This window comes from Scyliorhinus canicula, chromosome 1, assembly GCF_902713615.1.
Source record: "Scyliorhinus canicula chromosome 1, sScyCan1.1, whole genome shotgun sequence".
Classification (NCBI taxonomy): Eukaryota; Metazoa; Chordata; class Chondrichthyes; order Carcharhiniformes; family Scyliorhinidae; genus Scyliorhinus; species Scyliorhinus canicula.
Genome location: NC_052146.1, coordinates 55,887,378 through 55,959,466, shown reverse-complemented (window position 1 = coordinate 55,959,466; position 72,089 = coordinate 55,887,378). Strand labels below are relative to the sequence as shown.

The following is a 72,089-nucleotide window of genomic DNA, read 5'->3' as shown; positions in this document are numbered from 1 at the left end:
CATTGATCTCCTCCAGCTCTGTTACGTCTTTGACCCCTCTCTTGGATGGGGACAAAGAACCGTTGCCTCACAGTGCAAGGGATCTGGGTTCATGTGTCGGCTTGGGTCACTGTCTGTGCGGACGTTCTCCCTGTGCCTGCGTGGGTTTCCTCCAGGTGCTAATGTTTCCCGCCACAAGTCCCAAAAGACATCCTTGTTAGATGATCAGCCACTTTCAAATGGGTATCCTGAATATTACATCCGCCTTTTGATTCTTCAAATAAACAACACGTGCAACCTTTTAACAGGTCCATTTAGTCCCCGAATGTTCCAAGTCACCAACTGGATTAGGGGGCACGCACCCGGGCATCCACCGTGGCCCCTCCCCTTTAAATCAGCCATATTTCTGTCAACTTCTCCATGTCATTGTTTCGCACCCAATGAGACCTCCATAAGGTGTCTACAGCCATCGATTCTTATACATCTGTACCTGAAAGCCACTCTCAACATTAGCCCTCCCACGCCCTTTCATCCTAACTCCCTTCCCCCCAGTCTAAGCTAAAGAAAGAAAATAACTAAAACCCTAACCTCCTCTCTCCATCTCCACTTTGTTCCTTCCATTTACTAGCTTTCCAGCTGGTATGGTGGCCCCACACAAGGCCCTCACCTTCCCCGGTCCCATTTCAACACTTCTACTCCCAACACATCAAAACTCTTGTCTCGCTCTGCACATCTCCCCCACTGTATGCACCCAAACCCAGAACAAACAATTCCCAACATTCGAAAAAACAGGGAAGAGAATAATAATGAAATGAAAAAATGAAAATCGCTTATTGTCACGAGTAGGCTTCAATGAAGTTACTGTGAAAAGCCCCTAGTCGCCACATTCCGGCGCCTGTCCAGGGAGGCTGGTACGGGAATCGAACCGTGCTGCGGGCCTGCTTGGTCTGCTTTATAAGCCAGCGATTTAGCCTTGTGAGCTAAACCAGCCCCTGGTAGAGAAAGAGGAAAAGAGTAACATGAATAAACAACAGCTGAACTAGCAACAACACAATCCAAACCCAGTCAAACATATTTACAAATTCCTGGTCCCGTGGCCACACAAAAACTTGCTCGCTTCTCATGCAGTGTCCATCTAAAACTCCTGATTTCAAAATGTAATCCACAGTTGAGCCGGATCGAGTACCACAAATTACACATCTTCCTTATGAAGGTCGCCTTGACCAGCTCCGTGCCTCAGTCTAGATAGACTCTGACTGCGCTCCTCTCCCATGGACTCTTCTTCGTCTGCCTGACCAGCGCAACATTTTCTCCTTATCCAGGAATCTATGCATCGCCTTAGGCTTCTCACTCGCCTTTGGCTTCTTGCTCAGTGCTCTATCCGCTCAGTTGACCTTGAGGGGACAGTCAAAGACTCTCTCCCCCACCAATTTCTCCAGCATACGTGCAACATATTCTGTGGTCGGCGAGCCCTCGATTCCCTCCGACAGCCCAATTATATGAAGGTTTGGCGTCTCTCATGGTTCCAGAGTTCATCTACCTTGTCACGCAGCTTCTTGTGACTTTCTGCTGCAAAGGTAAATTCCACTTCCAACAAGACCACAGACGCCTCCATTTTTTAGCAACAACACTTCCTGGGGTTCAAGCTATTGCTTCATCCTTTCCACAGCCACTCAATTGGATCAGTTACTCTGTCCATATCTTCTGAGGCTTCAATCCTCTGTTTTTAAAACTGGAGTGTTAAAAAGTTGACCAGTTTCTCGTCGGCCACTGCACCGGAAGTGACTCCTTGGAGCCCGCTGCCATTGCGCCTTCAACTGCACCCACGAAGGCCTCCTGCACTCACGAAGGCCTCCTGGTCCGCCTGCAGCTACTTTTCTTTGCGCTCATCTTGGTTGGGTGAGTACGGAATACTACGATGAGAAGAATCTTTCACCCCTCACTTTTTCTGCTCAATCCTTCGTCGTTTGGCCGCCTGACTCGGTGTAACAGGCCAAATTGCGCTACCTCACACGGGTGCCACTAAGTACACAACCACTATGGCATGGTCGTCACTGGAAGTCCGATACTGGGTGAGTTGGCATGGAAGGCGTAAGGGTGAGGAGTTATGGGTGGGGGGCGCATGAGTTGGCATGGATAGGAGATGGGGAGTGTGTGAGGGATGAGGGAGTGTCAAGAGCAGGGGCTGTCATTTATTTTATTCTTTTCCTTACAATCCTGGAGTACCGAGGTGAGCCTTTCATGCCTTCTATCCTCCATGCCAACTGATGCCCCACCACCCATTGCCCTTTACACTTCCATGGCAACTTAGTGGCTGCTCATGCCAATCTATAAGAATATAAGAACTAGGAGTAGGCCATCTGGCCACTCAAGCCTGCTCCACCATTCAATAAGATTATGGCTGATCTTTTTGTGGACTCAGCTCCACTTACCCGCCCACTCACCATAACCCTTCATTCCTTTACTGTTCAAAAATCTGTCCATCTTTGCCTTAAAAACATCCAACGAGGTTGCCTCAACTGCTTCACTGGGCAAGGAATTCCACAGATTTACACCTCTTTGGGTGAAGAAGTTCCTCCTCAACTCAGTCCTTCATCTGCTTCCCCTTATTTTGAGGCTATGCCCCCTAGTTCTAGTTTCATTCCCCAATGGAAACAATCTCCCTGCTTCTATCTTAATAATTCTCTTCATAATTTTATATGTTTCTATCATTCTTCTAAATTCCAATGAGTATAGTCCCAGTCTACTCAGTCTCTCCTCATAAGCCAACCCTCTCAACTCTGGAATCAACCTAGTGAATCGCCTCTGCACCCCTTCCAGTGCCGGTACATCCTTTCTCAAGTAAGGAGACCAGAATTGTACACAATAATCCAGGTGTGGCCTCACCAGTACCCTGTACTGCTGCAACATAACCTCCCTGTTTATGAACTCCATTCCTCTAGCAATGAAGGACAAAATTCCATTTGCCTTCTTAATTACCTGCTGCATCAGCAAACCAACTTTTGCGATTCATACACAAGAACACCCAGGTCCCTCTGCACAGCAGCATGCTCCAATTTTTTACCATTTAAATAATAATCCATTTTGCTGTTATTCCTACCAAAATGGATGACCTCACTTTACCAATATTATTTTACCATCTGCCAGACCCTTGCCCACTCACTTAAACTATCTATATCCCTCTGCATACTTTCAGTGTCCTCTGCACACTTTACCACTCACCTTAGTGTCATCTGCAAACTTTGACACATAAACTTGGTCCCCAACTCCAAGTCACCGATGTAAATTGTAAACAATTGTGGTCCCAAAACTGATCCCTGAGTAACACCACTAGCCACTGATCGCCAACCAGAAAAACACTCATTTATCCCCACTCTTTGTTTTCTGTTCATTATCCAACCCTCTATCCATGCTATACATTGCCCATAACGCCATGCACCCTTATTTTATGCAAGAGCCTTTTGTGCGGCATCTTGTCGAATGCGTTAATCCAGATACACCACACCTATCAGTTCCCCATTGTTCACCGCACTCAATGTCCTCAAAGACTTCCAATAAATTAGTTAAACTTGACCTGCCTTTCATGAACCCATGCTACGTCTGCCCGATGGGACAATATCTATCCAGATGTCTTCTAGTTCTTCCTTGATGATAGATTCAAGCATTTTCCTCACTGCAGACGTTAAGCTAACCGGCATATAATTACTCACCTTTTGTCTACCTTCTATTTTAAACAGTGGCAGCACATTTGCTGTTTTCCAATCTGCCGGAACCGCCCCAGAGTCCAGCGAATTTTTGTAAATTACCATGAGCGCATTTGTTATTTCCCCTGCCATTTCTTTTAGTACCCTGGGATGAATTCCATCAGGGCCAGGAGACTTGTCTACCTTTCGCACCATCAGCTTTCCCAACAGTACCTCCTTAGTGATAATGATCGTTTTTAGATCCTCACCTGCTATAGCCTCCTTGCCAACAATTATTGGCATGTTATTTGTATCTTTCATTGTGAAGACCGACACAAAATACCTGTTCCATGCCTTGGCTATTTCCTCATTTCCTATTATTACATCCCACTTCTCATCCTCTAAAGAACCAATGTTTACCTTAGTCACTCTTTTCCGTGTTATATGTTTGTAGAAGCACTTGCTGTCTGTCTTTATATTCTGAGCTAGTTTACTCTCATAATTTATCTTACTTTTCTTTATAGCTTTTTTAGTAACTTTCTGTTTACCTTTGAAGATTTCCCAATCCTCTAGTTTCCCACTAATCATTGCCACATTGTGTGCATTTTCTTTCAATTTGATACCCTCCTTTATTTCCTTAGATATTCATGGCTGATTATCCCTTTTCCTACAGTCCTTCCTCCTCACTGGTATATACTTTTGATGAGCACTGTGAAAAATTGCTTTATAAGTCCTCCACTGTTCCTCATTTGTCCCCCCCATAAAGTATTTTCTCCCAGTCTACCTGTGCCAACTCCTCCCTCATCTCATTGTAGTCTCCTTTGGTTAAGCACTAGAGTTTACCTTCTCACCCTCTGTCTGTATTTTAACTTCAACCATACTGTGATCACTCCTTCCGAGAGGATCCCTAACTATGAGATCATTAATTATTCCTGTCTCATTAAACAGGACCAGATCTCAGATAGCTTGCTCCCTCATATGCTGATAGACTATGCATATCAGCAACCTTTTCTTCTTAAGCATTTCTAATTTCCACCCAAATGGATTCAACCTTTTTCTCCATAGATCCTACATCCTACTGCCCTGATGTCATCTTTGAATATCAGAGCTGCACCACCTCCTTACCTTCCTGTCTGTCCTTCTGAATAGTCTGATAACCCTTGATACTAAACTCTCAGTCATGACCACCCTGCAACCATGTCTCTGTAATGGCCACTAAATCATATTCATTTACAATGCCTCTTCCCCCACCCACGATTTTGTGCCCTTACACCTTCCATGCCACCCAGTATCCATCATGGGCAGACATCAGGAGGCATAGTGAGAGGCAATAAAGTTCTAAGTCTGACTTTATTTTTTTTTTAACTTGCATTCATAAAGACCCATTCAATACATTTACATTTCTTCAATGTGTGCCTTTCACACAGCCCACCTCCATAACCAGCAGCCCCTGAGGCTGGCTGCAACCACTCTCAGGTAGCGGTGGACCCGATACCCGTGAACACCCACTCCTGGGGAGGAAAATTCGTGCACCAGGATCAGCTTTGCAAAGCTGGGAATTCTGCGTTCCTGACTTGGAGGCAAACACTTGGGCCCTCAATCTTTTTGTTTCGAGACTATAATGTTTAAAGCCACCTTTAAAAAAACAAGGTGGACATGTTTATTCAGTTGCAGTTTATAAATAATATTTTGTCACTTTGGTGGGATTGCTCCTCCAAAACCCCTATTTTGTTTTGTTTTAAGTGTCGAGCAGCTGCCTACCCGCTACCGGAGTACAGCAGCCTGGATTTATTTAGCAAATGGGCAACTGGCTCAGAACAAATGTTTAATACAAATCTTCAGACTTGATCGGAGGTAAATATCATAACATGGCAACCATGGTAATCCAGCCATTCCATGAATTGGAACAAGCGGTCACGATTCAACGCACGTCTTTAACAAAAGAAGAACTCATTATCAAAACAATAAAGGAAAGCCGTACTTAAAAAAATATTATTATTAATCAAGTCTGAATAGGATTTAGTCCATCCTTATGTGACTACTGAACCATAGAGGGAATGTGTCGCGCTGAGGAACAGGCAATGAAGTGGAAAGAACAAGCTCCTGAAATGCAAGGTTGACAGCATTGGATAATTTGACAGTTCTTGGAATATTTTAGAATAACATCTGACTTTATAAAATTGGAAGCAAGTCGCACTGCGAACGCAGGTTAAGAGAACACGCCTCCCAAAAGTGAAAAGAACAGCGGGCAATGTACTTTGGCGACCAAAACAAACAAACAGTCCGAGAAAATGAGCGATCTCGTTCTGTGAAGGGTAACCTCGCAGGATTGCTGCTTGCCAGGAAATGAAGGACTGCGCGTTGTAAAGGCGGCTGCTTCTGATGAATGTGTTGATTAACACTGAGAGATGGTAACATGTGCGGTGCTGGTAGCTGTTACCAGTTACTACCACCTCTAAGCAGCTGATGATTGTGTTTTCTTTTTGCAGTGGGTAAAATTAGATGCTGAACGCGTCTGACCTGCAACTCGCACGGCAAACTCACATGACCTATCACATCGCTTTTCATTTGATTGGACAGGATCCAGACATAACAGACTTGAATAGGGCAGCCCTGCAGGAATTCCCTGATTGGCTGCAAACGTAGGCTGTGAAAGATTGTATTAGCGTTACCTTTCTGCAACTCTGCACCTGTAAACTTCTCAGCCAGGATAAATGGTAATGAGAAGGATTGTCAGTCAGAAACTGTTTGCCATGAAAAGACATCATCCTTCCTGCAGTTAATCCATGTCTGGTGTGTGTGTGTGTGTACAACCCTAACCGAGGAATCAGTGGAAGACAGGGCATTATTATCGAAAATTTAAACACAAGTCCCAAAATAGCACAAGAACAAATAATGTTATATTACTGGGAAATTAAATGCACAGAAGCTTTTAACTAACCACGCAGTGTTCAAGGATAAATTCACGGATTATTCAACATTCTGCTTTTCAGAAATCAAATAGTCTCTTCCGAATTTATTTAAAGTCCTGTTTAGCACACTGGGCTAACTCGCTGGCTTTGAAAGCAGGCCAGCAGCACGGTTCGATTCCCGTAACAGCCCCCCCCCCCCCGAACAGGCGCCGGAATGTGGCGACTAGGGGCTTTTCACAGTAACTTCATTAAAGTCTACTCGTGACAAGCGATTTTCATTTCATGAACATGCTAGAAATTACTATTGCCAGTGGCAGTGGATACACGATGACATTGTTTTAATGGCACCAGGTATGTGTTAACACCTCCATTAAACCAACTCATATGTGTTAACGATTGTTTGCAAGTGATTTTAGCCTAAAGTATATTTCGAATATTGTTACATTGCTCCAAATCCTAATACGCCAAAATTCAGTGTGGTAGGTTGCTGGATTTATGCAGATTTTTGGATTCCCCCGTGAAGCCTTACCACATTCCAAACATCTCCTTTCACAAATGTTCTGCTCTTGCAATATTATTTAAAGAACATTAATGGGACAGTGCTCAAGCAGAAATCTTAAGAAAGTGCTTTCTGTGAGCAGTTTATTTAATTCTAACTGGAGGGTGGTGTCAGTGAAAGGGTGAGAGGCCAGAAACAAATATTTTCTTTCACAAAATCAAATTACACTGAATACTTCAACCCAATTAACCGAAGCATTCCCCTGTGCTTTTACTCAATGTGAAATTACACTGATTCAGTTGCTAAAAAACACATGCAGTTTGTTTCCTTTGATGAAGGAGAAACACTTTAGTCTGAAGATGACGATACGGATCACCAAGAGGTTAGACAACTACAATTTTAGTCATGCAACCTGTCACCGTGCGGCTAGCACGTGTTCTCCATCAATGGAAATACATTACACTTTTCATGCATCACACATTAGTCACTAAAAGCTAACAATGTCTCATTAAATGGGATCAAAAATTCATGAAAATGTGCAATTTATGTTAGCAAAACAAAAAGTACCGTTCTCTCAGGAATTGACTTAAAAACAACAATATCGCTGGCAGCAAACGGCCTTCAGTGATTGCGCCTTTACTAACGTTGCATTTGTAAATTGAATTTGTTTCCTTCCGTTCGCTGAGTGTACTTGTGCCACTCATTATTTCCCAGTAATGGGAGTTGGATGAATGGGAGTTTACAAGACCTGCTCCCAGACATCTGTCAAAGAAATCCTGTAACCAGTGGTATAAGACAGGCAGCAACGACAGTGCTACTTGATTTGGGGAGTGAGTAGGTGGATTTGGCGGGGTTAGAGATTCAATACAAGGGATTAGTAAGGACTACAAAAAGAATTCAAAGATTCTGATGCAGTTCGGTGAAGCGGATTCGCATGTGTTTAAAAATAAACGTTTCTTATTAACACACCTGGGGATCAAGTTATTTGAGATTATTTTTTTTTTTTAGAAATCTATGACCTGGGTATACATGTGAACACTTACATCAGATGATTCCCTGCGTACAATCAGTCATTACATTCATAAACTCATTTATACCTCTCTCGCACACAAACCGTGCTTCCTGCAATTTACCACATACTGCACAATGAATATCAGACACCATCAAGCCTTCATGATTTATTTCTGGCCATGGAGAAAATTTGACAATATTTTTTTTTAAAAATCAGAAATCCATCTGCATTTTCATCAGGCCGTTATCTCTTCCTGAAATGCAAAGCATTTAATGAAGCTCCCACAAACGTACTTCAAAGCTTCAGTTGGAGAATGAAAAATGCACCGATATTTTTATTCCACCTCTGAGCTCTTCTTTCTCACACACAATCCATGCTGTGAGCAGCCATTTTGTCATTAATTAGATTTCGATTTAATTAGTGATGACATCGCATCATCAAGGCAAATAAGAGCATATATCTTCCCCACTCGCCTCCCTCCACACATATAATACAAGTAGCCATTCAGTCACCATCAAAGTATTCATTGAATAATTGTACAATTTAAAATCTTTGTTCACAACCATCACAATAGATAGATGTTGGCTAATGAGCAGTGATCAGTCAGATAACAGGACTTTGGTAACATTAATTGGTCCTGGGAATGTGGGGGGTGGGGGTTTGTTTTATCAATTAGTGAAATACAACAGATTTGACTCCAGCTTGACATTCATTCATTGTCGTGTAGTCCGTTAAATATTGGCAAGTGCTTTTTTTCTACGTTGGATTTGAAGTTATTCGTCTTTACGGAAATATCTGCACACTTTGGGGAAGTGAGGGGGGTGGGAGGTAACACACATTTTGCAATATGCTCCTTGCAAGGCTGTAACAGTGAGGGGCTGGGAGGATGTCGTTAACCACAAGAGCAGAATCTGAATAGTTTATCAATGTCATCTCAGCCCTGAAAGGTGCTGCTCGTTTGGAATGTATGCCAAAGTGTACACAGAATTCATGATTTATCTTTTTCCATTTACTGTCTTACCCGTTTCTTTCTCTTACAAGTTGGGGTCGGAATTATGACTGCATCACAAGACTCGACAAACAACGTAGTGGTAGTGGGATTTGGCTACTTCAATAGATCCTGGAGGATGGACATGTAATTCATATGGGCCTTTTTTTTTAAAGAAAAAAAATCGTATAATTTATACTCAGCAAAGCAATTAGCGTGCACCTTTTAGGCCATTAAAAGTAGGGCAAAAATACAAACTTTAAAGGTGAACATTCTATCAAAGTACCCATTGTCTCTGTGCCACTGAGTGCGACCTTTGACTTTGTACAAGGAAACAATGAGTTGTTTTGTTTTATCTATGTGAAAATGAAGATGGAGACTGCTTTCTGTCAAAGGTTCTTTAATGCCCCCAGGGCTGTGCAGTGCTTCAAGACCGAGCAGAAACCTGCTCCATCTGGGACGATGAGTGGCGAGGGCAAATTGTCCATTTTAATGTAGTTTGATTCAGCTTTGTTCAGTAAGCATCACTATCCGATACCGTTAAATGAAAATGTGTAACTTGTATGGTTCAATATTGAGAAATCCGATTTTAACACTTGATTAGGTTTTTGAAGGATCGACACGTGAAGTGAAACATCTCTCACTTTATCAGGCAGGAATGAAAGCTTTCCTTTCTCCCCTCCCAGGCACACTGCTCCCCAAGTATCAGCTATAAATTCTCTCTTCAAAGGATTCTGGTACTTTTTTTTTTGCACACACACCATATTGAAAAAAAACGTCTGCTGCTTTGCATAAGGATCAGGCAAATTGCTCGAAATTTTCTCGCATAGCAACACAGTCTCTTGGCAGATTGCTGGAAACACTTGCACAAAACACTTACTGTGGCTCCCTCGAGTCAAAATATGCTAATTTATTGCAACAGCTTTTGTTTTTTTTTGGGCGGGGAGGGGGCTAACTTAAGTTTGTGGTCCAGGCCCTCAACAAATCGAAATAAACATTTTACTCCTTAAAAAAGGATTGGCATTTTTTTTTTACACCGGCGTTACGTCTCCGATGCATTTCAATCAAATATAATCCCTTACTTTGCGACAGTACTTTATTTGGATTTTTTTTTTGTAAAGCCAAAGGCAAATTCTCCAGATAAGCCTGCATGTTTAGAAATGAACCACTGTGGTGTTTTTGATCATTCAGAAAAGTACATTTTATTCCGATCTTTAAATAGAAAACGTATTGATTCCCTCGAGGAAAGGGATCCAAGTAGATACCTTTTTTGGTTCTTTGACATTTGTCAGCAGGCAATAAAGACTGGCACGTTGTACTGTGAGGGATGGTTGTTTGAAATCACTCATAAGATGAATTGGCAGCAGCTATCAATTATAAAGCGACCCACAAGACCCCCCCCCCCCCCCCCCCCCCCCCCCAGAGAAAACTGCCCCCGATTTAATAATCTCTGCTCCTGCACTGGCCTGCACTAGGGCAATGCCTGGGGCAATCGAGCATTGTTGCCAGTCCACATGATACCTCCCATTGCACATGCTGTATCCTTTCCTGTTGTCAGGGTCGACGTTAATGAATAAGAAACTATAAGCCAGTGGTTTTGTCGGTCGCTACTTCTAAAAAAATGTCACTTTGACCCCAAAACACTTTTCTGAGTGGAAATTGTTAATCGCTGTTTTTCTTTTAAATTAAAAACCTTGTTTCCTGCTTTGGGTCATTATTGCAGAGTAGCAGAACTGTGAGGCTGAAAACCTTTGACTTTAAAACTGCTTGCACTCGTCACATATCTCCAGTTAGTCACGGAGTTACATCCCAATAAATAATTCGTCTTTTTCTCTGCTCGGCGGCTACCTGATGCTATCTTACATTAGAAATTAAACATCAAAAGCCTAAGTGAGTCTATCACTTGAATGAATATTTGGGCGAGCGTAGACGTATGCGAAGGTGCATGTATGTGACCACATGCATGCGCACATATGATTGGGTCGACATGTATGTGAATGCACCAACACATATAAGTTCGTGTGCATTTTGAATTACCTTTACCATAAGACCACAGCTGCACAACATTGCTGTCACTGACGGGGCTCACTTGATTACAAAGCTACTTGACCTTGGCTCCCCACTTTCGACATTGCATTGTATGTTGTGTTGTGAAACATTCATTGTATCACAGACCAATCCATAATATCCTAAACGCTTGGTTTCCTCATGACTGTGCTTTAATAAGGATGGAGTGCCTTGTACTTCAACCGTTTTACTTTTATTTCGCAAAACAGTTTTCACAGCTATCTGTTTGCCAGTTACCTCACTTCTAAATTAGTCAGATTGCGGAGAATTACTGGTGGTTTTTCTGTTATCCAACCTCAATCAGATCAATCAATCCACGGAAGCTATTGAGATTCTTTTTTATCCTCCTCCAAAATGCACAGAGGGAAAATAGGTGAGCAGCTGTAACAAATGTGATCTACTCTCTTCCATTTTACTACACTCGAATATTTCAAGTGAACTGCAGAGAAGACTTGTAATACTGACACGAGTTTGTCTATTTCTTTTTTAAATTTCGAAACAAATTGCACCTCCCCAAAAGGAAAAGGTGATTTTTTTTCCACTAGATTGCTGACTTAATTGCTGATTGCTGAAATTAATTACCTTTGGAAATATGTTAAGAAAGCATCAAATTAGAATCATAGAATCATAGGAAATCAACTACCCCTCCCCCCCGAAAAAAAAATAAGTACAGACAATGTTAGAAAGAGGTAGCAGCCAAGTCAACAACCTGGAAGCAAAATCCAGGTCAGTGTTCTGGATGAGGCCTTTCTGGGGGACAGTGTTTTCTAATTTTATTGCAGATCTCCAGAATTCCAAACTTTGAACCTGGAATGACTTAAATTGAATGCCTGGGTCGATTTTTTGTTGTTGATGGGGGAAAATAGCAGTTTAAAGAGGATTGTATTGTATTTGCAATTCTGATACAGAGTCGCCATGCATCTTAGCCATGCACTAGGAGGAACGGCAGATAATGTCAAGGGTCACATAACAAATATCATCTGCCACAAAGCTTTCCACCATTGACTGGGCAGGACAGACCAGCTGTGAGTTGAATGCCTGTTTCACAGAGCAGCACCGTTCACCCAGTAACAGCCTGGGGAGACCAGGTCATGGTCTGTTGGGTTTACTTTTATGTATAAATGGCAGTTATCACACAAAATACATTCTTTATTCTGTGTACAGCTTTGACACCCAGCGCCACTTACCACCACACTCCTGAGAGCAATTAAGAGTGTAAGGATCCATTGGTTATCGTAATGAAATCTTTCTGGCTTGTGACACGTTGATTTCACTAATTCTGTAACTGCATATAGAGTGAACAGCACCAGCCATAACAATTAGCCCAATCCAGTTCCATCTAATTAGATTAAGACCTCTGCTTGCTGACTAAATCAGTGTGCACTAGTTATTGTCCATGGGAGTAAATCTGAGAACATATAACAGATGATATAATTTACATGGATTACAGATAAATCCCCTTTTAATACTGTTTGAAAAGAGGAATCTGTTGAGATAAAATCTTAAATTAATTATCTATCATTTTTTTTTAAAGGATGCAGGAATGTAGTTGTAATTAATTGGAACATTTCCACCACTCATTCTGATGCTTATTTTATACATGTTTGGTTAGATAACTTTCTTGGATAAATATTTCCCCTTGCAGTATGCTAAATTTTAATTTTATAAAAATTAGGAAGCAGCATTAGCATTTAACAGTGTCTTTCATGCCCTCAGCTTGTCTCAAAGCCCTATGCATTCAGTTAGGTACTTCAGGAATTTTGGATTGTATTTTACGACAGCGGGTTGAAGGGTTTGAGGTAAAGTTGTTTTTCACCCACCCGGAAGGAAAGTCAACACCACATTGACTAACACTCAGCAAGGCCGCCCTGCAGCAATAACACCCTGCAGTTGACCTTAAGCAAGTGAAGGCTGGACTGCCGCTCCCCAGTGGGAGGAAGTTCCACCCTAGTGAACTGTCAGTGAATATGATTTTCCTGGTGGCAGTGCTAGCAGTCCCAGCAGTGGTGGGAATGGCTGGGACTGCAGAGATGAGGAGGACATGGTCTCCAGAGTGAGGTACGTCTAATGCTCTGGACAGGGAGGAATTGGAGAATCTGTGCACGGCTGCGGTTTGCAAAGTCAGCTGAAGAGGAATAACATCTTGAGGGATGGAGGGGCGATGCACACAGGGCAACCTCAATAGATACATGACCACTTTCCTCTCACCGTTTCCACAAGGTTATTTCAAAAATGGCCAGACGTTTTATAGCACAGGCTGCGTTATATTTTAATCTGTTGGAATGTAACACCCATCCCATTGTCAATATTGTACTATGGGAGATGTAGTAGTCAATATGTACACAACAGGTAATATGATAGCTGAGAACTAAATATTGGACAAGACACTGTAACTCCTTAGCTCTCCTGGGGTCTCTTATGTCCACCTAAGAGTGCAGAAAGGGCTTAATGCCTGATCCAAAAGATGGAACTAGTGACAATGCAGCACATCTTCAGTCATGCAACGCAATGTCTGACTAGAATTTGTGTTCAAGTCCCTGCATTCTTGTATGGATGCACAAGCTTCTTCTCTGTGAGGTGAGTATGTTATCAATGAGCCATGTAATATCATGGTGCAAAGGTTTCTTCAAACATAAATGATATGAGAAGTTGGGTGTTCTGCAACATGGGAATTTTCCTTTGTTTCTAGGGATCAATATAGTTGCTTTAGAAATTTAAATTAAAAATACACTGCTGTAGGTCTCGAGGGTTAATCGCTGCCACCCACAACAGCAAAGGCAGGTGAACAAATGGCCTGAATCTTACTTACAAAGAAATCCATGATCTCCTTGTACCTGTTCATAGAATCACAGCATTTACAGTGCAGAAGGAGGCCATTCGGCCCATTGAGTTTGCACCGGCCCTTGAAAAGAGCACCCTACCCAAGGCCACACCTCCATCCTATCCCGGTAACCCAGTTACCCCACCCAACCTTTTTGAACACAAAGGGCAATTTAGCATGGCAAATCCACCTAACCTGCACATCTTTGGATTGTGGGAGGAAAGCGGAGCACCCGGAGGAACCTCACCGCAGGCATGGGGAGAACGTGCAGACTCCGCACAGACAGTGACCCGAGCGGGAATTGAACCTGGGACCCTGGAGCTGTGAAGCAACTGTGCTAACTACTATGCTACCGTGCTGCCTCTTGTTGGAGGTGAGGTTAGGAGGGATGAAGAGAGCAGTTTAAAAAGCTAGTTGTGGAGAAAAAGTGCTGAGAGTTACCTTTACTCTGCAGGATCCAGGAAGAGTGGATAGTTTGAGCAGAGGAAACTGTAACCTGATAGCTCCTGACATGGTCCAACCAGATCTGGTAATGGATATAAACTAGCCAGGCAGCAAGTACTTGAGAAACTGGGGGAATGCCCAAGATGAAAGAGAGTGAAGGTTTTCGGGGCCGAGAGAATTAAAGATGGAGATGATTAAGTCATATCAGCATGAAGGACGAGGCTGTTGGGAGTTTGAAGGTGCTTTTGGAAATAAGGTGAGGGTGATGTTTCCAAGGAACAAATTCATTAAAAAGTGTTTACGATTTGTGATTTGTGAGAGATCCAGGTGCCTTGTTAATGATTTGAGATTATGGGGCTAAAATAAAGAAGTGGGCAACAAGTGTTAGCCTAGTGATGCCCACATCCTGCAAATGGATTTTTAAGAAGATGGAGAAGTTTTCATTTTTTTTATAGAGTTGTCGTCACTCCTTGTGGTGAAATAGAGGCAGATTAAATAGTACCTCTCAGAAGGGAACTGAATAAATAGTTGAAAAGGAGAAATAGGGTTACTGAAGAAAGAGCAGAGGGTAATGGTGTGATTGGATAGTAATGTAACAACACGAGCAGGCCGTTCACCCCTTGGTAATTCTTTCAAAGAGTAGGGGCCAGGTAAGACAGACAAGGAGGCGGGGATAATCATGGGAATGAGTAGGAGTTTATATGGAAGGAATGGGGAAGAGATTGTGAATTCAGAAGAGATAGAAAAAGAGGAAGCTTAATGGAGATTGGAATCACTGTAGATAAAGTGCCGCTCACTGCAGAGGAAGGAAAGGAGGGAACATATCTTGATGAGAAACTTGGGGTCTCAGCAGTAGCCCCCTGATGAGTCCATCAATTCACGCGACACGTGGTTAGAAGCGAACAGTGGTTTTAATCATCTTACAACAGAGACTGCCTGTGACAAGATGAACTCTAGATGAACTGGCAGGCAGGCTCCGACTGCCAAGCTTTATACAACCAGTGGGGGCGGAGGAGTCATGGGCGGAGCCAAGGGTGGAGCCCAGTACAAACTTCTGTACATTCCCAGTACACCTCCCCCTAGGGGCAGAGCCGCGCAACTGCTCGTGTGCCGAGCTTACAGAGGCATGGTACAACATGTGTGCTAACAGTGTGAATTATGCTATTATGATTCGCCACACCCCCTCTATCTGTGATGACAGCCAGACTACGCATGGAGAGGCACAGAGGGAATTTTGAATGCCTTTTTTTGCCAAAATAAGAAGAAATGTGTTCTAGATGTGTAAAGAGGACGTTCCCCCCAGACTTCAGGTGCTTTGTAACGAATACCCGAGTTACAATAAGGTGTTCCAATATTTGATTAACAAACAGCGAGGATTCAGATGTAAATCCTTGCTTAATTAATGGCTTTAGCAAACACTAAATCATTCTACTAAGCAAGACTGGTAAATTAAACATTGTCCTCTTATAAGTGAATTTCCCTCTGCCTGTTCAGTGAGTAAATGCTCGAATCTCTGGTCCATTCCCCTTTTTAATACCCGAGCTCCCAACTCCTTATCCTCTACATGACAAATACTCTCATCTTCCATTCTATGCATCACCCCCTCTCTTTCCCCACCTCTGCTCATCTGCTCCTGTAACCCTCATTCTTAGTTTTGTCATTCACCTCGTGAGTCGATAATTGGAGTGTTCTCCTGTCTGGATTCACATCCGTCCTAAACTTCAGGCGGAATCTTAGTGCCGGTAAGAAAAACAGTGAGAATCCGACCTCCGGCGTTGGTGGGAAATCTCACGGAATATTCAGCCACATAAACAAAAAAAAATTTCTTCACATGAGTCTTGGTGGCGTCCCACTGATTCACTCGCTCCAGGGAAACGTATCCATTGCAATCGCTGAGGAGATCCATTTAAACACCTCCCCACATCCAACTGAGAGGATAGCAGCCAGGAAGCCTGCTCCTAGATTCTCAGAGGGAGCCCTCACCAGACTCCAGGATGGAGTCCAGCAGAGGCGGGACCTCCTCTATCCAAATTCCAGAAGGTGTCCCTCCAACAAGGTGACCACCTCCGCCTGGGAGGGTATTGCAGCTTTCGTAAGTGCCAGCAGCCTGCAGAAGACGACAGGACATAATGCTTGAAAAAAAAATGAATGACCTTCTTTGTGCGGCCAGGGTAAGTCTACGTGGCTACCCGCAGTCTCTCGCTGTACCCCCCTCACCCAATCATTCGCACCTGCAAGGTGATCTTTCACCAAGCCACCTTGCAGGTTATCCACCTGTCACAAGGTTCTCTTCCTCACCAACCCAATCCCCATGGTGCTGCCCCCGCTCAGTCTCTACTCAGCTCCTCACATCCTCACTCCCATTCCAGTCCCATGCATGCCAGTCCTCAACCATCTGAACTGGGTGGCAGCACTCCCGCCTACAATCTCCCCATCTGTCTCTCTGCAGGAGAAACCCAAGCACAACCGGTGTGAGAGGCACTGCTACCTAGAGTATGGGAGAGCTCTGCACCCTCACCAACATGAGGAAAGAGCCCTTGGGCTGGTCGGGGAGGAGCAGACCGTGCCTGTGCTGATGGTGAAGTGGGGGCATTGAGCAAAAGTGAGAACCCTAAGAAAACACACTCATTCCTCAAACCTCATGTGAATAAACATCTCGCTTCATTTGCCCCAGTGATGTACTAATGCCGTCTCCCTTCCCTTGCAGAGCAATCAGATGAGGAGCCTGAACCATCCTTGTACCACTGACAGCTCAGAGGGGAAATTCTTGCATATTACCAAAGAAGAGTCTTCGTGTTTGTCACCCGCACCCTCCACCTGCATAGATACTCACACCTCGGTGGGATTGAGTAGTAGGCAGGCTTCTCCATCACTGATTGGTGATCACTTCACAGCTGAAGAAGGTGGAGATAGGGATTCCCAGGGATCCAGCACTCTGAGGAATGCTTGAGGCCAGGACACTGCTAAGCCTCTGGCAAACGATGTACCCCTGGGTCTAGCCATCCCAGAGCTGCTAGAGCTACAATGGCAGGATCGTAAGCATCAGGAAGGGTTGACAGCAAACCTCCTCAGACTCCATGGCCATCTGGAGAATTCCAATCACCTTCTGGCCAAGGAGATGGTGATATACTGCAATACTTTATTGAGTGCCTCTCCACTAGGCCACACACCCTAACCTCTCACCAGGATAAGGCACCTCAACCCTGGAGAGTCTCAGTACAGCATTTCCACAAATACTCCCCACATCCCCTCCCTACTTCCTAAAACTTGTGTTTGATGGCAGGGTAGAGTTAATGTAAGGGACCAGCGTCTGTATCCTCACGGGGATCCTCAAAGACACCCGCCATTAGGACCAAGACCGGGGTGAGCAATGGTGGATTTAACCATGAAGCCTTGCATGGGAGTACAAATCAGTGCAATCTGTGGGAGGTTAACTCTTACATGAGCCCTGGAACTTGTAAAAGTCCTTCCTGTGATTCCCTTATTTCTCCTTTCTTTATTTTTGCTGTTGTCATTCTTGATCTATGTGGTGAATGTAACATGATAATTCACACTATATCTTTGTAAGCGCAGTAGCGTTATCCGACCACTAGGGGGAGTAGCTCTGGGAATGCTCAGGAGCTTGTACAGGGCTCCACCCTTGGCTCCGTCCACGACTCCTCCCCGAGTGCTGCTGTATAAATACCCCTGTCCAGAGTCAGCCTGCAGTTCACTGAGAGTTCATCAACGGGTAACAGGCTGGCTCTGTAGTAAGTAGATTAAAGCCTATATTCATATCGGAAACACGTGTCTGGTGAATTGATGGTTCCATCAATCTAATTTTTGATTAATGGACATGTATCTTTCAGTCAAACAGCAGAGAGAATGAGGATTTCAAGAAGTTGTAACATAGTATATGGTGCTAGTGTTCAAACAGGAGAACTCAGACTTTATGGCACTGGAGAGATGGGTGGGAATCTGTTCAATTGGTTGGCTAGTGGCTAATGAATTAGGCAAAAGGCAGTATTCTGCACGGTAACAGGTGTTGATTGGGTCCCACATGAGTGGGTTGGTTTCAGTGAGCCAGGGGAAGTTCAGTTTGAATCCTGGACATTCAGTGAAAAGGACCTGCTCCCTCTCTCTTGGGTTTTCTCCAGAGAAGCTGCTGTTTTTCTGAAACTGCAGAGACCTGAATGAATCTACAGTGAAAACCATTACAGACTGGAAAGCAGAAATCTCAACCTGAAAGCCTGGTTTGAAGGAAAGTGCAAGAAACAGCCATCTGAAACAAAGACTTATCTTTTGCTTTTACTTATTATTTCCACCCCTCTCTTTCTATCTGTGTTTGTTTGTCTTGTCTGTGTGTATGTAGAGGGTGGGGACAGGTTAAAGTGGGAGATTAGGTATTAGATGATAGTGAACTATTGGTATTTGCTGCATATTTCATTATAGTTCTTATTATTAATGAAAATCAATTGAGTTTAAATTTACAAACCTGGTGACTGTAATTATTGGGAACCCAAGGGCTATAGACTTCGGTTATTTTTCTAAGAGTTATTTGTTAATTCAATTGTTTTGCAATTCTGGGTCAAGGTGGGCTGGAATTGATTGCGCCCTAGCCCAGGGTGTCACAACAAATTCAAGGTGTGGGGCTCCAATCAGTGGTACTGCTGTTTAGCTCTTCAGATTTCATGGCACAAATGACTAGTTAATGAAGGATGGGTCAATATCGCAAATCCCAATCACATGAGGGAGAATCACGTTTTTGATTGTGTCTGGATTTTGAGCCCGCACTGCGTTTCTCACTGATGGCTAGTGGGGCTCAAAATCATCCCTTTCACCTCAACCAAATTGCAATGTCCTGCATTACTACCACATCAAATAATGCTCATCCATCATCTTCTGTGATGTGTGTTGAAATGCTTCTCTCCATTAGAGTCGGCATGTTTTTATGAACAGTTATACACTTAGCTTGGCATGTGACTTCTACCTCAGTTCCATTCCTCTAATGCTGTCTTCTTTGGTTTAGACCTTTCAGTGGTGAATGTGATTCACACTATATATAGTTGCCAATATCACTCCATGTATATATGTTCGTTATCTACCCATTGTAAGTGCAGTTGCACTATCCGACCACCAGGGGAAGTCGCTCTGGGAGTACGCGAGAGTTGTACTGGGCTCCTCCCTTGGCTCCGCCCAGGACTCCTCCCCCTGGGACCGATATATAACGATCAGTGCCTTAGAGCCAGCCTGCCATTTCACCTGAAGTTCAACGACGAATATGCTGGCTCTATTGTAAGTGTATTAAAGCCTCTGTTCAGATCCAACTACACGTGTTCGCTGAATTGATGGTTCCATCAGCAGCTCAACTTCGAACAGTAATGGCCCATTTCTGAATATCACACCAAAACATTGCCACTTTTATACTGGGTTTTGCTTTTTAAAACACCTAAGCTGTTAAGGAAAGGAGCAGTACGTTCACGACCCTTTATATATTAGCAGCTGCGCTTGCATTTTGCAGACTGTGAGATGTTAATTAAAAGATAATGCCAGATAATATTTTCAAATCTAATGCTAAAGTGTTCATGACAAAACAAGCTTCTTACAATGTAAGCAAATAGCACCACTAGCATCTGATATAAATTGAGCAGTAATACACATTTTAGAACCAGGTAAGGGAATTGGACTTATTCTTTGCTTTTTTAATTGAAACCAGTATATTTTTGTTGTATTCACACCAAGTGCACAATAAAGCAGATCGTTTCCCCCTCAAAAGACAGATATGTACCTGCCACGTTAGCTCAAACCATTAGTGGATGAAAGGCCCTTTAGACACTTCAAATGCCCAAGCTGATTTTGCACCTAAAATCTAACATTCTAACTAACACAGGTAGCATGTTTCAAGAAGCGGGAGAAATGTTTACCTTGGGGAAGGGAGGGAATATTTGAATGCTAAAAGCTTGACTGTTGTCATCTAGTGAATGCTCTCTCTCTTACTCTTTCTTCTGCCAGTTTGTAGCTCTTAGCTCAGCTGATTTATGTCATGCTCTCAGCATATATTAAACTATTTCAGAATCAGATCAGTTATGTCAGGCACACTGAGAATGGCAAAGATGGCATCATTCACATCAACATGTGGATGCATGGAGTCTGTGACTGGTAGTTATGCAATGCAGCCTGAAAATCTTGGCTGGGTCAACAGAAATTGAAAGGAGACAGGCAGGATGTCAAATAGGAAGGGTTGACCATTTTTGTTGCTCTTAATTATTTAGTCACCATTCGATTGAGCTATGAAAGATTCATAATCCCATTTCCTACTAGCTGCCTTGCTAGAATATCTAAATTAAAATTGTAAATAAAATGTCCTTGAACATTTTTAATGCCTCCATTAAAATTTATTTAAATATCACTTTATGGCCCCATGGGTAATGAAAGCAGTCAGATACAGTAATGCATCTAAATGCCGGCTCTCATTGAAGGCACACCAGCAAGCCCCCCCCCCCTCCCCACTCGCTGAATTTATACCCAGTGGCTAGCTAAGCTATCCAGGACTGGGAACAGCCCAGGCTCAGGTGCTTGATTAAAGTTGGTTTGAGTTGGATATGAAATGAAAATGAAAATCGCTTATTGTCACGAGTAGGCTTCAATGAAGTTACTGTGAAAAGCCCCTTTCCCCTGAGTTCTGAAGGAAACAGCCCACCAAGATCTTTGCTTCTGGTTGTTATGCACTGACCCCTGTGGAGAGTTGATGTCAGGTGAATGTCAGCTGTGCTGCCCACATGTTTGAATAACCCATCAATGGTTAGTCAGTTAAGGACAATCACCGCTTGAGGAAGCAGGGGCTTGACCTCAGAGAGGAGATGGGAGGGAAAAGTAAAAAGTTGCAGCCTAGTTTTAAACTGAATTAAGTTGAATTCTGTCCCAATCTTGCCAATTTTGTTGCCCTTCCTATCCTTGGCCTGTTCGTCCAAAATTATATTTTTTTACTCCACCTCCACGCTGAATAGCATCCAGTCCTTTCCTGGTTACGCAGGCTTGATTCTAACTCATTCAAAACCCACCCAATTACACAGAATAAAATCAGGCCCAGTAACTCCTGCTGCCGTGCAATGCCACCAGTGAGCATTCTTAATATAGGAATCCACACAATGGATGTTGGACTGTTCAGTGAGTCGGGGTGGGGGGGGGGGGGGGGGGTGTCTTCAATGAGAGGCGCCATTTAGATGCATCACCAAATGTCAAAAAAAGGTGCACTTTCCAACAGGAGCCACTTGGCTACCTGTTCTCCATCACCTGTGGCACTTGAGGCCACAATTACACAGTGTGTGGAATGTTTAATGCTTCATATTTCATCCCTTAAATTAGCTACTTGCTATTTGCCTCAGTCAAGAGGGCTGATATTATGCAACCCATTATTGGTCTTTCCATGGGCCTCTTTACCGCACTTTGGTTGGAGCTTTATTTCCCCCCTGTGGCTGAGAAGGTCAGCCAAGCCCGACAACAGAAGTTCCCCTTGCAGGCCATGTCAGTATTTTGTTGGACAGTGGAATAAAGGTGTTTTCCCCGTTACACTGATAGGCATGCTTGTAATGCAGCATTACCTTATCTGTATAGCAGAAGAAAAACACTCCAGAAAGAGCTGCATAATTCACCATGAACATTTTGGAATTTAAACATACACAAATTAGAGGTTCTAAATTCATTTCTCATTATCAACTTGCCAGTCGTTCAACGACCTCACTCACACTACAGTCGCAGTCATTAAATTTATCCTTGCTCCAGCGGGAGGCTCAGGCCACAAACAGAAGTGTTCTTATATCATAGGCAGACCCAGGTCATTGGAGAGGCTCTTAACTAGAACTGGCCTGGGGTGCTTTTGCAAATAATCTATAACACTCAAGCAACCAACATTTAATGAGTTTAGTGAGGATTAATCATTCTAAACAGGAGCTGTATCTGTAAAATTCCAGTCACCAGAAGTATTACAAATGTTTGAACATTAGCAGATATATTCACAGTGTTTTAATGCATGGTGCAAATTGGCACTTGAGGTAAAATAGTCAACTCTATGAAAGTTAGCATTTAGGATCATTTTCTTACATAGGGTGAAGGCTCCCAGTGTAGAAATTTCTCTTAATAGGGGAATGTCTGTGCTTCACAATCTAAATCATCTTCTCAGAAATGACATTTCAAAGTGATTCCTTGGTATGGTTTCATTGACGTGCCATTCATTCCAGAGAAAATTATTCCTTCTGTTCTTCTCCACTGGAATAAGAATTCACACTCCTGCAAGAATCAAATAAACACGTTATTGTTTGCTGTTAATCCAACTATGGGCTTCCAAGGAAATGACAGATTTTTATATTTACCAGTTATGTGTAATGCTTTGCATTGGCATCAAGGTGATGTTAAAGGCTGCAGTACTAAACACCACATTCCGAACTCTTAAATAAGTTAACGTTTCTAGAATTGAAAATGTCATTGCACACCTGTCTTGCAAATATAAAGACTTAAAATTGGTGTTCTCCAGTTAATGTCCCTTGTCACAATGCAACAAAGCATTATGTAATGACTCAATTGATGTCATACACTATTATCAATTACAGAACTAGTGATTGATTATGGACACAACAAATTTACATCATGATGTGAAATCAGTCAGTTGTGGCATCAGCAACACTATACCAGGGAGCCTGGAGCAAAACACTGGTGTGAGTGGGAGTTATATGAATGATATGTGAATTGAATTAAATTAAGGAAGATATCTTCCGGCCACTTGTGTCCGTAAGCAGCCTTTCTGATAACTAAAAAAAAGTCACAAAGTGAAGTGTTCTCTAGGTTCAGTCTTGGAGAAAGTCATAATGCAAAAGTACTCTCCAAATCTGACACTAATTGGTACTCATTTAGCAGTTAGTCCCTGGGACTACAAGCTAAGGGATACAAGAAACCAACATGGAATGTAGTAAGGAGGGAGGGTGGAAGAGAGAGATTATCAAAGATTTTCAGTCAGACAGTTGGGCTGATGCAGTCTGTTCAGAGAGGAACTTCCGCTAATTGCTGAAACAGTAAAATAGCACCAGTCCCCAGCATCATTTTCCTTGGCCTGGATGTACTGTAAATTAGCATGGTATTTAGAAATGGCGGTACATCTAAAACAAAACTGATAAAAAGATTTAAGAGATCCCATTTACTTTTGTTAGAGTCCTTCCTTTTGATTTCCTTTTGTTCCCATTTTCTTTTCTTTTCTTATTTTTGGTCTATGGACCCATAATCACAATGTGCCTTTAAACAGAGGACTCAAGGTGAGGCAGCCTGCCAATCAGGGCAGACTGACCAAGTTTTGTATTTGGGCGAGGAAAAAACAGACCCATTGGTGCCAAATGAATCTTAGGAACCAGTTTTGGAGGAAGTTGGTTCGATTGGCTGGCTGGCAACCTGTGGGGTGGTCAGGGACAGTGGTCTGCCTGACAACAGCTAGTGATTGGTTCCTGTGTGATGCTTTTTGCGAGAATTTGGCAGAGGTGATTAGACTTTGAAAGGAGAAGGAACAAGCTCTCACACTCGCTGCAAAAGTAAAGAACTGTTTTATTGTTCTAAAACCAGTGTGTGCCTGGTACATTTTTACTGTAAATGTGAAATGATCTTGAATCTTCAGAGAAAGTAGACAAATTTGCCAGAGCAAACCATCTCAAGACTAGGAGGAAGTATCAAAACAAAAGCGTAAATTCTAGAAAGACATTAACTGGAAGCCATCTAGTGCATAAAATATCCTTTTATCATTATTTTATTCTCTCTCAACAACTCTTTATGTCGTGTTTGTGTGTGTGTATATATAGAGAGTGGGGATAGTTAGAAAGGGGGGTGGCAGTGGGAAACACTTATTAGGTAGCCAGTTACATTTTTGTCAGCTTAATTATATTACTGTTCAACAATGAAAGGTTATTTGTGTTTAAATTTTACAAACCTGATGACTGCAGTTTATTGGGTTCAACCAAGGTCCTCCGATGTTTTAAAATAACATCTAATTTCACGAGTGTTGTGACACTGGGTCAAGTAGGGCTGGAATTGAGCTCACACTAGCCCAGTGGCATGACACTTACAACCTGGAATATCCATTGTCGATCTTTATTGCTTGTCCAGCTCAGATAATGGCACCGCACATACTTTAGAGGGCATCTTCGAGGCCCGTTGTGCATGTGGTGAGACACAGGGCATGGACAATCTGCAGTCACGGCAGGGGGAAAGGGCCTAAAAGGTGCCAGCTTACCCAAGGGCAAGGTTTCACAGGAGCTCTGCTGCAGAGGACCCAGATAAGGACTTTGATGGAGTGTCGTACAGGAATAGTCTGGGGGGTAATTCACACATTGTGCATTGACAGCCATGCCAGAAAGTCAGCTGACACTGCCAAGGAGTATTGGAAGAGTCCAGCACAGAGTTTTGCACAGAGCTTGGTGCCCATCCATTACGGCATGGAAGTGCTGTCCAGCCTTGTGAAAATACTTGCAGGCCCATGCACCAAGCAGCATCTGATAGCTAATGGCCCAGCTTCATTGCAGCATAAGCAGAGGTTATTCAATGTCTGTGCTCTGGAATCTCAAACAAAAGTCATTAAAATTCAGCTTGTTGTCATGCAGGTTCAGACTACTGTCATCATGGATGTGGATAGGGCAGCATGGTGGCACAGTGGTTAGCACTGCATGCCTCACGGCGCCGAGGTCCCAGGTTCGATCCCGGCTCTGAGTCACTGTCCGTGTGGAGTTTGCACATTCTCCCCGTGTTGCGTGGATTTCGCCCCCACAACCCAAAGATGTGCAGGGTAAGTTGATTGGCCACGCTAAATTGCCCTTTAATTGGAAGAAATGAATTGGGTACTCTAAAATTTAAAATCAAATCATGCATGTGGATGCCAGTACTCCAAGGGGCTTCCAGGGTCTCAAGTAGTCCCTGCAATCTGGGCTGCGACAGATCATTAGGATTGCTGAAGTCTGCCCCAGATGGAGTGGCAGTGGCTCCGTGGAGCTTGAACCTGCTTCCCACTCAGAGGCTTCCACTTGTCACTCCACCAGTGCCCTGATGATCCTGTCAGCTAGTCAGTTCAACCGCTGCTGCCCATCCCAAAGTGGATCAGGCCGAAGCCCGGCTTCACAGCCCAGAGCTGCCTGAGGGCATCCTCAAGGACAACTGCAGATCCCAACAACCCTGCTGCATAGGAATGCTAGTTCAGGCAAAGGCACATAGAAGACAGGCACTTAGGGAATGCATAAGACTGATTAGTTGACTTTTGTATTGAATATTTTATGACATCAGTGATAAAATTATTTTGTAATGTTTACTGTGTGCTGGTTTCAGCATTGCGACCTCGAGAATGCTGTGATTCTCTGTAACAGAGGGAAAATAAGGAGTAGGGCTGTTGTTTAATGGTATAATTGAGGTTGCGTTCATTCACACCATTACCAGCTGAGTTGATCATGGACAGCCCACTCCCAGAAAGGGGTTGTTTTGGTCCATCCTCCTTTCGTCCGCTTTGTCCTCCTGCTCCTCTTTCCTCTCCTCCTCAGCTGTGTGCCATATACCTGGTGGAAAGGGGGAGGCTCTCAAGATGGCTACAGAACGCAGCAGACAACAATGAATTGCGGTGTGTATTCTGGGGAATAAAACAAAGAACAAAGATCAATACAGCACAGGAACAGGCCCTTCGACCCTCCAAGCCTGCGCCGATCAAGTGTCCTATCTAAACCAATCGCCTGCATCCTTCTATATCCCATCTGTTCATGTGCCTATCCAGATAAGTCTTAAAGGCTGATAATGTATCTGTCTCAACCATCTCACTTGGCAGTGCATTCCAGGTCAACACCACCCTCTGTGTAAAAACCTTCCCCCGCACATCTCCACTGAACCTTTCCCCCCTCACCTTGAACTTGTGCCCCCTTGTAATTGTCATTTCCGCCCTGGAAAAAAGCCTCCAACTGTTCACCCATCTGTACCCCTAATAATTTTATAAACTTCTATCTAGTCGCCCCTCAGCCTCTGTCTCTCTCGGGAGAACAATCTCAGTTTATTCAATCTTTCCTCATAGCTAATACCCTCCATACCAGGCAACATCCTGGTAAACCTTTTCTGTACTCTCTCCAAACCCTCCACATCCTTCTGGTAGAGCAGTGACCAGAATTGGACACAGTATCCCAAATGTGGCCTAACCAACGTTCTATATAATTGTAACATGATTTTTGAGCTTTTATACTCGATACCTCGTCCTATGAAGGCAAACATGCCATATGCTTTCTTTACCATCTCTCTGAGTCTCTGGTCCTGATGGTTCTGCCAATTATTTTATAGCTGCCACCTGAATTGGATCCACCAAAATGCATAACCTCACATTTGTCCGGGTTAAATTCCATCTGCCATTTCTCTGCCCAATTTTGCAGCCTATCTATATCCTGTTGTATTTTCTGACAATCTTCATCACTATCCACAACTCCTGCAATCTTAGTATCATCTGCAAACTTGCTAATCAGACTCTCTGCGTTTTCTTCCAAGTCATTTATATATATTACAAAGAGCAAAGGTCCCAGAACAGATCCCTGCGGAACACCACTAGTTACAGACCTCCATTCAGAAAAACTGCTAATTTCCTTAATTTCCTTCCACTGCTACCCTCTGTCTTCCATGGCCAAGCCTGTTCTGTATCCATCCAGCTAGTTCACCCCTGGCCCCATGTGATCTAATCTTTTGCACCAGCCTGCCAGGAAGGACCTTATTTCATATTTATATTAAGCAAAGTGCATCATAATTTGTCTGGTTTACACATGGCACAATACATAAATAATGCTATAAAACATCTTCATATTTACAAGTAATATAATAGATTTATATATAACATAAAATACACTTTTTGTATTCACAAAGGTGAGGGATATGTTGATTGGTGGTGTCTCAGAAGGATGTGTAAACACTTTAGAACAGATCGTTATTACGAGGGAGGACATGTTAAAAGCATTAAGGTAGACAAATTCCCAGAGCCAGATGGCATCTATCCCAGGTTTCTGAGGGAAACAAGAGATGAAATTGCTGGGCCTCTGACAGAAATCTTTGTGTCCTCACTGACCACAGGTGTGATCCCAGAGGATTGGAGCATAGCCAATGTTGTACCACTATTTAAGAAGGGTTGCAAGGATAATCTGGGTAATTACAGGCCAGTGAGTTTGACGTCAGTGATAGTGAAATTGTTGGAAAAGATTCTCAGAGATAGGATCTATGCACATTTGGAAGTGAATGGTCTTATTAGCGACAGACAGCATGGTTTTGTACGCGGGAGGTCATGTCTCACTAATTTGATTGAATTTTTTGAGGAGATGACAAAAATGATTGAGGAGGGAAGGACTGTGGATGTTGTCTACATGGACTTTAGTAAAGCATAAGGTCCTTCCTGGCAAAATACTCATTAAGGACCTCACCTACTTCCTCTCGTTCGACACATAATTTCCCTCCTTTGACCTTGAGTGGACTAACTCTTTCTCTAGCTACCCTCTTGTTCCTAATATACATATAACGTGCCTTGGGATTCTCCTTAATCCTGTCTGCCAAGGACATTTTGTGACCCCTTTTTGCCCTCCTAACTCCTTGCTTCAGCTCTTTTCTACTTTCCTTGTATTCCTCAAGTACTTTATCTGTTTTTTGTTGCCTGTACCTCACATATGCATCTTTTTTATTTTTGACAAGATTCTTAATTTCCTTGGTCATCCACGGTTCCCGAATGCTGCCTTTCCTGTCCTTCCTTTTTACCGGCACATGCCTCTCCTGCACTACCATCAACTGCTTCTTAAAAGACTCCTACATGCCAAATGTGGATTTACCCTCAAACAGCCTCTCCCAAAAAACAGCCTCCAAATCCTGCCTAATCTGGTTGTAGTTTGCCTTCTCCCAATTTAGCATCTGAACCCTTGGACAACACTCGTCCTTTTCCATGAGTATCTGAAAGCTTACCGAATTGTGGTCACTGTTCGCCACATGTTGTCTCACTGCAACTTTCATGACCTGGCCGGGCTCATTCCCTAGTACTAGGTCCAATATAGACCCCTCTCTAGTCAGACTATCCACATATTGTTCCAAAAAAACCTTCTTAACACACACTTAAAAACACACTTAACAAATTCCTCACCATCCAGATCCCGAGCCCTAATGGATTTCGAGTCAATATGAGGAAGATTAAAGTCTCCGATGACAACAACCTTATTATTTCTACATCCATCCAGAATCTGCTTACATATCTGTTCTTCAACTTCCCATGGGCTGTTGCGAAGCCTGTACATAGAACATTATAGCGCAGTACAGGCCCTTCGTTGTTGCACTGACCTGTGAAACCAATGTAAAGCCGATCTACACTATTCCATTATCATCCATATGTTTATCCAATGACCATTTAAATGCCCTTAATGTTGGCGAGTCCACTACTGTTGCAGGCAGGGCATTCCTTGCCCTTACTACTCTCTGAGTAAAGAACCTACCTCTGACATCTGTCCTATATCTATCTCCCCTCAATTTAAAGCTATGTCCCCTCGTGCTAGCCATCACCATCCAAATAAAAAGGCTCTCAATGTCCACCCTATATAATCCTCTGATCATCTTGTATGCCTCTATTAAGTCACCTCTTAACGTTCTTCTCTCTAACGAAAACAGCCTCAAGCCCCTCAGCCTTTCCTCATAAGATCTTCCCTCCACATCAGGCAACATCCTGGTAAATCTCCTCTGCATCCTTTCCAAAGCTTCCACATCCTTCCAATAATGCGGTGACCAGAACGGCACGCAATACTCCAAATTCGACCGCACCAGAGTTTTGTACAGCTGCAGCATGACTTCATGGCTCCGAAACTCAATCACTCTACCGATAAAAGCTAACACACCTTACGCCTTCTTAACAACCTTATCAACCTGGGTGGCAACTTTCAGGGATCTATGTACATGGGCACCGAGATCTCTCTGCTCATCCACACTACCAAGAATCTTACCATTAGCCCAGTACTCTGTATTCCATCCAAAATAAATCAACCTCACACTTTTCTGCATTAAACTCCATTTTCCACCTCTCAGCCCTGTTCTGCAGCTTATCTATGTTGCTCTGTAACCTGCAACATCCTTCCGCACTGTCCACAACTCCACCGACTTTAGTGTCATCCGCAAATTTACTCACCCATCCTTCTACGCCCTCCGCCAGGTCATTTATAAAAATGACAAACAGCAGTGGCCCCAAAACAGATCCTTGTGGTACACCACTAGTAACTGAACTCCAGGCTGAACATTTCCCATCAACCACCACCCTCTGTCTTCTTGCAACTAGTCAATTTCTGATCCAAACCGCTAAATCACCCTCAATCCCATGCCTCTGTATTTTCTGCAATAGCCTACTGTGGGGAACCTTATCAAATGCTTTACTGAAATCCATATACACCACATCAACTGCTTTACCCTCGTCCATCTGTTTGGTCACCTTCTCAAATAACTCAATAAGGTTTGTGAGGCACGACCTACCCTTCACAAAACCGTGTGGCTTATCCCTAATCAAATTATTCCTTTCTAGATGATTATAAATCCTATCTCTTATAATCCCTTCCAGGACTTTGCCCACAACAGAAGTAAGGCTCACTGGTCTATAGTTACCAGGGTTGTCTCTACTCCCCTCCTGAACAACAGGACAACATTTGCTATCCTCCAGTCTTCTGGCACTATTCCTGTACACAATGATGACATAAAGATCAAAGCCTAAGGCTCTGCAATCTCCTCCCTAGTTTCCCAGAGATTCCTAGGATAAATCCCATCCGGCCCAGGGACTTATCTATTTTCACACTTTCCAGAATTGCTAACACCTCCTCCTCCTTATGAACTTCAATTCCGTCTACTCTAGTAGCCTGTATCTCAGTATTCTCCTCGACAACATTGTCTTTTTCCTGTGTGAATACTGATGAAAAATATTCATTGAGCGCCTCTCATTTCTCCTCGGACTCCACGCACAACTTCCCTCTACTGTCCTTGACTGGCCCTACTCTTACCCTCATCATTCTTTAATTTCTGACATACCTATAGAAAGCTTTAGGGTTTTCCTTGATCCTACCTACCAAAGACTTCTCACGTCCCCTCCTGGCTCTTCTTGGCTCTCTCTTTAGGTCCTTCCTGGCTAACTTGTAACACCCAAGCGCCCTAACTGAACATTCATGTCTCACCTTTACATAAGCCTCCTTCTTCCTCTTAACAAGTGATTCAAGTACTTTAGTAAACCACGGTTCCCTCGCTCGACCACTTCCTCCCTGCCTGACAGGTACATACTTATCAAGGACACGCTGTGGCTGTTCCTTGAACAAGCTCCATATTTCAATTGTGCCCATCCCCTGCAGTATCCTTCCCCATCTAATGCATCCTAAGTCTTGCCTAATAGCACCATAATTGCCTTTCCTCCAGCTATAACTCTTGCCCTGCGGTGTATACCTATCCCTTTCCATCGCTAAAGGAAAGGTAACCGAACTGTAGGGCAGGGTTCCTCCAGGGTTGGCCCTTTGAGCAAGAGCTTTACGTATAGGCACCACAGCAGTTTCCTTGATGACATTTGTGTTGCAACATGCCTCTCATTTAAACTCATGAAACCCTCATGTCATTTGAGAAGATGGCGTCATAGCGGTAATGCCACTGGACCGATAATCCAGATGCCCAGGCTAATGCTCTGAGGACAGGGGTTCAAATCCCCCAACAGCATCTGGGAGAATTTTAATTCAATTAATAAACTAAATTATCTCAGTAATGTGACCACAACTAACTTTAAGTGTCTTAAAAACACCCTTTAGGTAAGGAAATCTGTCGTCCTGGCCTGATCTGATCTACATGTGATTTCAGACCCAACGTGGTTAACTCTGAATTGTCCTCTGCAATGGCCTAGCAAGCCACTCAGACCCAACGTGGTTAACTCTGAATTGTCCTCTGCAATGGCCTAGCAAGCCACTCCGACCCAACGTGGTTAACTCTGAATTGTCCTCTGCAATGGCCTAGCAAGTCACTCAGGTCATGTGAAATTAGGGATGGACAACAAATGCTGCCGTTGCCAGTGACACCCACATCCCGTGAAAGAATATGAAAAAAATATGGACCTTGTCGCCCAGTAGCCATCCTTTTATCTCTTGTGACGGTTCAATACTGATGTTACAACAGACTGGTGCAGATAGCATGACTGCTGCCAGGCTACCTGGCAACGAACTGCATGATGCGTTGGGTATGGTCACAGGCCAGCAATGCATTCAGGGCATGGAACACTTTGCAGTTGCAGTGCACATGAATTTGATGTGCCATCTGCAAATCCGGGAATTTAATCCAAGAGATGCAGATCATACCGATGGACCCATAAATTGCGGGATTCTTGAGTGGGTGGGAAGGTGCCAACCGACCGCAATCACTGGTGGCTGGTTAATTGGGGGAAATGATCGGTGTGAGCTGTCCAATTAAAGGGCTGGGACAGCCCTTTTGGTTGCTCTCACATAATGAATGGCGTCTGCCAACATCTTCATCAGCTGCCCCTCCACAACTCATGTTTCCAACAATAGGATTTGTGATCTCCTGGGTCTGACTGGCCTTTCACTGGCTGCTGACCCTGGATTTAAAGTGCCAATGTATGCCTCCCAAAGTGTTCCATCAGGCCCTCCCCTCCAATCTGCAACTTTGCAAACCCCTTCTGTCTGTCCTCCTGTGGAAGGAAGCAGCCAAGCGGCTGACCTTCCAGCTTGGGGAGCCACCTTGTTTCAACACAGCGAGCTTTCACTCTCAGGCATCTAATACCAGTGATTCCCATTTACCACTCGCTTAATCCCAAAAGGTGCATTTAATAGTGTACAGCTGCATGAAAATGTCCTTTAAATGGCTCCTTGGCCATCTTAGAAGTCATAGAATCCCTGTCGCGCAGAAGGAGGGCATTCAGCCGATTGGGTCTGCACTGACCGTCAGAAAGAGCACCCCACCCAGGCCCATCCCATCCCATCCCCCAACCCGCTCAATTCCTGGCACTTAAGGGGCTATTTAGCATGGCCAATCCACCTAACCTGCAGATCTTTGGGCTGTGGGAGGAAACTGGAGCACCCGGAGGAAACCCACAGACACAGGGAGAACGTGCAGACTCCGCACAGTCACTCAAGATAAGAATTAAAGGCGGGTCTCTGGTGCTGTGAGGCAGCAGTGCTAACCAATGTCCTACCGTGCCGCCCTTCTTCATTGGAAAACTATTCTTCATTGGTTTTCCACCACATTCTTGTGCTTTCTCCACCTTCCCACCAGTCGCTTAATTTGCCCGTTAGTTTCCACTGTTAGGACTCCCACTCACCTGCGCCTGCATGATTCCATGGCCCCTCCCACCATAATCACATTTGGACAGGTTGCATTAAAACCACCCCAGGTTAGTGCAGTGAGTGGCATCTTATGCCAAAGACAAAGCCTGCCATCCTGGCAAAGCCATGTGCACATTCCGGTTGCTGCTCTCTTGCAAGAGTAAATTAAATGTATTTCCCTCTCTTTACATAGAATGAGTCAGGCACCTAGCTTAAACAACAATGGACAGTGAACTGGGAGATGTTGGGCATGTCCCCGACTCTAGCCGGGAAGGAGCTTGATGAAAAGGCTTTCATGGTCACCTTCACTACCACTGATGGTGCCATCCTGTACTGCTCTGAAATCGACTGCTTTTGCAGGTGGACCAGCAGCCTCAGTGAGCACCTCCTTACTGTGGTACTGTGGGCACCTCCTTACCGTGGTACTGTGGGCACCTCCTTACTGTGGTACTGTGGGCAAGCTGACAGCGGAAAGAAAAGTCACATAGGCCAAAAACTACTACATAAGGTCCTGGTTGGAATCGGTATTGGCCATATGCCAGAGCACTGAATCTCAACACAGAAACACATTATCACTTTATGGAACTTTGTGATTATGCACTTACAGTAGTTAATAAGTTCACACATGGCCATGCTCTGATTATGTTATTAACTTCAAGACAGGCGTGATCAACTTTGCAACAGGACGAACGACAAACAAAGAGACCATCAGACTCCATAATGGGCTCATACCTGGTCAGACAAAAGTGTTTCAGAGGACAATGGATCTTGATTGAGTCACCCTGGCTGAACATGAGTATCCAGTATATTTCTATTAATAAGTTTAAGTCTTGATGGGTCTATAGAACTCAGGCCAAGTTTGTGTGTATATCATGACTCAGCGCTAGCAGGACCTGTGTAAAAGAAGGAACATCAGAACACATCATCAACGACCACCTGCGACTCTCCCAGGTGCAGCCTTCATAGATGAAGGGGCCCTGAGCTCGGAGCTCGGAGAAGAAGACATCCACGCCAAATGATTGTAGCCTAGCCCGCCTCCTTCACTAGGATGGGTAATAACTAGAGCTCAGCTGTGAGTCTGAGTCATATTTTGTGTGATTGTTTTTGAAGTATCCAAGTAAAGTAGAGTTACAGTAGTTAGTGTGTGTTTCATTGTATCTGTCTGATGCACTATCAATTACGACGAGACGAGAGTAGAGTGCAGTCGAGGCTTTATTAAGCAGAGATGTGTAGCCTCCCGCAGCTGCTGGCGAAATGGCTGCAGCTTGGTGAGCCCACACATTTATACTCCGCCTACTGGGCAGAGCCAGCAGGCAGGGATCTACCCCCGTATGTGTAGTGCAGGAGCCTTACCATATTACATCTCGCATGTGATATATACAACAGTGGTGACTACCACATTCACCCCCTGTTAAAAAAGAGTCCAGCAGGGGTTGTGGAAAAACTATTTACATGCATTTTAAGGTTAACATTTTGGCGAAAGTTCACAAATTCAGCCGATCAGGTGCCTTGATCCGTCGTTGTGACCGCTGCAGTCCCGGTGGCGATGCAGGTGTCGGCTCGGTCGTCGGTGACTCTGGGAGTGTGTAGACCTCATCTTCATCCCCGGGTGGGACCAAGAGGAAGACGGATCGTCCTGGAGCGGGGGCTGTGGTGGGGTGCACCGGGGGGAGGAAGGGTGGCGCCGGGGCAGAGACGGGGGGGGGGGGGGAATGGGGAACCAGCTGGTGCCAAGTCCTTGAGGGAGACTGTGTCCTGGCGGCCATCGGGGTTCACCATGTAGGCGTACTGCGGGTTTGCATGGAGTAGCTGTACCCTCTCGACCAACGGGTCTGCCTTGTGGAGCCGCATGTGCTTGCGGAGGAGAATGGGTCCTGGAGCTGCCAGCCACGTTGGGAGTGAAACCCCGGAGGTGGACTTCCTGGGGAAGGCAAGGAGACATTCAGGGGGGTTGCATTCGTCGCAGTACAAAGTAGCAATCGGATGGAGTGAAGGGCGTCAGGGAGGACCGCCTGCCAGCGGGAGACCGGGAGATATTTGGACCGTAGGGCCAGCTGGACGGCCTTCCAGACCGTTCCATTCTCCCTCTCCATCTGGCCGTTTCCCCGGGGGTTGTAGCTGGTCGTCCTACTCGAGGCAATGCCTTTGCTGAGCAGGTATTGACGCAGCTCATCGCTCATAAAGGAGGATCCCCGGTCGCTGTGGATGTAGGTGGGGAAACCGAATAGGGCGAAGATGGTGTTGAGTGCTTTGATGACTGTGGCAGACGTCATATCAGGGCATGGAACGGTGAAGGGGAATCTGGAGTATTCGTCGACCACGGTAAGGAAGTACATGTTTCGGTCGGTGAAGGGGAGGGGCTCTTTGAAATCCAGGCTGAGGCGTTCAGAGGGGCGGGAGGTCTTCACTAGATGGCCGGTAGACGTACGGTTTGCACTCTGCGCAGACCTGGCAGTCTCTGGTGATAGCCCTGACCTCCTCAATGGAGTAGGGCAGATTGCGGGCCTTTATGAAGTGAAAGAACCGGGTGACCCCTGGGTGACAGAGAACGTCGTTAAGGGTCCGGAGTCGGTCCACTTGTGCACTGGCACATGTACCTCGGGATAGGGAATCAGGGGGCTCGTTGAGCTTAGCGGGGCGATACAAAATCTTGTAATTGTAGGTGGGGAGCTCGATCCTTCACCTCAAGATTTTATCATTTTTGATCTTGCCCCGCTGTGTATTATTGAACATTAAGGCAACCGACCGTTGGTCAGTCAGGAGAGTGAATCTCCTGCCAGCCAAGTAATGCCTCCAATGCCGCTCAACTTCTACAACGGTTTGGGCTTCCTTCTCAATGGAGGAGTGCCGAATTTCGGAGGCATGGAGGGTGTGTGAAAAGAATGCCACGGGCCTGCCTGCCTGCTTGAGGGTGGTGGACAGAGCGGCGTCTGATGCTTCGCTCTCGACTTGGAAAAGGAGCGTCTCGTCGACCGCGTGCATCGTGGCCTTGCCGATGTCAGCCTTGATACGGTCGAAGGCCTGGTGAGCCTCAGCCATCAGGGGGAAAGCAGTGGAGTAAATGAGTGGCCGGGCCTTGTCCGCATAGTTAGGGACCCACTGGGCGTAGTATGAGAAGAATCCCAGGCATCGTTTGAGGGCTTTGGGGCAGCGGGGGAGGGGGAGTTCCATGAGGGGGCGAATGCAATCAGGGTCGGGCCCTAGAACTCTATTTTGCACCACTTAGCTGAGGATGGCTAAGCGGTTGGTGCTGAACACGCACTTCTCCTTATTGTACGTAAGGTTGAGGAGTTTGGCAGTGTGGAGGAATCTGGAAAGGTTAGTATCATGGTCCTGCTGGTCATGGCCGCAGATGGTGACATTATCCAGGTACGGAAATGTGGCCCGCAGCCCGCACCGGTCAACCATTCGATCCATCTCCCATTGGAAGACCGAGACCCCATTAGTGATGCTGAAGGGAACCCTTAGGAAGTGGCCATCCGCTTCAAACGCAGTGTACGGGTGGTCCGCCTTGCGAATGGGGAGCTGGTGGTAGGCAGATTTCAGGTCCACTCGAGAAGACCCGATTCTGTGCAATCTGATTGACCATATCAGATATCCATGGGAGGGGGTACGCGTCGAGCTGCGTGTACCGATTGATGGTCAAACTGTAGTCAATGACCATCCTGTTTTTCTCTCCAGTTTTCACAACTACCACTTGGGCTCTCCAGGGGCTGTTGCTGGCCTCGATAATACCTTCCGTAGCAGCCGCTGGACCTCCGACCTGATGAAGGTCCTGTCCTGGGCACTGTACCGACTGCTCCCGGTGGCGACGGGTTTGCAATCTGGGGTAAGGTTTGCAAACAGAGAAGGCGGGTCGACCTGAAGGGTCGTGAGACCACATACAGTGAGGGGTGGTAGGGGCCGGCCTAATTTCAGAGTGAGATTTTGGAGGTTGCACTAGAAGTCCAGGCCAAGTAGCAAGGCAGCGCAGAGGTTGGGGAGGACGTAGAGCCGGAAGTTGCTGAACTCTATGCCCTGGATGGTGAAGGTGGCAGTGCAGTACCCCCGGATCTCCACGGAGTGGGATCCGGAGGCCAGGGACATTCGTTGTGTGATGGGGTGTACCGCGAGGAAGCAGCGCCTTGCCATATCGGGTGGATGAAGCTCTCAGTGCTCCTGGAGTCAAGAAGGCATGATGTCTGGTGCCCATCGACCTTCACTGTCGTCGACGCGTTTGCGAGGTTGTGCGGCTGGGACTGGTCAATTGTGATGGAGGCGAGCTGTAGCTGGTGTTGGAAGGCCCCTGGTTGGTCGGTGGCTGTTGCAGGCGATGAGCGGCCCAATGAGGTGACCGACGAGTAGGGGTCCTGAGGTGGGGAAGATGGTGGCGCCCATGGGCCGCACGTGTCCTGAAGCAAGCAAGATGGCAGTGCTCACGGGCCGCACATGTTCTGAGGTGAGGAAGATGGCGGCATCCACGGGCCGCACATGGGCTGCGGGGACGAAAATGATGGTGCCCACGGGTCGCACGTGGGGGGTGCAAGAACAATGGGCCTGGTTACAGCGGCGATCGAGCGGGCCTGGCACACAGCAGCAAAATGTCCTTTCTTCCTGCAGGCCTTGCAGAGTGCGCTCCACGCTGGGCAGCGCTGCTGGGGGTGTTTTGTCTGTCTGCAGAAGTAGCACTTGGGTTCCCCGGGGTTGGATGGCTGCCATGCGGCGCAGGGTTGGCTGGGGGCAGTCGCTGGTGGGGTGAATGATGGGGCCGTTGCTGGTGGGGTCCACAATGGGGTGTTCACTGGTGGGGTCCACGATGTCCAGGAAGGAGGTGCCGTGCGGTCGGGGGCGTATGCTTGTACATTATGGGAGGCGACCGTTAGTGAGATCGCAAGTTTCCTGGTCGCCGTGAGGTCGAGGGTAGCCCCTTCTAAGAGGCGCTGGCAGATGTATGCCGACCCTATGCCCGTAACGAAAGCGTCCCTGATTCGGAGTTCGGAATGTTCAACGGCCGGAACAGCCTGGCAATCGCAGTCCCTCGCCAGGGCATGCAGGGCACTCCAGAAATCTTCCACAGACTCACCGGGGAATTGATGCCGCGTGGACAGGAGGTGCCTGGCGTAGAGTTTGTTGGTCTGCTGGGTGTAGTTCCCTTTCCGAAGAGCCATGGCCTCAGCGTAGGTGGGCGCGTTCTGGATGAGGGGAAAGATATCGGAGCTCAGCCGTGTATACAGGATCTGGAGTTTCTGTGCCTCTGAGGGTGGTTCTGTCGCAGATCCGATGTAGGCTTCAAAGCAAGCTAGCAAGTGGGCAAAGGCCGACTTGGCGTGGTCTGCTTGAGGGTGCAACAGCAGGCGATCCGGCTTGATGTGGAGGTCCATCGTTATAAAAGCTCTGCTTAATAAATTGATGCACTATCAATTACGACGAGACGAGAGTAGAGTGTAATCGAGGCTTTATTACACAGAGATGTGTATCTCCTGCAGCTGCTGCCAAAATGGCTGCAGCTCGGTGAGCCCACACATTTATACTCCACCTACTGGGCGGAGCCAGCAGGCAGGGATCTACCCCTGTACCTGTAGTACAGGAGCCTTACCGTATTTTCTTGAACAACATTACTGACATCTAACACACTGCTCCCCACTGAGGTTGAGTCGGAGAAATGCTCCCTGAAGACTCGGTAGATATGGTGCCCCACTTCCTCTTCCTCAAGCAGCTCATTCTGCTTCATGCTTCCTCTGCACATTCTTCCTGTCATGCTACAGGCTGAGAAGGGTAGAAACTACAACTCTGATGACTGGGTGCAGAGCTCTTGAAGTTAAAATTAAACCACATGCAAAAGTGCTCATTGTAAATTTCACTAACCTTTAACGACAGTACAAACCACCAAACACTTCTATTAACTCAACAACAGTCATAGAAATCAATCAGCAAATAATCTACCCTACATAGTTTCAGCACAAACTCCTAGCACTGGCACTGCAGGTCCAGTGCATCCCACACCACAACGTGTGCCTATGGAGTGGGTACACATCAGCGACCAGGGCTGCAAGAATACAGAGCCCAATTTTTCAGTATAAATATGTTGGGGGCTTGGAAAAGTATGGAACTTTTTGAAGTAACTGAGGGGTTCCCCATTATTTTTTTAGTATCCACTTTGGGGAGTAAGACCTTGATATAATTTTTTTTATTTTGCTGCCCCGGCAGTATTCTGGAAATTTACACCCAACGTTCTGAACACTGACAGCTGAATGTGAACACTGGGCTATCCAGTCAAGTGATAAAATGTGGGCCAGATGCAGTTTTGACAAAACAAAAAGTCCACTGCAGGTTACCATGGTTTCACGTGCTGGTTGGACTCCTGCCTGCTGAGGACCCAATTCCAGAGTTTAAGAGGGAAATTATTTTCTTCTTAAAACATTAAATCTGGAGTGGCGGTGGTGGTTGGAAGACAGGGTAAATGACACTGCACTGTAAATCAGCCCTGATATACATTTAATCATCCAAAGAAGCAGAAGGCAAATATTGGCGCAAAGTAGAAAATGGCATTCTGGTGTAGCCACCTTGAGATATACCATGTTAAAGTTGTCCTATTGTTTTCCTGGTGTCAGATTATGAGGCACATTCACCTAAATGGCTGTGCAAGGTTTTTTTTAAAAATAAGAGCGCTGGAAAATTAATTCCCTATTATGAGTTATGGTGGCATATGCAAACACGATGAGGTAAGTCAAATAAATAAGTGGTTAGAATAAGTGTGTTTGAAGTAGCGCTTTTTATTAGCTTGCAATGAATTGTCCATTAATTTGTATTGAAAATGTTTACAGCTATTAAAATGAGAAGAGATGACCAGTACAGATAGGATGCCAGATTGTTAATTACGCTATCAAAGTGTAATGGTACTTTGACCAGCAGCTGTTTTTATATCATTTTAAATTTACGGAGCCCTTGTGTCTACTCCAGTGTTAGACCTATTACACAAATGTTTATGTGACATCCAACAGCTGAGATTTGTGAAGATAACTAGGTGCCTCTAGATTGACAAAAAGGCACTCTCATTAATTCAAGTATCCAGACATCAGAAAGAAAAATGGTACATCCCAGATCACACCCATGTTTTTAACATGGACATTGCTCAGTGCAGGTGAGTACATTGAAAATGCAAAATTCTTTTATATATACTAAAGGGCATTTAAGTAGAACTACAACGGATAATACTCACTTTGCTAATGGTTTTATAAAATGCGCAATAATGATTACTGTTCCCAGTGGTATTGCTGCTTGGCAGTGTGAATTGTGGGAAAAAACAAGCAAGGATTAGGATTGCATTGGTTATGGCAAATCTCCAGAAAACGCTGATGTAATCTGCTTCTGCAGCAGACACCGCAGTCACTGGGGCAGTGCCTTTACATTCCACTTAGGTACTGAGTGTAGTACACAACTGTATCAAATCAAAGCTACAGGATGTGGCGTTTAAATCATCACAGTCTTCACTGAGCTGTTACTTCTTTCAAAAATGAGTTTCTACAAGGGCTTTACTTCATAGGCAAAACCAGGTTTTTAATCCATCAATCTGATCTGGATTTCAACACAGCTCCCAGGGGGAGAAGGCAAGTGTTCAGTAGTCTGAACTCCCTTCTCTGTATCCTTTGAATACCGTAGCTTTTAACGACAAAGGATATTTTTAACATTTAGAATTTTCTCCCTCCGTCAGTTTCATCTATCAAGCCGAAACCTCTTGATTGCTCACCTACTCTGTTTTTTTCTGAGGACAGGCTTTGAGGGATAACATAGTGGTGGTTGCTTGCGATCACCCATGATGCTGTAACATGACACTCATAAGCAAGGATGAGGCTCTTCCGTAGAGATGAACTTGTCAACCTTATGCAGGGATGAGGAATTACAGTTATGTAGACAGAAGGAGTTGGGACAAAAACAAAATAAAAACCACAAAATGCTGAGAGGATTCAGCAGGTCCGGAACGTTCAGCGGAAAGAGAAAACAAACAGGACAGCTTTTCGTGAAGGAGACGGATATTGAGGGTCAGGAAAGTTACCAAGTCCACAAACCCATCTCCATAACGAGGCCCCCTGCCCGCTATAATATGGTGTAGAGATGCCGGCGTTGGACTGGGGTGAGCACAGTAAGAAGTCTTACAACACCAGGTTAAAGTCCAACAGGTTTGTTTCAAACACGAGCTTTCAGAGCACTGCTCCTTCCTCAGGCTATAATATGGTTCCAGGGAGGCAGGGGAGGAATGGAGTCGGGACTTCCACCTCTGGAGGCAGAGATAAAGTGGGTGGATGACAACGCTGGCAGGTTGGAATGCCCAGCTCTGTTTATTGGGACATTAGACCAGTTGTAATGGCGAATATCAAGCCCTCAAACCATACCCCCCCTCTCAATCCCCCACCCACTCCACATAACCCTCATGCTCCCTTCATGTCCCCATAAGCCCCATCCCCATTCCATGCCCCTTCATAGCCCCCCAATGCCCTCTTATATCCAGCATGATGCTCCATGCTCCACGTATCTACTATTTGCTGTCCTTTCCCTCATGGACCTCAGGATCCCGATGGGATTTCCAAGCCTGCAGTTCCCACGAGCCATGGGAGTTTTTTGCCTGATGGTAGCCTCCTAATTTGCCACTGGAGGTCTCCAGTGCTGCTGGCCCGATTAGAGAGCCACAGTCCTGAAACTTTAGCAATCCCAATGGGAGAGATTGTCACTCCTAAAGCAGGCTGGAATCATTTTTTTTTTCATTTAAAAAAAAAATTTAGATTACCAAATTATTTTTTCCAATTAAAGGGGCAATTTAGCGTGGCCAATCCACCTACCCTGCACATTTTTGGGTTGTGGGGGCGAAACCCACGCAGATACGGGGAGAATGTGCAAACTCCACACGGACAGTGACCCAGAGCCGGGATCGAACCTGGGACCTCAGCGCCGTGAGGCAGCTGTGCTAACCACTAGGCCACCGTGCTGCCCAGAGCAGGCTACAATCATGACAGTGCCCGAACATGGAAGTATGGAAATAAGTAAGTTGAAATAACTACTGAGAGGGATCAAGTAAGAAGACCTTTCTTTTGAATGGAATGTTGGGGCCATAGGGAATATATTTTCTCCTCCGTGAAACTGGTGGTCTCCAGACACAGCCAGAAGGATGTTCCATTGCATTCAAATGCTAAATATTCTGACATGGAATATTCTCATATGCGCAAATGCAGTGGACGCGATTGAACCTGTCTGTTTTGGGCAGGTTTTGCAGGGTCATCCCTGACGATTGTAACACTGGGAAGGACCCCACTATCAAATGGCACTTTGTTGTGTTTTCAGGTCCCGGTGGGGAATGCCGCCTGGGCCGCACTGAGCGTCAATTCCTGCACTGAGGAGCACCGCTCCTCAACCCCCCATGCGATTTCCATATGCCCCCAATGCCCCACCTCACCTGTTGGAGGGTCCTTGTGCACCCATCCCCCGTACTCCACCTGATAAGAGTAGGGCTCCACTTTGGCACTGCCATCCTGGCACATTGGCAGTGCCCCTGCCAGCCTGGAAGTGCCACCTGGATCTTCTGATCCCGCCATTGTTAATGGAGATTTTCGTTCTGTTCATCCCCTGCCGGCGAAGATGGCTGGAATATTCCAGCCAGGGAGACTGTTCCCAATGGCTGAAGACTCAAAGGCTAGAGGACACAGGGCTACAGTGACTAGCAAAAGTGTTTTTTATGCAATGAGTGGTTAGGATTTGGAATGAAATGCTGGATAGGCGTGGGTCTCACCCCCACAACCCAAAGATGTGCAGGGTAGGTGGATTGGCCACGCTAAATTGCCCCTTAATTGGAAAAAAGAACTAGGTATTCTAAATTTAAAAAAAGAAAGAGCTGGCACAGACTCGATGTGCCAAATGGCCTCCTTCACGAACTCAAGCTCTACAATTGTTCGTTCAGAGTTCAGCAGCAAGGATACAACCAGTCACTTTGCATGGTGTGGACAAGAAAAGTAGAATCATGGAATTTACAGTGCATAAGTAAAATAGCAATTGGTATTGTCCAATTTTAGCGGAGCATAAAGTCAGGTACAATAAAAAGCCTCACAAGCATATCCTGCCAAAACTCTACCTCCCTAATCACAGCATTGAAATATATTTTGAATAACCCCGATTTTTCTTTTTACCTAGAAGCCCTGTCTGGAAAATTATTCAGAGAAGAATTGAATCACAGAATCCCTACAGTGCAAAAGGACGCCATTCGGCCCATCAGGCCTGCACCGGGGCAGCACGGTGGCGCAGTGAGTAGCACTGCTGCCTCACGGCGCCGAGGTCCCAGGTTCGATCCCGGCTCTGGGTCACTGTCCGTGTGGAGTTTGCACATTCTCCCCGTGTTTGCGTGGGTTTCGCCCCCACAACCCAAAAAGGTGCAAGCTAGGTGGATTGGCCACTCTAAATTGCCCCTTAATTGGAAAAATGATTGGGTACACTAAATTTATAAAAAAAAAAGGCCTGCACCGACCCTCTGAGAGAACTACCTACCTGGGCCCACACCCCCACCCTATTCCTGTAACCCAACCTAACATTCTGGACACTGAGGGACAATTTTAGCATGGCCAATCCACCTAACCTGCACATCTTTAGACTGTGGGAGGAAATCGGAGCACCCGGTGGAAACCCACGCAGACATGCAAATTCCGCACTGACAGTCAGTCACCCGAGGCTGGAATTGAACAGCTGGAATTGAACCCGGGTCCCTGGCGTCTTGAGGCAGCCATGCTAAACATTGAGCTACTGTGTCGCCCTACTAAAAAATTTATTACTCTTTCAAGTGAAGGAAGTATTTTTGACATCTTTCTGAAATTTACTTTCCCGTACTGCAATTGTAAATATTCTCTGTTCCACTTTCTTCACTAGGCATTGAAATAATAATGGAAATTGCCTTATCGATACTACTTTATATTTTTTTGACCTTGTGGTTGCCCTCTTAACTGTCTTATTTCTTGCAAATCACAAGCATATATCTTCACAGCGCTTTCTCCCTATACATGCGATCCCTCTTGTTCTCCGATGCATTCTTCCTAATGCACACGTATCTTTTTAGTGGTACGGGGATCACAGTGGACTATGTACTTTGACTAGCCTGACCAATTGTCATAGAATCTTAAACATAACACCTTATGTATATCCCATCAATCTGTGAGCTTTTTAAATTGTCGCACGACACTGTCTAGTCAGTGAAAGCAATTAATCTTTCTACTATTCCTAGATTCCTTTCTGCAACACGGTGCTCTAATATTGTTCCACTCACTACAAACACAATTTTAATAGCGAAAGTGCATTTCTTTACTTCTGTTATAATTCTACTTCATTTTGATATTTGCCTGGCCAATTTCAGAACCACATTGCAGAACCAATCTAAATCATTTAACAACTCTTTTCATTACATTCTGTGCCTCATTCAACAATTTTAATGTTGTCACTGATTTAACAACTTTAGTCAATCCTGATCATTTTGTTTAATTATGCAGCTGATTGCCATGAAAACAAAGCTCAGAATCCTGGAATGCTACACCACACCAATTTTGACATACGGAAGCGAATGTCGGCCGATCTGTGAAGCAATGCAGAGAAGTATTGAAGCTGCTGAATCGTGGTTTTTGAGGTGAATAATGAAGATATTTTGCACAGGTCACATTGCCAATGAAGGGGCGCTAGTGAAATCTGAGAGCAAAAGAACTCTGCTGAGCAAGATCAGGAAAAGACAGTTGGAATTTCCTGAGCACATAAGGTACATAGTAAAGGAGATTGGTTTAGGCAAAGAATGATCTTTCAAAAGAACCTCACAAACTGGATGAATGTACCACCAATGAAAATGATCCATCCCTCCAGAGCAAGATTAGCATGGAGGTCCATGGCCTCCAATGACCTCTTGGGGAATGGTATCTGAAAAGAGGGATGTAGCCTAGAAACTACAGGGGCTCACGCAGTACCACACTCTATGCCCCTCCCGTTATGCCTCCAGTCACCATTGGCAATAGTCAGACTTTTCACAGTAGAACTAAGCGACACAATTAAAAAATAAGGGGCTTCCCAATTAAGACAGTGATTAGGAAAGAAAAATCTGTGAGGCCGGCACAATGGCACAGTGGTTAGCACCATGGATCCGGGTTCAATTCCAGCCTTGGTGACTGCCGGTGTGCAGTTTGCACATTCTCCTGTGTCTGCGTGGGTGTCCTCCGGATGCTCAGAAGTTTCCTACAGTCCAATGGTGTGCAGGTTAGGTGGATTGGCTCTTTGAGTCCAACGATGTGGAGTTCCAGGGATAGGGTGGGGGTTTGGGCCTAGGTAGGATGCTCTTTCAAGAGGGTTGGTGCAGACTCTTTGGTTGAATGGCCTCCTTCAGCACTGTAGGGATTTTATGGTTATGAGTCTGTGGAACTCCCTTCCCCAGAGAGTGATGGAGGCAGGGCCATTCAACATCCTTTAAGGCTTATTTAGATAGATTCTTGATTGGTCAGAGAGTCAAAGGGTATGGGGGTCGGAAGGAAAGCAGAGATGAGGCCAGACCAGTCATGTTCTTATTGAATGGCGGGGTAGGCCCAAGGGAATGAATGGTCCACTCCTGCACCTGATTTGCATGTTCATACGCTCTATTTTAAAACTAGTTTCTTATCCTGTCCTATGTACATCCTGTCTTATGTCCAAGTCAGGATTCCTGTGAACATTTTGTGTGGAATTTTATCAAAGTCATCTTGGCTGTCTAAGTTACCTATACCATCGAGAATGCCACAATCTACTCTCTCAACATCCTCTGACAAATCTTTACTATTGAGTTTCTCTTTCCCAATGCATATTTTGTTTATCTGCAGCTGTTAAAAGGCGAGATCAAGAAACTAAACACTTTTTCTGTCTGATCTGGTGAATTGGAAGTTTACTGAGAGCGCATGATAAGTCAGCACTGGGCCCCAACGACTGAAGACAAATCTCCACAAATAGCTGCAGTTGCCAAAAATGGTGGAGGACCTTCTAAGCTGCCCCAGCTGCTTCACTCCCTCTTATATAGTATATTATCCATCACATTTCTTCTTCTCAAGGTCAAAAGAAAAGCCATACAGACTTGAAAAGTTAACTTTGTTTTCTCTCTCTGCAGATACTGTCAGAACTGCTGAGTTTCCCCAGCATTTTTTTCAGATTCTATCATCCGTGATATTTTGGTTTTAGTTTAAAGACGCATCTCGTTGCTCTGAGACTTTGTCCCAGTTGCTATAAAAACAAGAAAAAAAACAGCTCTCTATCCCTCACCCAGAACACATTCCCATACGCCATCCTTCACAGCTCATGTCCCCTACCTGCTTCCATGACCCTCATACCCGTCATGTTAATCTGTGTCTCTATACCCACCCCCTTAGATTGGATTTGGATTTATTTTCACATGCACCGAGGTACAGTGAAAAGTAGTGTTCTGCATACGGTCCAGGCAGATCGTTCCATACATGAAAAGCATAGGACATACAAAAGATACACAATGTAAATACATAGTCATAGACAGCGGGTGAAGCATACGGAGTGTAGTACTATTCAGTGGAGAAGATACATGTAGAGATCAGTTCAGTCCATAAGATGGTCATTCAGGAGTCTGGTAACAGCAGTGAAGAAGCAGTTTTTGAATCTGATAGAGCGTGTTCTCAGACTTTTGTATCTCCTCCATGATGGAAGATGTTGGAAGAGAGAATAACCCGGGTGGGAAGGGTCTTTGATTATGTTGCCCGCTTTCCCAAGGCAGCAGGAGGTGTAGACAGAGTCAATGGATGGGAGGCGGATTTGTGTGATGGACTTGGCTGTGTTCATAACTCTTTGTAGTCTCTTACGGCCTTGGGCTAAACAGTTGCCATACCAGTCTGTGATGCAGCCAGATAGGATGTTTTCTATGGTGCATCTGTAAAAATTGACAAGGGCAATGTGGGCATGCCAAATTTCCTTAGTTTGCTGAGGAAGTATAGGTAGCTGTTGTGCTTCTTGGTGGTAGCGTCGATGTGGTAGACCAGGACAGATTGTTGGTGATGTGCACACCTAACAATTTGAAGCTGTTAACTATCTCCTCCTCGGCACCATTGATGCAGACAGGGGGGGTGCATGATACTTTATTTCCTGAAATCAATGGCCAGTTCCTTAGTTTTGCTGACGTTAAGGGAAAGATTGTTGTCATTACACAACCTTGCTCTTTTATAGACCCTTTGCCAACTTAGTGGTGATCCCGGCATGATCGGCAGTCCCGACTGGTATCTATGTGCTGCGTCGAAGCCTTTAAATTTACCTTAAGAATAAACCCATGTTTGTATCACTATCTCGGATCTCCTGAAGATTTTATAATAACCACTTGAAGCAGTCAATCAAACTGTTAACCTAAAGGTCCCCACTGTGATAATGATAGGTTGCAGAATCAGTCAAACAGCAGTAATCCCATAATGATAACCCTCATGTGTATGTCAACAGACAGCGAGTGCAATTGTAAGCAGCCACAGCAGGTTGGGATTTACCAAAAGGTTTAAAGGACTCAGGTACTTAAATGACTTGACAGCCTGGCAATTCCACTGAGTTTGTCCACTTTTTATGAACACCTGTGTTGATTCTTAACAATACCAAAGAGCACAATACCTCTCCCAAAAGGGTACCTGGACCTTTCCAAAATGGAACCTTCCCTTTCCAAGTAACTCCTGCAGCCTTAGACAATTTCCTCAAATGTCTAAAGCCCATGTGTCATGTTTTGGACATCCCAGTTCTGAAAACTGCATGTTTGAAGGCAGCTACACATTTACATGTGCAGCTGCCTCTGAGGCATGAATGTATGAACTGCAACTTGCTCCCATTCCCTTCCCCCCTCCTCCACACCCCATCCTCCCACCACAAGTGAAAATGGGTTTTGAGAAAGGTGCAGAACCCTTCCAGCTTTATCATAATCCTGGCCTAAATTTCACTTAAGTTTGACAAAGTGCCAAGTCAGTTGTATAAGTAAAATATGATATTTCATAATGTTTTGCTTTAAATCTCATTTCTCTTGCCTTATGAGGTTGATTATGAACCTGCAGAGAAAACACATTTGTACGAGTGGACTTTTAAATCTTACTAAACTGCACAGGAGGGATATTATTCAAGTGAACAATACAGCTGTAGTACAGGGTGCATGATTCTCCATTGGCCAAAGAAGCTGAAATATGCACTTTTAAAATTGATACTTTTTGTTTTGGGGAAAAGAACTTGGCTGTTGATAAATAATCCTACACTGGAAAATACAAGATTCATCTTTTATCTGACATCTGGGGCTGACTTATTAGTTCGATAGAAATCCATGTCATCCATGAGTTATGATGTAATTCCCAGATATTAGATTCAAAGGCTGCAGAATTCCGCTTGCCAACTAGCCCAGGGTGAACCATTCCTCACCTTTGCCTCACCAGCTTGGAAATAAGATCAGAAAGTGTTTTCCCTGCATTTCCATCGTTGTTTTTTTCTCTCCCTGCCACGTCTGGTCCTTTGTGGCCTGCTGTTGTCTTCCTCTCTTCCTGGATACCTTGCCCCAGTGATGGATTTTATTCAGGATTTGAATTCATTCCGTTGAGTTTCAGATAAAGTTCCAGTTTTCAGCCATCGAAAAGTCAACATAAACATGTGAGATGGGGAGCGGGGAGGGGGGAGGAAGAAATGCTGCTTGTTAAACAGTGAATCTATGTAAAATATGTTTCCTGTGCACAGGCTTAAGTTTCGCCCGGTCACTGTACACACGCAGGTCTTCCATATTATCTCAAACATGTTACATATTCCATATACATTTATTACACCGAGGATTAGAGACAGCAGTCGGGCTCAATTGGAAATCAAAATTGGACACAAGTAGAATAAGAGCAAAATGTAATGGGAACGTGAGCTGAATTGGAATAGCACAGCTGCGTTTCCAATGCAATACATTTTTTTTGCAGCAGAAATGCAGCAATTGTGATCAATATTTTAAAGAAAATGAAGAATCACTGACTTCAATGCTTGACGACTAGCCTTTTGTTTTGTAACTGGGAGGAGTTTGTGTGAAGATTTTCTGTGTCTTTTGACCTCCCTAAAATTTATTGACTTGCTAACGACTGCCCGGATTGCATTCTGAGAGTTTGGACCACCAGATTGTTTTACCACCGTGCTGGCATGAGAATTGGTGAATCACTCCAGAAAGCTGGTGTTTCCTTCCTGCCTGAATGGACTTTGGAGGAGAACGGATGAATGGATTTGCCAATATGCGCTGAAAGTGAAATGTGAATGGAGTAATGAGCCGATGCAAGTGGAGTGACATGGCGAAATACATCAGACTTAATAGTTGCAATCTGACAGACTCCATGCGATAAGGAAACAGAATAGGATTTTTGCAACTGAGTTAACCCCAGCCCTTTTCACAATGCAGTCTTTGAAAACTGCAGAAAACGTATGCTGTGAAAAGAGGATATTTAAAATGGTTAGAGGAGGAGGAAGGGGAGAGGGGCGGGTTTAGAGACAGGAGAGGGAAATAAGGGGAGGGGAAAAAAAGGGGAGAAGTGTTTTTTCGAACTGTTTGTAACCTGTTGCAAGTTAATTACAGTTTGTGAATGTAACATTGTGTTAGAAATAAAATGCATTTTTAAAAAAAGAATTATTTAACTGTTAATTGTAAATATTTCTTTGATGTTAATGTGGTTAATGCTGCGTTTCGATTAAAGTTTGTTTTAACATTTAAAAAAGATAAGGACTCACGGCAACTATTTTATAATTGGTTATGGCATATCAGGAAGGCTGAGGAGGAGTTATCATTTACAGTGCAAATATAGCACTCTTTTCTGAATAACCACTTTTCAGCTTGCGAGCAGAATGTGGCGTTACTCCAGCTAAGGGAAAAATGCACGAGCAGAATGTTTCCCTCTCATAAATAATTTTGTAAACAGAAGTTCAGTTGTATATTTATTTGTTCCTGAACAGGAACTCCATACTGTTAGCATACAGTGTAAATCTAACACCTATATATCAGACCAGCTTTGTTAAGTACGAAACGCTTTCACAACACTGGCTTCTCCCCATGCACTAATTTCAATGAAAAATGACTTCATAGGCTCAGAAGTAAATGCACTTCACATGTGTACATTTGCTTAACAAACATCTGCCATCAATCGGTGAGCAAGAATGCGAAGCTCTGCAACAATCAAACACTTGCGCCACATTTTGTCTTACAATGTTACCAACATACACAGAGATTTAAAGTAAACATGCACACACTGTGCAAATATGTGTGTTGAGATCACATGCCCAACCAGTGTCTACTACTCATTTTTTATTTACTAATCAGAAGTACAATCAGCCACATCTGTGGTCCCAGTTGGTCACATTTGGCTTGTGGTTCATTTTATCATTACACTGGGTGCCTTATTTATACAAAAAATAAAAAATCCTCATGTACATGAATGATGCTTATTTCTGAAGATGTACTGAAAGGAATTCATTTGAAGCAAATATCAACTCCGATTATTACACAGCAGGTACTTTAAAATATTCCAAGTAGAATTTGCATATCATTGACTCATATTTTAACTCGGTGTTTCACCAGGTAATTATGAACGTTTAGGGACAATGGCTTGTGACATGTGCTGTTATCTCTCTCTGCATTGAGGCAAGCTAATGTCCAATGCTATATATTTGCAATGGTGATGGAAGTAAAGTGTCAGTGGTGCTGAATCTTGCTGTTAAATAACACAAATAATACAAGCAGACTTATTAAAATATGGTGCAATTTCAAACTGCAGCCAAAGATTCTGAATTGCTGTCACACTGAGCTGAATGTCATATTCCATTAGAAGGAATTGACAAATCATCCTCACCGTGTATTTGCTATATTCTGTTGTGAGATATAAAACAATGGGACAATGAAGTTGGTTTATATATTGTACATGAATTGCATTGTTGAAACCGCGCCTCCTCCATTCAATCTGAAAGCAGAACGGAAAGAAGCCAAGTGTCTATTGTGTAGCATAATTCAGACTTGTTATCATTGGCACTGCCTGAACAACAGTTAATCAATTAGTGATTTTTAAATCAATGCCAGCTCTTTATGAAGCATCCTCCAGACAAAAAAAAAAGGTAGATTCTATTGTGACAGCAATTAGAATAAGCTGGCCAAAGCTGAATTAGGCTTAATAAAGTGCATAGACTAAATAGATAAACACAAAATGCTCAAAAGTGCCCAGAGATTTATTATTAAAACGAGTTGTATTCCCATGGTAGTCTGAGATCTGGAACACATGTTCACTTGCCAACCTGATCTTTCACTTTAAAGCCACTGGCCAAGTATTCCCTCTGGAGAAGTGATCCAAATAGGGATATCATGAAGTCAATTAGTGGCTCATTGATCTTGCTGCCGGATGTTTTGATTTCTAAATTGTCACCTCTCGATGGGGAGAGGTGAAGTTATCTAATCTGAGAAGGGTTTTCAATTCTATTTGTTGATGTTTTATACGAAATGTGATGCTTCAAGTGTGACAAATGTGGCAGCTGTATGTATAAAAAAAACCTTTGGGTGGCATTTAATGGAGGTGACAGTGTCTTGCCACCGGCTGGAAAGCTGGCAAGAGCCTGCCCCCTACCCTGCCCGTCACCTGCTTGAGGGAAGGCCTGACAAATTAAATTCCATTCGGGCACTTCACTCATCAGTGGCGTGCATTCCCCAAGATCAAAAACCTGGAAGTGGAGGTCCCACCCGCCATAAGCTGCAGAGGGATGAAATGCCAACAGCTCTATTGAACCCAAGTGCCACCATCGAGATAATGGCTGCTGTAGGTTCAGTACTAACCTGAGGCTTGGGAGCATTGCGGGATCCCAGACAGAGGTTTATGATAGGGGATGGAGACTGAGGTTGGTGAGTGGGGGAGGGGTGGGGAAGAGGCTTAGCAGCAAGAGCAGAGGGGATGGCTCTCACTGGACACAGGTTTCCTTCCCAAAGATGGGTTGCTCAACCAGGCACTGAGCACCTTTCAAGGAGGGATGCCCCATCCTGGCCCTGAGGAACCCAGAAACAACCCCTCACGGGTTTACATGTCATAGTCCCTGCGTTGTGTATCCTTGCCCATGACAGGACTAATACAACTAATGGCAGGATGAGACCCGTAAGTGGGTCTCAACTGGCAGAGGGATGGGAAGGCAATCCATGGGCCTTCTCCTCATGGACTTAATCAGAATGCAGGACAGGATCCCAGATTCCCACCGTCCCACCCGGTTAAACACACCTAGTCAGCTGATTCACCACAGGAGACGGCATTAAATTTTGCCCTTCATGGGTTCATGCACTTTTCTGTCTACAAACCTTTACATCCTGTTGTTGCATCTTTGCCATAACTCTCTGTCATCTTTTTCCATCGCAATTATTCATTTCAAATTCTTATGTCCACATTTATAGTAGAATCGGTGTAAATAAACTCCATTTTACCACAACTCCCTCCCACCGATGGTTGACACTCCGACATTCAAGTTGGAGTTCTGCCATCTCCTCAAACTGTACCATGAAAAAATATTTATGCATCAACCACTTAACTCTCTTTTTCCCAAATTGTGGCAAATGTTGTTATCGAACTATAATACACTTTTCACTTTATTGTTACTCATAAAAAATGGAAATTATACGACTTTAAGCCTCAGTATATTTGTACTGTGCCTGGACGTCACTTTTCAAGAGATTATTTTGTTCTTGCAATCTGAAGCACCTCTTCATTTCTCTTATAGTTTGCATCCAACTTCTCATACACATTTTAAAGGCCTCTATTTTCTTCCTTTACTGTCTAAACTTCTGAGATAAACAGGAAAGTGAATAGAATGATGGAATATAGCATCTTATGAGTTATATTCCTTGTTAGAAGCTTGAATGTTATTGTTGGCAACACCTCCTTCATCGTAAACTTACTTTTGTTTATCTATATCCTTCTAAATTTCAGCATCCTGTCTACCATCTTCTGTTAGGATTTGTCCGAAATAGACAAAATTATCTAATTTTTTCCAGCATGACACCATCCACCATCCACTTCAATTTACACTCTAGGTTCTTCTAATTGAGACTTTCTAATTATCATAATGTTTGTCTTTTTGGTGTGTATAATCGAACCGTATTCAAATCTTCTGGATGTTACTTGATCTACAATACCTTTTAGGGCCTCTTCTGATTCTGCAAGTGACGCTGTGTCATCAACGTTATAGTCACTGTTGTAATGCAGGAAACCCATCAGCCAACTGGATTCACGATATGCTCCCACAAGCAGTGATGTGATAATGACCAGATAATCTGTTTGTACAATGTTGATTGAAGGATTAATATTGCCCAGACAGCGTGGATAACTCCCCTGTTCTTTTTTTAGAACAGTGCCATGGGAGCTTTAACATTCACCAGTGCAGAGAAGACCTTGGTTTAACATATCAGCTGAAAGATATCACCACTTGTTAGTTCCAATAATTGAATGTTGAGGAAGAATAGGTCTGAAGCTAATCTGTACCTTAAAATCGGTTTACTCCCAAGACCCTCCAAGTTTCTTCCCAACTCAGCATTTCAGCAGTCTCCATTTATAATGTTTTGATTAACCAACAAGAAAAAGGGGACAAATTAACAGAAGATAGATAAAATTACGAAATTCAAGGGTTTCACCATTTATACTATTTTGGTTATGTCAATTAAACTAAATTAAACAAATGAAAAGACTGATCCCTGAAACGGACACTGCATTGAACAAAAACAAATCATAAAGGAAGCTGAAAACAACCAAGGAAAATGTTATTAAAGGGGTTAATGAAACACACCACTCCCCGCGGTGCCCACCGGGCATGGAAATGTCCCCATTTATAGGTGGACCAAGACCCATCATCTGTGTAACAATGCAATTGCCTTAACAATGTAATTGCCATTAAACCTTTCCAGAGTAATTGTAATTTAACAAGTTATTGCCATAAAACCTTAGCAATGTAATTAATAAGATGTCAGCACTTCTGACAATGCAGCACAACCTCAGTTCTGCACTGGAATATATGTGCTGATTTTCCGTGCTTAAGCCATGAAGTGTGATGCAGAGGAAGGAGTGCCACCAGCTGATCGCAGCTGACATATGTTTATGTCTATAATATATTAAAAAATTAATCTGCTAACTGCATTTATTTCCTACCTATAATTCTTCCTGCTCTTGTCACACTGTTATATTAACTTTTCCATTCTAAAAGTACACATTCTAATGCAAACTTTAAATATATACTTATACTGTAATCATACCTTCCAACCAGTGGAGGTACTATTGCACACCTAGATCCTCAAATGGTACAACAATAAACTCCTATTCTCTAAATTAAATTTTCTTCTTCCCCAATTGCTGTAGGTTTTGCTGTTAAACTCTAAAATTATTTTATGGTTTCATGAATCTAAAATGGGTACCATAAATGTTTATATTTCATGTGATGTATCTGCATGATGTGTCCATTAATCTCGAACCTCACTTTACTTGAAAACTCCAGACTACCCATTCGGAACACAATACATTCTTTATTTAACTTGTGCGGAATTTGGATGTTTGGATCCAAGCAAAAGGCTGCATGACATCATTCTTTTCTAGAACTTAATGGATCGGGAAGCAAACAAGCTTGGTCCAAATGGAATTAAAACTCATTTTGAAAAAGAGAACAGTTAAAAATATCTCCTCTGTTTAATTGGTGCAAGTTGCAAATATAGACGTAAAGATTTTTAAGTCTGCATGTACTCCTGTTGCTAGCACTACAGGAGTCCAGATTATCTCCCTTGTTCTTCCGACACATTAAAACAAATCAAGAATGTTTGTGTCTGGCCTCTGCTCAACATTTGCTCTGTTCCACAGATTCTTACCAGCTACCAAACACCAACTGTAATTTCTCCCTTGAGCAAAGTAAATAAATGCTCTCTCTAGTCAGTCAGTGTAGTTGTATATTTTGAAAATGTTAACTTGCACAGACAAAGTTAATGTAGTGTTCTTATGACCCAGTGCAGTCTGGATTGTATTTGTTTGTGTTATATTTCTGCCAAATATGTGTCAGATGGGGTGAAAGTTCTTCCTCCACATTTTCAATGTGCCATGGCATTTCCACAGAGCTCCGTGCATTTTTGCCATTCATACTTCAAAATGATGGGTTCTTGAGAGTAGATTTTCATTTCTTGTATTGATGGAAACCAGGTGGAAGCAAACCCATTACATACCCTACCCAATTTCCTTTTCCTTTAAACTCGAAGAAGAGGGAAATCAGGCAGGATGTAAAACTGGTTGCAGAAAGTTACATTTTCTGCCAATGCTGAAAGTGAAAATCAGCTCAAAAATGTTACCATTGCACAAGGAGTGATGTTGTAAGATTTGCAGTGTTTGAATGCCCTTTATGTTTCTTTATTTGCTAATGCCTTACTGTTATTTCCATCTCCTATCCACCGCCTACATTGACAGTACCTTCATTTATTAGCAGGCAAGAATGATCCAGTTGACACTGTGTAAATTCCACTCCGTGGACAATGCAAACAAATTCCAACTGAAGTGGAGTGGGAAGAGATTCATCCAACCAGTTTGCTCAGAGGATCCCTACCGGGACGTCCAAGAACAAATGTCATAGTTTTGTAACATGAGCACGTGATTAAAGTGATGCCTCATGGCAGAAGTGAATAAAAGGCAGGGATTTGGGTGATGTTGAAATATTTTAGTTAACAAAGCTAATGATGTATTATGATGTTTCTCAGCAGCATTCTGATCTGTTCTAGATCATTGGTCAGCCCAAGGAATCCAAAGTATGGATTTCCAAGTGAAATTTAAAATGTGCCAGCATTATTGTTACAGTACTGACTCTCTTATGGTAACTTCTTACATCTTTTCTTTATTTTAGCTTTTCCTCCACGATTCTCTCTCATCCATTTCTGTCCTGAAGTGTTGACCTCTTGGCTTCATGTGGCTCCATAGGGGCCAGAGGCCCACTCGTGCCTTACCTTACATATGAGCCTAGAAAATGAGCATCAACATAATGCTGTCCTCACCTGAGATCCACACGAACACACATCAGGAGTCTGATGGAATACTCTCCAATTGCCTGGCTGAGTGCAGTCCAAAAACACTCAAGTAGCTTGACACCATCAGGGGAAAAGCAGCCCAATTGACTTGCACCACATCAACAAACATTCACTTCCTCCATTATCGACAGCCAGCAGCAGCAGTGTGTACCATCGAAAAGATGTGCTGCAGGAACTCACCAAGGCTCCTGAGACAGCACCTTACAAACCGATGACCACTGCCATCTAGAAGGGCAAGGGTAGCAGATACATGGGAACACCACCACCTGGAAGTTCCCATCCAACTCATCATCCTAACTTGTAAATATATTGCTGTTCCTTCACTGAGTCCAACTCCTGGAACTCCATCTCTAACAGCGCTGTGGTAATACCTATACCATATGGACTGCAGCGGTTCAAAAAGGCAGCTCACCACCACCTTCTCACAGGCAATTAGGATGGGCAATAAATGCTGGTCTAGCCAGTGATGCCCACATCCCATAAATTAATTTTTAAAATGCTCTTTCAGTAGCTTGTTACATAATTATTAGGAGTAGATTCTGTGGTTATGTTCTCCCACTCCCCTCCCACCCAACTCAAAGGAACTGAACAACAAAAGAAACTATTTGCAAACATCACCTTTAATATAGTAAACTTCTGTGGCGTTTCACATCTGTATTAGCAAATATAAATTGACACTGAGATGAGGAGGTACAAGACTGGGTTATCATCCTTGAGGCAGGTAGCAGAAATTGGGAAAATTCCCAGCTGGGCCCACCTGCCTCTGGAGAAAGTGATCCTAAGGACAGGATTCCCATTGTTGGGTGCGTGGGTGAGGGCCACAGTCGGGCTAGCTAGCCCGGGGAAATGTTTGGAGGTAGCCACAGGGGCTGCCAGGTGCGGGTGAGAGGGGAGGGGGTCTGTTTAAAAGGCCCGCCTCGGTGCTCAGTTATAATAAAAAAGCAGGGGGATGGGAACCTGAATTGCAGCTCCAGTATACAGGAGGTTGAGAGTAGTGAGGTCATGAGTAAGGCTTCAAGGTCGCAGGAGTGTACCGGCAGGCAGGAAGGTGGTTTGAAGTGTGTCTACTTCAACGCCAGGAGCATCTGGAATAAGGTGGGTGAACTTGCAGCATAGGTTGGTACCTGGGACTTCGATGTTGTGGCCATTTCGGAGACATGGATAGAGCAGGGACAGGAATGGTTTTTGCAGGTTCCACGGTTTAGATGTTTCAGTAAGCTCAGGGAAGGTGGTAAAAGAAGGGGAGGTGTGACATTGTTTGTTAAGGACAGTATTACGGTGGCAGAAAGAACGTTTGATGAGGACTCTGTTCTTGAAAATACAGAAAAATGTGTCATTTGAAACATGGAAGTCTGGCAATATCTGGTTTGAGAGGATACAGGAAAAGATCCCACAAAAGTTTCATAGCAGCTTCAAAGAGCAGGGTTGTAAAATGCAGATTCTTGCTCACAAGCAGGCTAATCAAACACACCAGTCTCATGTGGTAAGCTAAAACAATGGCTCACACCTTCATGGAATGTAACTATCTCAGGAAGCATCTGAAAAAGCATGGATGAGAGTTTCAATTGCATTAAGTGACGAATGTTTAAAACAGGCAAGTCTTTCAAGTCATAACCAAGTTAAATTTTAGCATACCGCTAAAAGCAAAGTTTCACACCTTAATTGAAATAAACTCTCTTAGTAAACAGCTGGAAAGGATGGAAGATACTCAGTCAAATTTGGTGTCAAATTTAAAGTGTAAAATTCTATGAACATCAAACAATTAAAAGAAAATTGGAGACGACCTGTCTACGAGAAACATCATGTAAGTCAAAATCAAAGGCAAAGTTATGAGCTGGGGACAATTGGAAAATTAAACGATTCGAAATTACAGAAATAAAAGTTAACTATTGAAACCAAAGCATTTTTTAATCAGATCTGAGAGGAGACGATATGCCCAAAATGAATAATTAGTTGTAGTAAGATGTTTACATCAAAGATAATTTTAAACTATCAAAGTGAAACAAGCCCATTTACAATAAAGTCGTTAAAACTTAATAACTCTTCGAAAGAGAATATAAACCACCGGAAGAAAGGGTAGGGCAGAGCACCAGCAATAGAAGAGAAGGGGAGAAGAACTCAGAGAGAGAGAGAGAGAGAGAGAGAGCTCGGTCATGGGAAAGACAAGGCAAGCAGCCGAGTTAAACAGTTATACATCTAAGGAAGACTAGAATTTAAACAGGAGTCAGAGTCAGCTTAGAGATAGCTAGCAGAGCCAGCTCTCACAGCTCGGTGCATGGGAAGAACAGGACACAGCAACCGAGTTCACCAGCGAATACAACTCAAGAAGACCAGATTTTAAGAAGATCGATTGCCAAGGTGGGCCTGAAGCAGCCAGAAGCAAGATCTTTTTTCCTTTCTGTAAAGAAAGTGTTTGCAGCTTTTAAAAGAAAAAATATAATAATAAAAATAACTTAACCTGAAAAAGTGGTTATTAGCTTACTTCACTTCCTTAATAACGCAGGACCCAGGACATCAATGCTATTAAGGGGTAAGTAGGTAAAATTCTTCGGTGAAGGTATGGGTTATACCGGGGGATAACTTGAGAAGATAGTTTGACCTGAATAGCACTCACAGAAGCCTGCACTGGAGTCAGGGAGGGAGAATCCCTGTTCACCATTTAGAATATCAACCTTTTTTTGGTATAGGGGGAATTCTAAGAATAGTGGTGAGTTTTAACTTCAACTCGTCTACTGAGGTAGTATGGGCTGAGGTTAGAAACAGGAGAGGTCACTCTTTTGGGAGTTTTCTATAGGCCTCCGGAAAGTTCCAGAGATCTAGAGGAAAGGATTGCAAAGATGATTCTGGATAGGAGTGAAAGTAACAGTGTAGTTGTTATGGGGGACTTTAACTTTCCAAATATTGACTGGAAACGCTATAGTTCGAGTATTTTAGATGGGTCAGTTTTTGTCCAATGTGTGCAGGAGGGTTTCCTGACACAGTATGTAGATAGGTCAACAAGAGGCGAGGACACATTGGATTTGGTACTGGGTAATGAACCAGGCCAGGTGTTAGATTTGGAGGTATTTGAGCATTTTGGTGATAGTGACCACAATTCGGTTACGTTTACTTTAGCGATGGAAAGGGATAGATATACACCACAGGGCAAGAGTTATAGCTGGGGGAAAGGCACTTACGATGCAATTAGGCAAGACTTAGGATGCATAGGATGGGGAGGGAAACTGCAGGGGATGGGCACAATTAAACTGTGGAGCTTATTCAAGGAACAGCTACTGCGTGTCACTGATAAGTATCTACCTGTCAGGCAGGGAGGAAGTGGTCAAGCGAGGGAACCGTGGTTTACTAAAGTATTTGAATCACTTGTCAAGAGGAAGAAGGAGGCTCATGTAAAGATGAGACATGAAGGTTCAGTTAGGGTGCTTGGAAGTTACAAGTTAGCCAGGAAGGATCTAAAGAGAGCCAGGAGGAGACATGAGATGTCTTGGCAGGTAGGGTAAAGGAAAACCCTAAAGCTTTCTATAGGTATGTCAGGAGTAAAAGAATGACTAGGGTAAGAGTAGGGCCAGCCAAGGACAATAGCGGGAAGTTGTGCATTGAGGAGATAGGAAAGGCGCTAAATGAATATTTTTAGTCAGTATTCACACAGGAAAAAGACAATGTTGTCGAGGAGAATACTGAGATACAGGCTACTAGACTAGACGGGATTGAGGTTCTTAAGGAGGAGGTGTTAGCAATTCTGGAAAGTGTGAAAATAGATAAATCCCCTGGGCTGGATGGGATTATCCTAGGATTCTCTGCGAAGCTAGGGAGGAGATTGCAGATTTGGCTTTGATCTTTGTCTTCATTGTCTACAGGAATAGTGCCAGAAGACTGCAGGATAGCGTATGTTGCCCTGTTGTTCAAAAAGGGGAGTAGAGACAACCCCGGTAACTATAGGCCAGTGAGCCTTACTTCTGCTGTGGGCAAAGTCTTGGAAAGGATTATAAGAGATAGGATTTATAATCATCTAGAAAGGAATAATATGATTAGAGATAGTCAACACGGTTTTGTGAAGGGTACGCCGTGCCTCACAAACCTTTTTGAGTTATTTGAGAAGGTGACCAAACAGGTGGATGAGGGTAAAGCAGTTGATGTGGTGTATATGGATTTCAGTAAAGCGTTTGATAAGGTTCCCCACGGTAGGCTATTGCAGAAAATACGGTGGCATAGGATTGAGGGTGATTTAGCAGTTTGGATCAGAAATTGGCTAGCTGTAAGAAGACAGAGGGTGGTGGTTGATGGGAAATGTTCAGCCTGGCGTTCAGTTACTCGTGGTGTACCACAAGGATCTGTTTTGGGGCCACTGCTGTTTGTTATTTTTATAAATGACCTGGCGGAGGGTGTAGAAGGATGGGTGAGTGAATTTGCAGATTACACTAAAGTCGGTGGAGTGCGGAAGGATATTGCAGGTTACAGAGGGATATAGATAAGCTGCAGAGCTGGGCTGAGAAGTGGCAAATGGAGTTTAATGCAGAAAAGTGTCAGGTGATTCATTTTGGAAGGAGTAACAGGAATACAGAATACTGGACTAATGGTAAGATTCTTGGTAGTGTGGACGAGCAGAGAGATCTCGGTGTCCATGTACATAGATCCCTGAAAGTTGCATCCCAGGTTGATCGGGTTGTTTCGAAGGCGTACGGTGTGTTAGCTTTTATTGGTCGAGGGATTGAATTTCGGAGCCATGAGATCATGTTGAAACTGTACAAAATTCTGGTGCGGCTGCATTTGGAGCATTGCGTGCAGTTCTGATCGCCGCATAAGAGGAAGGATGTGGAAGCATTGGAAAGGGTGCAGTTGAGATTTACCAGGATGTTGCCTGGTATGGAGGGAAGATCTTATGAGAAAAGGCTGAGGGACTTGAGGCTGTTTTCGTTAGAGAGAAGAAGGTTAAGAGGTGATTTATAGAGGCATACAAGACGATCAGAGGATTGGATAGGGTAGACATTGAGAGCCTTTTTCCTTGGATGGTGATGGCTAGCATGAGGGGACATAGCTTTAAATTGAGAGGAGAGAGATATAGGACAGATGTCAGAGTAGGTTCTTTACTCAGAGAGTAGTAAGGGCAAGGAATGCCCTGCCTGCTACAGTAATGGACTCACCAACATTAAGGGCATTTAAATGGTCATTTGATAAACATATGGATGATAATGGAATAGTGTAGATGGGCTTTAGATTGGTTTCACAGGTTGGCGCAACATTGAGGGCTGAAAGGCCTGTACTGCACTGTGATATTCTATTGTTCTATTCTATTCTATAAAGGCCCTCCACAGTCCTCACTCCTCACACATCTCTACCCTCATACAAGTCATTCCCTATGACCCCTCATATCTCCATGCCAACGTATGCCTCCCACGTATGGCCCCTCATGCCAAAGAATACATCATTGGAATGGAACCACGAGTCCTAGAATTTGGACTAGTCTGCCATTTTCACAGGGCTGCTGAGTCATCCAGACACAGCAAAAATCCAACCATTCTGTCTGGTAATCAAAAGCTTGGTAAAAGAGGAATGCTTAATGTGTGACTTGGAGAAGAAGGGAGGTAGAAATTTGAAGATGTATAGCGAGATAGTCCCAGGCCTAAGCGACTAAAGGCATAACCACCAATCATGGGTGGTGGAAATCAGGGTTGCTTGATTGGATAATACATTCAATTTACTTTGTGCAGTAAAACAAACCCAACTAAATGTATTGTGGGTTCAGAAGGCTTAAATATTTTGTCATCACGTTTGCAAATATAACTTTTAATGGCTTTAAAAGTATTGCTATCAAAATGTTTAAAGGGTGAAAAAAAACTTACCTTTAGCACCAAACATACATTTCAATTTCACAGACTTACAGCTGAGTGAAATAAAGCTGCTTCAATTCCTTTCTCAATCTCTTTCTAATGCATATTAGAAGGGCAACATAAGTTTTCAGATAAGATTGGTCCATAAATGAAAATGTAGAAATAAGCTTGGCTGAAAGTAATTCTATGTTTGACTCATTTACTGTCATCAGAACTGAACTTTGATTGAGTTAACAACTTCCAGGAATTTGAGGGCATTTATCACATTGGTAGACTTTAAGGATAGTGAGTGTACTTGGAGAAGTATACAAGAGAGAATGGCCACTGATTGTATGAACCATACGTCCAGAAGTGATATAGGTATTCATCAATCTTGGAAGTGCGTCACTTCTGGATTGAAAGTCATCTGTTGTGGCTGTAGAGACCAATTTGTGAGTGGCTGTGCCTTCTGCAGCTGGTACAGTGAATAGAGTTGGCTCAAGATTGGCTGGTGATGTTTCCTTCAGACTCTCTTTTCCGCCATCTGGTCACTTCCTGCTTCTTCCATGCCCTTCTCGACTGCTCGCAGTCAGCAGTAAGGTCTTCCCATGCACTGGCTCCGGTTCTGGTAAACAGGAGGTCTCACTTACAAATGTCCTTGTATCGCAGATGAGGGTGATCTGTTGATCCTGTGCTGATAGTAAGCTCTCCATCGAGCATATCTTTGGGAACACAGTCATCATCCATTCGGAGCTCATGTCCTAGCCAACGGAGTTACCACTGACATAAGAGGTGGCTTTACTGTTGATGTGGTCAAACGCTGCAAAGAAAGTTCCATTACACACATTCTCAAGCACCATGTAAATTTGTTAACTGTTTATTCTAACCAAGAAATAATTATGGGTTTGAGTTGATGCATTAAATTTCCCAGCTTTGATTCCCTATATTTGTATTCATGCGTTCAAAGATTCATAAACCGTTTTGCATTGCATTTAACACAACTGCCCATCATTTATTTAAAAGCAAATTACTGCTGGAATCTGAAACAAAAACAGAACATGCTGGAAAAATATCAGCAGGTCTGGTAGCATATGTGGAGAGAGAGCAGAGCTAATGTTTCGAGTCTGGATGAAAGTCCAGTCCTTAGTTTTCAAAGCAATTGTTATTAACTTCAAAACCTTAAATAAATATTCTGTCGACCACCAGTGAAATCAGCTCTGATGAAGACGAATACACATGTGATGGTAGCCAGGTAAGGGTGGAGATGATAATAACACAACCGTACAGCACTAAAAAGCAAACTGAGCTCTCCGGCAAAGGGAATGTTAAAATAAGGCAGTATTCACACACGGGGTTAAATTTATGTTTAACATAAAACAGGCTTTGAGAGTTGAGAGATAGCGATGGCTGTTTGGTCATCCGAGAGCCCTCCTGTTGTTCTTTTCAGGTCGGAGGTAATCAGCAGACTGCTTGCTCCTTAGTTCGCAAATTAATATAAAGATATCAAAATGGTCACTTGACTCATGTGACGTCCTTATTCCACAATTATTTCAAACGGGGTGTTTATCTGGTGTCTAGTCTGACCTTTGTTTTATTATTGATAATGCCCCAGTAATTAGCTTCTGACAGAGTTACCATCTATGTTGACGACCTTGTTTCAGGGAGCTACTGGGCAGAACCTCGGACTCCGCTAGAGGGGCAATTTTATAAAGATGTAAATGACATCCCTTTTTCTCCTCAATGGTCCTCTTTTGAAATGTACCTTCACAGTTCAAAGTGCGAGAAACGTCTGTTAGCATCTCTACAGACGTACAAGGTTTCATTTTTTTTTTCGGGACAATTTAGCGTGGCCAATCCTCCTAACCTGCACATCTTTAGTTGTGGGGGTGACACCCATGCAGACATGCGGAGAATGTGCAAATTCCACACAGACAGTGACCCGGGCTGGGATCAAATCCAGGCCTTCGGCGCTGTGAGTTTGCAGGGCTAATCAACAAAGTTTCATGTTTATGATGTCCTTACAATTGGGTGTGAGATTCCAAAGAATGAGAGGGCAATATTTTTGTTCTTGTGACTCCTGTTGGAAGCTTTCAGGACAAATGACCAAACCTGGGAGTCAGGTGGCTCAGCAAAAGTCCATTTGAACATAGCAAAAAAAATAAAGGTTTAATGTACACAGATTTGATTTCTTTTCATGTCTTACTGACATGACAGGTATACTATTTGATATGGATTTCCACAATGAACCAAGAAGCCAAAGTGAGCTGATGTAACTTTGCCCATTTCTCTGATATAATCATAGGATCTGTTGAAACATAGGTCATTCTTCAACAATGGAGGATCTTGCACGCACAGTTGACCAAGGGCCACCCAACAAGATATCCGAAAGTTGGACAACATTGTGTTTACCCTTGCAGAAAGTGAATGTGGCCCTCAAAATGCAAATTAAAGCTCAACATTATTTTATGCCACAGTTGCGGTTGATTTTTAATTGTGATTCCGTGTGCCTGGATTTCCTATGTCATGTGTTTCATTGCTGTACACCAGTTAGCAATTGATATCTGTTCGGTGTACATATGCTGGTTTAGGTATCATGCTTGCTGTTGTGTATACTTCAGTTGAAATGGTGGACAAATGACCCAAATCTTCCTTAGTTGTGACGAAGATGAAAAATACACTGTTGTATATTGCATAGGAGATGAAGAATCACGTCAGAATAGAGTCCTGGTGGAGTCTGATGAAAATGACAACAGAGCAGGGATAATTATATGCCTTTCTGATGAATTACACATTCACGGAAAGAAAGTTCCTTTTAATAGTTGAAATAGATTAGGATAGGGAAAGCTGTAGACCCTCAAGCCTATTCCACTAGTTAATGAAATGGTGGTTTACTCCATATACCCACATTTGCTCCTATCCTTTATTGGGCGGAATTCTCCGATCCCCACGCAGCCTGGGAGAATCTCAGGAGGGCCTCCCGATATTTTTTACGACCCCCGTGCGATTCTGCCCACCTCCCCCCCCCCCCCCCCCCCACGCTCGCCGAATCGGCGCTTGCTGTTTTTCATGACGAACGGCGATTCTCCGAGCCCGATGGGCCTAGTGGCCGGCCGTTTCCGACCGTTTCACGACGGCGGCAACCACACCTGGTCACCACCATCGTGAAACGGGCGCCAGAAGCCCGTTTGGGGCTTCTAGGCGCCTGATTGGGGAATGAGCACCACGGCCGTGCTCGGGAGGGGACAGGCCCGCGATCGGTGCCCACCGATCGTCGGGCCTGCGTCCAAAACGGATGCACTATTTTACCTCCGCCGCCCCGGAAGATCAAGCCGCCACGTCTTGTGGGGCGGCTAAGGGAAAAGACGGCACCGCGCATGCGCGGGTTCGTGCCGTCTGTGTGATGACGTCATCCGCGCATGCGCGGGTTGGACCCAGCCAACCTGCGCATGCGTGGCTGACGTCATATAGGCGCCGAGAATGACGCGCGGCCTTGACGACAGCCGCCGAGAACCCCGCTCCTAGCCCAGCCCGGGGGGAAGAATCGGGTCCCGGGACCGGGCGCCGAGGCCGCCGTGAGAGACGGCCTCTTTCACGGCGGCTTCCGCTAATCTCCGCAGTTGCGGAGAATCGCGCCCAATATCTTTAGTGAGTAAAAATCTATCAATCGCAGTTTTAAAATTAACAACTGATTTAGCTTCAATTGCCATTTGAAGATGGGAGCTCCAAACTTCTAGGAAGTTGCATATATTGCTGCATGTGTGAATATGGTACCCATTCCTTGTTTGTAATATTTTATTTTCTCTTTAAGAGCAAAACCCGGCAGCAAGTCAACCATAAACCCTGTGCTATCAATCCACAGTGGCATACCTTTCCTGCAGTGTAATACAGCAAGGGGAAAAATCTGCCCAGTTGCAATGTAAACACCTTTTTAACATGGTTCAGAACTTGCCAGAAGACTATGGTTATTATAGATTCATGAATAGGCTTGAGTTTCCTTTTTAAGTTGCTTACCAGTTGCATCCAACATATAAAACTGGACTTAAGTTCAAAACCAATTTGAAACTAAAAGGTAACATAAAAATTACAAGGATTGGAGCATATGCAGATCATTCTTTTTCGCAAATATTATTTCTATGCACATTTAAAATTAGCATTGACTTTTACGGGTGTCAGTAGATTAAAATAATGTCCTTGGACACTGGCAATGGCAAGCATTCTTGGCCTGATTATATGAAAACCGTTCTTTGGCTGAAAGGATTCTAAATTAAACTGGTTTGGGAAAATATCAATCCAGTTCTCAGTGAACATTGAATCCACAGTATAAGACTGCACATAATTCAGAATGAACTGACCCTAAATCGGTAATTTCACTCTGGAGATCCACAAATAATAGCTGCTCTAGGATATGGTAATGACACACTGGTGCAGTCATCTGAGCTTGGGGTTAAGGACTATGATTATAAGAGCAATGTCATACATATTGATCAGTTAGTTCTGGATGTTAAGCTCAGGCGCAAGACCTGAGAAATATTTTATATTGTGCGATGGATGTAAGAAATTGGCATATTTTATATTTCTTTGCAGTCATGTTATGAAAAAACTTGGGTTAAGATGCATACAGACAATATGACTACTAGAATGGTGATTATGGTGTCATAAAAGTAAGGTAATCGTTGATTTGCAAGTGAAGTGATCTGCCAATAGATCTTGAGAACCATTTTCTTTTTAACCGATAGCTAGCTAATGGAATATTGTTTAGGTTTGAAGGGCCCTTGGGGTTGATAATTTATGAGGGATATTATGTTTGGTCATGGCTAAACAAGTTAATGAGTACCTTATAAAAAGAGTTCATGGGAGGAGTCATGTCTATCTGAAGTATCAGTCGGCCATAGAATGCTAATCTGAAAAGAGATGATGCAGTTTGGTCCCAAAAGGTTCTCGCAGGAGAATCCCAAGGCATTTTATAAGTATATTAGGATCAAGAGGGTGGCGAGAGAAAGAGTTGGCCCACTCAAGGACAAAGGAGGGAAATTATGTGATGAACCAGAGGAAGTAGGTGAGGTCCTTAATGAGTATTTTGTATCGGTATTCACAAAGATGAGGGACATGTTGATTGGTGGTGTCTCTGAGGGATGTGTAAACACTTTAGAACAGGTCATTATTACGAGGGAGGAGGTGTCAGGTGTGTTAAAAGCATTAAGGTAAACAAATGCCCAGGGCCACATGGCATCTATTCCACATTACTGAGGGAGGCAAGAGATGAAATCGCTGGTCCTCTGACCGAAATCTTTGTGTCTTCATAGGCCACAGGTGAGATCCCAGAGGATTGGAGGATAGCCAATGTTGTACCATTATTTAAGAAGGGTTGCAAGGATAACCTGGGTAATTATAGGCCAGTGAGCTTGACGTCAGTGATAGTGAAATTGTTGGAAGAAGGTTCACAGATATGGGATTGATGCACATTTGAAAGTGAATGGTCTTATTAGCGACAGACAACATGGTTTTGTACAAGAGACATCATGTCTCACTATTTAACATAGAACATAGAACAGTACAGCACAGAACAGGCCCTTCGGCCCTCGATGTTGTGCCGAGCAATGATCACCCTACTTAAACCCACGTAACCCGTATACCCGTAACCCAACAATCCCCCCATTAACCTTACACTATGGGCAATTTAGCATGGCCAATCCACCTAACCCGCACATCTTTGGACTGTGGGAGGAAACCGGAGCACCCGGAGGAAACCCACGCACACACGGGGAGGACGTGCAGACTCCGCACAGACAGTGACCCAGCCGGGAATCGAACCTGGGACCCTGGAGCTGTGAAGCATTGATGCTAACCACCATGCTACCGTGAGGCCCAAAAAATTTGATTAAATTTTTTGAAGAGGTGACTAAAATAGCCAATGTTGTACCGTTATTTAAGAAGGGTTGCAAGGATAACCTGGGTAATTATAGGCCAGTGAGCTTGAGGTCAGTGATAGTGAAATTGTTGGAAAAGGTTCTCAGATTGAGGAGGGAAGGGCTGTGGATGTTGTCTACATGGACTTTAGTAAAGCATTTGATAAGGTCCCTCATGACAGGCTGGTGCAAAAGATTAAATCACATGGGGTCAGGGGTAAACTAGCTGGATGGATCCAGAACAGGCTTGTCCATATATGACAGAGGGCAGCAGTGGAAGGGTGTTTATCCGAATGGAGGTCTGTAACTAGTGGTGTTCCGCAGGGATCAGTACTGGGTCTCTGCTCTTTGTAATGTATGTAAATGACTTGGAAGAAAACGTAGCGAGTCTGATTAGCAAGTTTGCGGATGATACTAAGATTGCAGGGGTTGTGAATAGTGATGAAGATTGTCAGAAAATATAACAGGATATAGATAGGCTGCAAAATTGGGCAGAGAAATAGCAGATGGAATTTAACCCGGACAAATGCAAGGTGATGCACTTTGGTTGATCCCATTCAGGTGAGAGCTATAAAAGAAATGGCAGAACCATCAGGAGCATAGAGACACAGAAAGATATAGGCGTGCAGGTCCACAGATCCTTAAAAGTGGCAGCACAGGTGGAAATTATGGTAAAGAAAGCATATGGCATGCTTGCTTTCATAGGATGGGATATCGAGTATAAAAGCCTGAAAATTATGTTACAATTAGATAGAACATTGGTTAGCCCACGTTTGGAATACTGTGTCCAATTCTGGTCACCGCATGACCAGAAAGAGGTGGAGGCTTTGGAGAGAGTATAGAAAAGGTTTACCAGGCTGTTGCCTGGTATGGAGGGTATTAGCTATGAGAAGAGATGTAATAAACTGGGATTGTTCTCCCTAAAGAGACAGAGGCTGAGGGGCGAGCTGATAGAAGTTTATAAAATGACTAGGGGTATAGATAGGGTGAACAGTTGGAGGCTTTTTCCCAGGGTGGAAATGACAATTACAAGGGAGCACAAGTTCAAGATGAGGGGGGGAAAGGTTCAGTGGAGATGTGCGGGGGGAAGCTTTTACACAAAGGGTGGTGGTGGCCTGGAATGCATTGCCAAGTGAGGTGGTTGAGGCAGATACGTTAGCGACCTTTAAGACTTATCTGAATAGGCACAGGAACAAACGGGGTATAAAAGGATACAGGCGGTTGGTATCGATACGACAAATCATCGCCGCAGGCTTGGAGGGTCGAAGGGGCTGTCCCTGTACTCTGTTGTTCTTTGTTCTTTCTTCTCTCCAAAGATTCTTCACAGAGAAAAGAAAATAAAGCCTTGGTTATTCATTTTATTCATGAGTGTTATTTAATATATATTGCTTTGATTAATTGGAATATAGTGGTAGGTTTAGGAAGTAAGTTATGTTTTCTTCTTTTACTTAAGAACTGTTGTAATTGTTAAGTGTAAAGTTATTTAATTGTTCCTACTGTGGTTAATTCTGTCATTCAATTAAACCTTGGTTTAACATAAAATATACCTATTGGTCAGTGTATAACTCCTGCGGGGCAGTGACATTACCTCAAGTTTTACAAATTGAAAATAGTTAGGTAACTTGTTTGAGATCCTAACAATTGCTTGATGTAAACCTTCTGCTTCATCGGCACAACATTTGCCTCACCATATTGGGAGAAAATTGAGTTTTATTCTGCTCACCGAATCAGGAGATTATTCAATATACACAGAAACATACATAGAAAATAGAAGCCGGAGTGGGCCATTTCACCCTTTAACCCTGCTCTGCCTTCATTATGATCAGGACTGTTGATCAAATTCAGTACCCTGATCCCGCCTTCCCCCCATATCCCTTGATCTCTTTAGTCCCAAGAGCGATATCTAATTCCTTCTTGAAATTACATAACGTTTTGGCCTCAACTACCTTCTGTAGTAGTGAATACCACAGATTCACTACTCTCTGTGTGAAGACATTTCTCCTCACCTTGTCTGTGTTATCATTGTCCTGCCATTGCTTAAATGTGGAAAGAGTCATGGCGCCGTGGTCCCAGGTTCGATCCTGGCTCTGAGTCAGTGTCCGTATGGAGTTTGCACATTCTCCCCGTGTTTGTGGGGGTTTCGCCCCCACAACCCAAAGATGTGCAGGTTAGGTGGATTGGCCACACTAAATTGCCCCTGAATTGGAAAAAATGAATTGGTTACTCTAAATTTAAAAAAAATAGATATGGAAAGAGGTTTTTCAAAACCGCATTGCACAGAGCAAATTCCGTAATTCAATCTCACAAATACTTCTTTTTGTGCCTTTCCTTCATACATTGTTATTGTTTACTCCCTCATCTGTCCCTTCTCTCATGCTTCCCTGCTCATCACACCATTTTACACTGAGTTCTCATGTTCACCTCTTCTTCATAAATTGTTTTCCAACTTTCTCTTCCCTCCCCACTTACAACCCACTGCTTTGAGATTCACCTACCTGTTTCTCTCATTTGTATTACTGTACATTCAGTTCTCTCTCTCGTTTATTCCTTCTCCTTATCCAGTGACTGGTCTTGGAATTAAATCACTGCATTTGTCGCTACTATATTTCATATGCCTCTTTAGTAATAACTACATTGCCCCGTTCTCATTTGTGCCCTCACTCTGCCTCCTTCCCCAGCCCTGCACTCTCTTTCACAAAAACATATATTCCCTGACCCACATTCTTTACGTTGTGCATTTTTTTGCAGCATTCTGCAATGTCCATAACTCTGCTCAAGTCTCAGCTTCATGGGCACACATCTGTTACAACCAACAGTCACAGATGCAAAGATTAATCTGTGAAAACAAGAGGTCTGAAGCCCAGAACTCCCAGGGGGTTGGACAGACTGACTCACACAATCCTGTTGTGCTGTGGTTTTGACAATAATCGGCAAAACCATGTGCTCTGCACAAAAGAACATTTAATTCAAAATGTCTTTATTCTGTGCAAAATGCATTGAAAAATAAATGTGTGTGGTACAAATAAGATACACAATAGAAGCAGTGGTTTGCTTCAAATAAATCACAGTGGCATCAGATTACATGACCCGTTCGCCCTTGAGACTCATGATGAATTATGTGGTTCAATGCCACTTGATTATATACATCTCAGTGAACTACCACTCCCATCATACATCCTGGATACTCCATTTAAAAATAAGTCACATAAGATCTGGTTCTGCTTAAAAGCAAGTTTGATCCATGTATTTGATTTGCCCTTACCTTGCCAGGGCAATGCATTCTTAACCAGTGCAGTTTGTTTCACTTAGGATCTTCTTTTCCCCTCAGTCGCAGAGCAGCATACTAATCTAAGGTGACCTTGTGTCCTTGTTAAATGTAGTATCTTGAAAGACTGGCGACCACCAAGTAAGTTAAGGAATTAATTGTTTAGTAAGGCAAATAACTATTTACAGAGAGCGAGATAAAGGTTATCATACTCCACGATTCCAAACTAACAGCAAAACCCCGTGCTCAGCCCCAGGATTCGCGCGCTCTGGACCGATTGGCCCTACAGGTCACATGACCTTCTGAAACCCCCACCCTCTTAAAGGGGCACATTACCATATCCCTCCTCTGTTGAGTCCTGATTAACACATTACAACAACATTGGAACTATTTACAATATCGTACGACAAATAGATATCAACACAGTCCCTGATCAAGGTTAGCCAGTCCAGGGACTTCCTGATAATTTGGGAGTGTCGTAATTCACTAGCGGGAACTTCGGTTTGAACCTCACTGAGTTGACTCTCGACTTGCGAAGGTAGATCCATGCAGATAATTTATCCAGTTGCACCTGGAACAGTACTGGATCCTACTTGGGGAACTTGCTGCAGTATTACTTTTATCGTAGCAATATCACTGACAGGTGGGCTAAGGAGGGCTGCTCAACTGGTTCGGTGTAAGATTCTCTCCTTTCCAAATAGTCCAGGTGTGTCTTCAACCTTTTTCCTTCAACGTTCATCTCATAGTCACTGGACCTGTTCTGACCACGACCGTTGCAGGGATCCAATTTGGACCAGTGCCAAAATTCTTTCCATAAACCAAGTCAAATGTTCTCTCAGGTTTTCCTGAGTTGTTTTTTTTTCTGTGTGTTCTGTTTTACTTCCACCCTCCCCATCGAATTCGGAAATAACAGATCCAACCTTGTTCTAATACATTTGCCCATGATCAACTTGGCGTGTGTAACGCCTGTGGTGACATGAGGTGTTGTTTTATAAGTGTAGCCATCTAAGGTGGCCACCTGCAAAGGACCATGGGAATTATGACCAACCCAGGACTCAGACAGACACAGAGCCTATGTGTATCTGAAACACAGGTCACCAGACCTGATCGAAACCCCCGCTCGTTTGCATTTTAATGGCCTATTTTCCTAGGACAATAGAACTCCAATCAAGAAACCAGTTCAGCCACAGACTGATCAACGCCACGCCCTTTACTCAGAAAGTCCAACTGCCAAGGTCAAAGACCGCTAAGGACCCGCCCAGCTACCAAGGCACTCGCCCCTTTATTGGCCGAAATCCGGGGTCTCGGG

The 72,089-nt window shown here is 43.9% G+C and overlaps 3 long non-coding RNA genes across 4 annotated transcripts; 1 reads left to right on the top strand and 2 right to left on the bottom strand.

Moving 5' to 3' along the window:
* Positions 1-22,290: 22,290 nt before the first annotated feature.
* Positions 22,291-53,724, bottom strand: LOC119962814. The gene is made up of 3 exons (XR_005459971.1): positions 52,896-53,724; positions 25,839-26,028; positions 22,291-22,670 (listed from the first exon to the last, which is right to left on the bottom strand). It is a non-coding gene; the product is annotated as an uncharacterized LOC119962814 (long non-coding RNA).
* LOC119962820 lies at positions 39,330-55,959 on the top strand. 2 transcript variants are annotated; one of them, XR_005459976.1, is made up of 3 exons: positions 39,330-39,438; positions 44,233-44,366; positions 55,211-55,959. It is a non-coding gene; the product is annotated as an uncharacterized LOC119962820 (long non-coding RNA). The 2 variants fall into 2 exon arrangements; XR_005459973.1 differs by lacking the exon at positions 39,330-39,438 and adding an exon at positions 39,805-39,857.
* Positions 55,960-62,470: 6,511 nt separating this feature from the next.
* Positions 62,471-69,691, bottom strand: LOC119962817. The gene is made up of 4 exons (XR_005459972.1): positions 69,522-69,691; positions 68,731-68,834; positions 65,962-66,041; positions 62,471-64,343 (listed from the first exon to the last, which is right to left on the bottom strand). It is a non-coding gene; the product is annotated as an uncharacterized LOC119962817 (long non-coding RNA).
* Positions 69,692-72,089: the final 2,398 nt, after the last annotated feature.